The sequence below is a fragment of the Oncorhynchus gorbuscha genome, linkage group LG22 (genome assembly GCF_021184085.1).
Source record: "Oncorhynchus gorbuscha isolate QuinsamMale2020 ecotype Even-year linkage group LG22, OgorEven_v1.0, whole genome shotgun sequence".
Classification (NCBI taxonomy): Eukaryota; Metazoa; Chordata; class Actinopteri; order Salmoniformes; family Salmonidae; genus Oncorhynchus; species Oncorhynchus gorbuscha.
Window position 1 is genome coordinate 10,438,861 of NC_060194.1, and position 71,821 is coordinate 10,510,681.

A 71,821-nucleotide genomic window follows, 5' to 3' on the forward strand; every position below is an offset into this window, starting at 1 on the left:
TTTTCCAACAATTGTTTACAGACAGATTATTTAATTTATAATTCACTGTATCACAATTCCAGAAGTTTACATACACACTAAGTTGACTGTGCCTTTAAACAGCTTGGAAAATTCCAGAAAATGATGTCTTGGCTTTAGCAGCTTCTGATAATTTGAGTGAATTGAAGGTGTACCTGTGGATGTATTTCAAGGCCTACCTTCAAACTCAGTGCCTCTGCTTGACATCGTGGGAAAATCAAAATAAATCAGTCAAGACCTCAGAGAAAAAAATTGTAGACCTCCACAAGTCTGGTTCATCTTTGGGAGCAATTTCCAAATGCCTGAAGGTACCATGTTCATCTGTACAAACAATGGCACGCAAGCATAAACAACATGAGACCACACAGCCATTATACCGCTCAGGAAGGAGACGTGTTCTGTCTCCTAGAGATCAATGTACTTTGGTGCGAAAAGTGCAAATCAATCGCAGAACAACAGCAAAGGACCTTGTGAAGATGCTGGAGGAAACGGGTACAAAAGTATCTATATCCAGAGTAATACGAGTCCTATATCGACAAAACCAGAAAGGCCGCTCAGCAAGGAAGAAGCGACTGCTGGCCTCCCGGGTGGCGCAGTGGCTAAGGGCGCTGTACTGCAGCGCCAGCTGTGCCATCAGAGTCCCTGGGTTCGCGCCCAGGCTCTGTCGTAACCGGCCGCGACCGGGAGGTCGGTGGGGCGACGCACAACTGGCCTAGCGTCGTCAGGGTTAGGGAGGGCTTGGTCGGTAGGGATGTCCTTGTCTCATCGCGCACCAGCGACTCCTGTGGCGGGCCAGGCGCAGTGCGCGCTAACCAAGGTTGCCAGGTGCACGGTGTACCCTCTGACACATTGGTGCAGCTGGCTTCCGGGTTGGATGCGCGCGGTGTTAAGAAGCAGTACGGCTGGTTGGGTTGTGTATCGGAGGACGCATGACTTTCAACCTTCGTCTCTCCCAAGTCCGTACGGGAGTTGTAGCGAAGAGACAAGATAGTAGCTACTACAACAATTGGATACCACGAAATTGGGGAGAAAAAAAGGGGTAAAATTAAAAAATTGAAAATTGAAAAAGAAGCCGCCATAAAAAAGCCAGACTATGGTTTGCAACAGCACATGGGGACAAAGATCGTACTTTTTGGAGAAATGTACTCTGGTCTGATGAAACAAAAATAGAACTGTTTGGCCATAATGACCATCGTTAGGTTTGGAGGAAAAAGGGGGAGGCTTGCAAGCCAAAGAACACCATCCTAACCGTTACACACGGGGGTGGTAAGCATCATGTTGTGGGAGTGTTTTGCTGCAGGAGGGACTGGTGTACTTCACTAAATAGATGTCATCATGAGGATGGAAAATTATGTGGAAATATTGAAGCAACATCTCAAGACATCAGTCAGGAAGTTAAAGCTTGGTTGCAAATGGGTCTTCCAAATGGACACTGACCCCAAGCATACTTCCAAAGTTGTGGCAAAAAGGCTTAAGGACAACAAAGTCAAGGTATTGGAATGGCCATCACAAAGCCCTGACCTCAATCCTATTGAAAATTTGTGGTCAGAACTAAAAAGGTGTGTGTGAGCAAGGAGGCCTACAAACCTGACTCAGTTACACAGGCTCTGTCAGGTGGAATGGGCCAAAATTCACCCAACTTATTGTGGGAAGCATGTGGAAGGCTACCTGAAACGTTTGACCCAAGTTAAACAATTTAAAGGCAATGCTACTAAATACTAATTGAGTGTATGAAAACGTCTGACCCACTGGGAATGTGATGAAAGAAACAAAAGCTGAAATAAATCATTCTCTCTATTATTATTCTGACATATCGCATTCTTAAAATAAAGTAGTGACCCTAACTGACCTAAAACAGGGAATTTTTACTCGGGTTAAATGTTGGGAATTGTGGAAAAACTGAGTTTAAATGTATTTGGCTAAAGTGTATGTAAATGTCTGACTTCAACTATAAGTGCCAGAACATATCTGACAACGTTTTGAGTTGCCAACTTTTTATTCGCCATACAGGAAAATGGCTATGATCGCTATGATGGCTATGATGGCTATGGCAACTTACTGACTTACTGTTGTGAATGTGAAGAAATTAAAGCATCGGATGGTCTAAATTTAAACGGAGGAATTAAGAACCGCTGATGTAGAAAGGGCTTTATAAATACACTTGATTGATAATAAAAGGGGGTAAAACTCACAATGAAGCCGTTGTTTCCCCCGTCCTGACAATAGAAGAGGCTGTTGCTGGCCTGGAAGAGGAACAGGCCGGTCTGGGAGTGGTAGTCGTAGGAGGTGATCCCAAACGCTCCCAGACGCTTACGCTCCCGAAGCAGCTCCTCCTCCCGGGAATAGGCCCCCTGGTGCGGTGTGGCCTGGAAGTGTTGGAAAGAGGGGAAAGTCATTTGTATGAGTGTTTGTTTGTGTATGTATGTATCCCACAACTGTTGCTAGTGAGTAAAGATGTAAGGGACAATACAGGATGGATCACAATAATTGTTTGCTAAAATAATAATTGCTTGCCAAAAATGTAATTTATGTAATGGCAATCCTGGTTAGAGATAACAATCCTGGTTAGAGGTAACAATCCTGGTTAGAGGTAACAATCCTGGTTAGCGGTAACAATCCTGGTTCGCGATAACAATCCTGGTTAGCGGTAACAATCCTGGTTCGAGATAACAATCCTGGTTAGCGGTAACAATCCTGGTTCGAGGTAACAATTCTGGTTCGAGGTAACAATTCTTTGCATTAACTGCCTACATTATGACTAATATTATTTGCTAATTGTGGAAACTAAGATAAGCAGGATGTTATATATATATATATATATATATATATTCAGAAAGTATTCAGACCTCTTGACTTTTTACACATTTCGTTACGTTCCGGCCATATTCAAAAATGTATTAAGTATGTTTTTTTTCTCATCAATCTACACACAATATCACATAATGATGAATTGAAAACAGGTTTTTAGACATTTTTGCAAATGTATATATTTATTTATATAAGTATTCAGACCCTTTGCTATGAGAATCAAAACTGAGCTCAGGTGCACCCTGTTTCCATTGATCATTCTTGAGATGTTGCTACGACTTGACTGGAGCCCACCTGTGGTAAATTAAATTGATTGGTCATGATTTGAAAAAGCACACACGTGTCTGTCTATTTTAGGTCACGCAGTACTGAGAGATTCTTGATGAAAACCTGCTTCACAGTGCTCAGGACCTCAGACTGGGGCAAAGGTTCAACGACCCTAAGCACACAGCCAAGACAACGCAGGAGTGGCTTTGGGACAAGTCTCTGAATGTCCTTGAGTGGCCCAGCCAGAGCCCGGACTTGAGCCAGATGGAACATCTCTGGAGAGACCTGAAAATAGCTGTACAGCGACACTCCCCATCCAACCTGACAGAGCTTGAGAGGATTTGCAGAGCAAAATGGGATAAACTCCCCTAACACAGGTGTGCCACGCTGGTAGCGTCACACCCAAAAAGACTCAAGGCTGTAATCGCTGCCAAAGTTGCTTCAACAAAGTACTGAGTAAAAGGTATGAATACTTATGTAAATGTAATATTCTAGGTTTATTTTTAAAAATACATTTGCTAAAATTTCTAAAAGCCAGTTGTTGCTCTGTCTTTATGGCATATTGTCTGTAGATTGATGAGGGAAAAATCCATTGAATACATTTTAGAATTAAGGCTGTAACGTAACAAAATGTGGAAGAAGTCAAGGGGTCTGAATACTTTCCGAATGTACTTTATATTTTTTACTAGCTATATATATATATAACGCAAAAAAGAGGTGAGGGCGATGGAAATGCTTTTGACGGTTGATTTGCTTCCGTTCGTAGGGTGGCACTATGTGCTCTTTTCAAAGGATGGGTCCCGGTCTCTCGAGGGGCCCTGGGATCGGGGGTGGTCTGCCGATCACGGGATGACAACCCAACTTGTGAAGGGGAGGGGTTTTAGTGGGTGGAATAGTGGGGAACAATTGGAGGTTTACTTAGTAGCAATGCAAATATAGTACAGCTATATGGACACTCAATCACCATAGTACTTTTTAAATGGTGAGTTTACAAACATATATTATGATAAATAGATTTGAAACTTGTATCTCATTATGGTAAATGGTGAAATAATTATAGCCAGTTATAACTAATGGCTTAGCAGATAATAAGAAAAAGACAATCAGTATTTACCTGGCTAAAAGAGATGTAATATAATATCCATTGTTTACAGGAAACTCAATTAACATTTTTTTTAGATAAGATAGATAAATAGGAGAGACTTGAGTGACCAGCCGGAGGAAGATGACACGACAGCACCCTTCTCAGAGGATAGGTACTCAGTGTAAAGCCAATTATTACACAGCTGGGACCACTAATTGCTTTGTGTCTTCCTCTATATAGGTGTGCCAGGAGAGGAGCTAGGGGAGGATTGGGAGTAGAGACGGGGACCTGTGAGGACGTCGGTTTTTCCTACCTCCAGAGAAAGTTCTGTGACCGGGCACCTTGTCTCTCTGTTAACCTAGGCAGGCTTTAGGTAGACAGAAGCGTTCCTCCTTGTAACTGTTATGTGTAGACGATAGTCTAAGACAGGAGTAGCCGTTTGCGGTTTTGCTTTCAATTTTTGCCCACGGCCTTTTGATTTTCGGCTTAGTTTATGTTTCTTTTGTTTTACATTGGTGTTTCAGAATTGGAAGTTCCCGGTACTGGAGTTATCTTGTCGGGCGAAAGAAGACCCGTTTAGTAAACAATACGACAACAAAAAAGGAACCACAACCACTGCCTCTCGTCTGTTCATTTTATGCCTCCTGTGTTAGGGTGTTTCAGACAAGCTGATCCGTTCTAAACGGGTGGAGAATACAGGCACTTTGAGGCAAGATCACAACCTTTCCCCTTTCCGGTGGCTGTGATTTATAATATACACCCCCCCCCCGGAAGCCCACTACACCCGCTGATGTAGAAATTCTTTGCTCATGCCTGTCAGCTAATGGCCTGCGCCATCGCCCAACAGGAGATCATAGACCTCCTCCGGTCCGAAATAGCAGACCGCCTGTCTCCCGGGGACCGTAGGATGCCTTCCACCCCCAAGCCATAAGGCTGCTACTCGCTGTATATTATCTATGCATAGTCACTTTACCCCTACCTACATGTACATAATACCTCAAATACCTCAACTACCTCATACCCCCGCACATTGGCCCTGTATGTAGCCCCGTTATTTTATTGTTGTTATTTTTTATTTTGTTTATTTAGTCAACTTTTTTCTTAACTCTTTTTCTTAAACTGCATTGTTGGTTAAGGGCTTGTAAGTATTTCACGTTAAGGCCTACACCCGTTTTATTCAGCACAGGTGACAAATACAATTTGATAAATGTAGCTGTGTGGCACTAGCAGAGGCTCTAAAATGTCAACTGCGGCACTCACTGCAACTAAACTATACCGAAATTAAATGACCACATAATAGACGTACCCTAAAACCAAATTGAAATCTGATAGGTGACAATATTAATTGTCAAATTGTGAATGACGAGACTAATGAACAGTGCAGCGTTTGTAGGCTCATTGACACAGAAGCAGGGAATGGAGCAAATGCTTATTCTTACCAACAAGTGACTTTTTGAAATCCTCCTAGTGAGACGCATGCAAGAGAGCACGGGCCACAGACTATATGGCACGGGCTTGACTAGTTAGATTTGCGGTTTTAAATGATCAACCGCGGCGCTATCCATGGTGCTGAATCTCCGCTCTTTGCTGCTGTTGCGTGTCTGTTTCTTTAGCGCAGCATCGGATATGCCACAATCAGTAGGTAGGCTAAAACAAAAGTCATTTTCAGTAGGCTGTAATAACCTCATCATTACCACTTGGCAAACAGTGCCTACATTAAAACTAGGCTACATCAACGAAATAGCCTAGTGTGTTGACAGAGAACTTTGAGTTGATTCAATTGCAGCAAATACCACAAGAAACCTGTGTTCCTCTGTATATTTACCAATTTACAGTGGTATAATCATGTCAGATTTTTTGGGGTGGTATTATATGCTTTATAACATTTCCGCTTTGAATGGGAATACCGGGATGCACGGTAGGGCTTGCAATTTTCTTGGGAAGGAAAAAGTGTTGATTTTGGGAAAATATTCAGCCCTAGTTTGGATGTCATTAGGTTTCAGTGGAACAAATTAGATAAGTGATATTCACCTGGAAGTGATCCAGCATCTGTTTCCACGACAACACCAAGAGGGCCTCTTTCCGGATCTTCTTGGGGATTTCGGAGTAGAGCAGTGAGTTCTCTCTACTTCCGTAAGACATCCCTGGTAGAGAGATACATTAGAAAACGAGTTAGGTGACCAAGGTACAACTTGCAACACGGTGCATTTAATTGTAAAAACATAAGTGGTACTCAATGAACCACTGATTGAGCAATAGCGTGACAGTCTTCAGTGGCAGGTGGTTTTGAGCTCACCGAGGTAGTACAGGCGATGGGAGTGGGGGCCTGACTCATCGTTTTTCTGCACAAACTGGAAGTCATGGGGCGCTTTGTTGGCAATCATTCCCGAGTACTTCCTGCTGCTGTGGATGATGTCACGCAGGCCATCCCACGAGTGCTTCTCCACGTAGAACTGAGACGGGACGTCCTCCATCTCCACCACCTCTGTGCTCTCTGTTAGCCCGTCCACCGCCGTCATATTCACTTCTAAACAACTGAGAGGGGTAGGGGTGGGTGGAACAACCCAGAGACAACCCACTGGTCATGTACATGCTCACAAACAAATGACACTTGCATCTGGTATGGAAACGCACACAGAAAGAGACTCACACATATGTCTCGGCCGACACAATGTGTTATCTAGCACAGCGTTTCCCAACCCTGGTCCTCCAGTAAACCCCAACAGTTTCGTTGTGGCCCTTGACAAACACCTCACTCAACTCATTGAGGGCTCGATGATTAGTTGACAAGATGAATCTGGTGTGCTTGTCCAGGGTAACAATAGAATGTGTACTGTTGGGGGGGGGGGGGGGTACTGGACGACCAGGGTTTGGCAAAATACTGATCTAGCACTCCTATTCGCACAGGTCATTTGAACACACAAGGACACCATACCTTTTCCAGTAACCTTCTGTTTTGTTCCCACGCTTCACTTTCTTCACTCTGTGCATTCACCGGCCAACCAGCCTCGACCAGACTCTGCAACCTAAAGTTAACCATTCAAATAAACAGGGGGGAAATCTAATAATATAATGTCTTATGGACATTGAGCAACACCTACCTATAGAATGGCTCTCCCTCATTCTAAATCCAGGTGTCATAATCAACGTGACAATCAGGCATGCAGTAAAGGTTTGGCATCTCGGGAGTGGTAGAAGGTAGCAGCAGCATAAGGAATGTCCCACATTCCATTGCTGGTATAGTTGGATGTTACAGGAATACATGACACTTTAGCTAACATACGGTATAATGAAAGTAAAAACAAAGTCAATCAAAAAGTTAATATAAAAAAGCTTTACTTGGCTCATCGCCAAAAGGGGGTAGAAATATATATATATATCATTTTTAAGTATGAATTTCAGCACCCCGCGGAAGGACTGCATTTGTACAGGTACAAACACACAGGTATGTTTTCTAGAATTTTATTGTTTTACGTATTTTTTAAGTATCGACTGATTGTGACTCAATGTTGTTGCCAGAAAATTGCGAAACCAGTTATCAATGCTCAACTCCTCGATATAAGAGAACGAAGATGAGCGCTCCTCGGCTATACTGCCATGAGGATGATAAGCGCAACATCGTTCACGAATTGCAGCACACCAGCGATTCGTTTTCGAGTTAAGTTTGTTGAGCAGACGCTGTGTATGTTTTGGTTCTACAAAGCTGTGTCCATCATAGCATTCGATAATCAATTAATTGCATTCATTCTTGCACCATGCAATCATTTATCACTTCTTAACATATATTTTTCTTCTCTATGATGCCTGCGCGCATAGGCCTAAATGTATGACAAAAGGTTGTTTGGTCGGAGCACGTCTCTTGGGTCACCAGAGGAGCGCGTATTAATCCTGATGTAGAATTCATTGCGTCCAGCAGCTCAAACGAACCGCTAAAATTAACGAGTCACTCAGGAAAAACTCATGACTCTTGAGTCAGTAAAAAGAGTGGTTCAAAAAGAACGAATTGTTCGCAAACTGAACTACTAATTTTGAGACAAATATAGATGTTGAATTGACGGCTTTTCCTAGTGGGTTGTGTTGATGGGATTTTCAGAGTACTTGTTATTCATCTGTCATTCCCTTTCAGATGATGTAAAAAAGAAAACATTCAAGGACTGGATGTAAAGGGAATCTGAACACCAATTGCTATAGAATGCTCAGTGTCAATTACACAAACCTACCCGCCTGGCCTGTACAATTTCACATTGAAGGTCCAGAAGGAGCTGATGGGTGTGTAAACAATATGACAATTGCTCAAAATAGCCATCAGGTAGGTTAGGGTATAGATGCACAAATTGGTCCTAGATCCGCAAGGGAAAACCAAGGCGAAAGGAAAATATGGGCAGGCTCGTGGAGTTGGATTAGGGATGGGTAGACCTAAACTGCACCTTACAGAAGAGGTACAAAGAAGTATCGGTTTTGCATTTGGAAAGCAGGAAGTGATAGCTGACAAGCTGTTGCATTCCACACATCGCCTGTCTTGGAGCCTCATATATGGAGCATAGACCATGTACACTGAGTATGTCAAACATTAGGAACACCTGAAGGGCCTGGACTCTACAAGGTGTCGAAGGCGTTCCACAGGGATGCTTGGCCCATGTTGACTCCAATGCTTCCTGCAGTTGTGTCAAGTTGTCTTTATGTCCTTTGGGGAGCGGACCACTCTTGATACACAGGAAACTGTTGAGTGAAAAACCCAGCAGCGTTGCAGTTCTTGACACAAACTGGTGCGCCCGGCAACTACTACCATACCATGTCCAAAGGCACTTAAATATTTTCTTGCCCCTTCACCCTCTGAATGGCACACATACACAATCCATGTCTCAATTGTCTCAAGACTTTAAAATCCTTCTTGAACCTGTCTCCTCCCCTTCATCTACACTGTCTGTGATGGAAAGAGCAGGTGTTCTTTTGTATACTCATTTGTATATAAATGGAGTGATGACTACACAAATCTGAGTCACTGTGATTTCCTCTCCCGTTCATAACCCTTTGTTAAAGGAGATTCCAGATTTGAACTAAAATGTCTACCGTTCTAAATATCAGATAGGTTTGGCAGCTAAAATGGGGAAAGGAAAACAGGGAGGGGGAAATAATTTAATGACCAGCACGACATAGCCTAGTTAGAAGCTATCTTTGTTCTCATCAAGAGCCGAGGTCACACAAAAACTAACTGTTTACTGCTACTAGCTATAGTACAAGTTGGCAACAATCTCGTGATTAGCTACATTGTATATCTAATAGAACGTACGTGATACAGCAAAACCGCAAGCTAGCTAGCTAGCTACATAATACCGCAACGTTTCCTAGCTAGGCAGGAAACATTGTAACATGACAGCTCTCTCATGACAGTTCTCGGGTTTACCAGCTATGAGTTAGCTGGTTCCATAGAAAGCCTGTCACTCTAGCTACATCCTCCTGTCGGAAACGAGTTTAGAAGCGAATACTTACCAATCCGGCTACTACTTATTTCCCCAACTATCCTTGGCTTTATTAGCTAGCTATTAAAAAACAAATATTACTAGTGCTAAAGGTTGCGTCCATGGCCCAGAATGTGTAATAAAGTGGATAGCGTCTCATCAGCCACACTAAAGAAGTACTTCCGGGTTACGGAATTTCGAAAATGTTCAAATATAAAAGTCCCCATGTAAAAGTAGAATAACATTTACATTTCATTTAAGTCATTAAGCAGACGCTCTTATCCAGAGCGACTTACACATTGGTGCATTCACCTTATGACATCCAGTGGAACTAAATAAGTGTCAATAAATTGTATTTATTCATGATATATGAAAAATAATTGTCTAAACATTAACAATGATTCAGATTTGTTCATATTTAAGTGACATTTGCATTAAATTTTGGTTTTAAATGCCCCCAATGAGAATCACTGTATATTGAATACATATTGGTTTATAGAGCAAAAACTATTCTGGGGGCAGCAGTAAAATTATTGTAGGGAATACTCAGTAAGGTCTGTGGAGTGTATATATGGTGTCATTTCATAGGGCTCTGAATAATACAGAGTGTTGCTGGCCTTTAACTGTGGTGAAACAGATTCAAATGGGTGCCTGGACACTATAAGGTACAAATATAACACTACAGAAAAACTATTATTTGTGCTGATGTAAAGTGGGGTGGGGAGATCTTAGTAGCATCTGTAGAATCTGTATATGGTGTTTTTTCATGGGGGACTGAGGTCTTTATGCCCAGCAACACTTTCTACTCCACCCATTCTATTGGTCCCCAATGCAATACACTGTAGGCTTATAAATAGAATAGTTCATTTCTTTATAAGCCAATATGTAATTTATAGGCCTACAGTGTATTGCATTGGGACCAATAGAATGGGTGGAGTAGAAAGTGTTGCTGGGCATAATGACCTCAGTCCCCCATGAAATAACACCATATCCAGATTCTACAGACCCTACTAAGTACTCCCCACCCCACTTTACATTGGCACAAATCATTGTTTTTCCTTTACAGTGCTATATTTGTACCGTATAGTGACCAGGCACCCCATTTTAAGCTGTTTGACCACAGTAAAAGGCCAGCAACACTGTATTATTCAGAGCTCCATGAAATGACACCACATATAGATTCTACAGACCCTACTAAGTACTCCTAACCCCACTTTTACATCTGCACAAATAATAGTTTTTTCCTTGTGCAGTGCTATATTTGTACCGTAAATAGATTTCCCAGCAGTGGAGGCTGCTGAGGGTAGAACGGTTTATAATAATTGATGGAACGGCGCAAATGGAATGGCATCCATGCACACTCTAAAATGTGCAGTTTTGTCACAGATATCTCAAGTTTTGAGGGAACGTGCAATTGGCATGCTGACTGCAGGAATGTCCGCCAGAGCTGTTGCCACAGAATTGAACGGTCATTTCTCTGACATAATATTCTTCACCTGCAGGATCATCTGAGACTTGCAACCCGGACAGCTGAGGAAACTTTGGGTTTGCACAACTGAAGAATTTCTGAGCAAACTGTCCAAAGCCTTCTCAGGGAAGCTCATCTGCGTACTCATCATCCTCACCAGGGTCTTGTCCTGACTGCAGTTTGGCATCGTAACCGACCTCAATGGGCAAATGCTCACCTTCAATGGCTACTGGCACGCTGGAGAAGTGTGTTCTTCATGGATGAATCCCAGTTTCAACTGTACTGGGCAGATGGTAGGCATGTGGGCAAGCGGTTTGCTGATGTCAACGTTGTGAACAGAGTGCCTCATGGTGATAGTAGGGTTATGGTATGGGAAGGCATAAGCTACAGACAACAAACACAATTGCATTTTATCTACGGCAATTTGAATGCGCAGAGATACAGTGAGGAGATTCTGAGGCCCATTGTCTTGCTTTTCATTTGCTGCCACCACCTCATGTTTCAGCATGATAATACACAGCCTCATGTTGCAATGATCTGTACACATGATCTGTCCCAGTTCTTCCATGGCCTACATACTTAGCAGACATGTCACCCATTGGACATGTTTGGGATATTCTGGATTGACGTGTACGACAGCAGGTTCTAGTTCCTGCCAATATCCAGCAACTTCGCACAGCCATTGAATACGAGTGGGACAACATTCCACAGGCCACAATCAACAGCCGGATCAACTCTACGTGAAGGAGATGTGTCGTGCAGCATTAGGTAAATGGTGTTCACACCAGATACTGCCTGGTTTTCTGATCCACACCCCTACCTTTTTTTAAGGTATCTTTGACTCCCAGTCATGTGAAATCCATAGATTTCCATAGTTATTTAAGGCCTAATGAATTTATTTCAAATTGATTGATTTCCTTATATGAACTGTAAAATATTTGAAATTGTTGCATGTTGCGTTTCTACTTGTGTTCAGTGTAGATCGCTAACTCTAAATATAATACCCAATGCTAGTACTATATGTATTCATCCAACAGTACATTTTATGTACTAAAAAAACGTTTGCAGTTGTAGGCAACTACCAATGAGACCTACAGGCCTATGCCCTCGAAATGGCTTGTGCGCATTTCGCTGACGTGCTGCTCCATATCTGAAAGGCCTATCAAATATCTTGGTTGTAAAATAGTTGCAACTGAGCTGAATGTTGAGAGTCAATAAATATAAATTATACCTACAGAAAGCTGATACCCTCCTCTCTTCGACAGGGACGAGTGGATGAAGCTTCCAAAGCTGTGTTTCTCCTGCAATTGCATTTTGAAATGTTATATGATCAGAACACCTTTTTCTCTCGAGTGCTAGGGGGAGAGAGGAGAGTGGCTTGCTCATCACAGCAGATGGCCCCAGCGATGCCACAGGGTCTGGGCAGAAACTTTCATTACACAAATCATGAGGATAGTCCTTCTGAGTGGCACTGCATCGCAGTGCTTGTGGTGTCACTATGGAACCGGGTTCGATCCCAGGCTGTGTCACAACTGGCCGTGACCGGGTGTCCCATAGGGCGGCGTACAATTGGCCCAGCGTCGTCAAGGTTAGAGGAGGGTTTGGTCAGGAGGGCTTTACTTGGCTCATTGCGCTCTAGTGACTCCTTGTGGCGGACCTGGTGCCTGTAGGTAGACTTCGGTCGTCAGTTGAACGGTGTTTCCTCCAACGACACATTGGTGCAGCTGGCTTCCGGGTTAAGCGGGCTGGAGTTAAGAACGCCCGGTTTGGCATGTCATGTTTCGGAGGACTTGACCTTCTCCTGAGCCCGTTGGGGAGTTGCAGAGATGAGACAAGATCACAATTGAGAAGAAAAGAGGGGCAAAAAAAATCATGAGGATAATAATGCACTTTACTGTTTGACCAAATCATGATTTTAGCCGCCCAAAAAATAGGAAGTTTTGAGTGAGGTGAAAATTTAGAATGTGCTCTTTCTACATTTATAGGCACCCTTTCTGTTTTTTTTACAATCCATGATCTTGGCTGTCTAATGACAGAGACAGAACAGGTATTGTTGCTGATGCCGGGTATGACTTTGAATGTGAGTTTGCGTGACCTAAGCTGAGCCTATCAGAATTCCCGACTAGCCCATCTTGGTAGGGGGACCAGCCGTTGTCTACTGATCAGCCAAAGGCTCATTATAGATGAGTAAAGTCAGCAAAAAAAGAAACGTCCCTTTTTCAGGACCCTGTTTTCAAAGATATTCATAAAAATCCAAATAACTTCATCAATCTCTAAAACCCTTTACAAGAGCGAGCTGCTCTTGTAAAGGGTTTAAACACTGTTTCCCATGCTTGTTCAATGAACCATAAACAATTAATGAACATGCACCTGTGGAATAGTCGTTAAGACACTAACAGCTTACAGACCGTAGGCAATTAAGATCACAGTCCTGAAAACTTAGGACACTAAAGAGGCCTTTCTATTGACTGTGAAAAACACCAAAAGAAAGATGCCCAGGGTCCCTGCTCACCTGCGTGAACATGCCTTAGGCATGCTGCACGGAGGCATGAGGACTGCAGATGTGGCCAGGGCAATAAATTGCAGTGTCCATACTGTGAGACGCCTAAGACAGTGCTACAGGGAGACAGGACGGACTGCTGATCATCCTCGCAGTGACAGACCACATGTAACAACACCTGCACAGGATCGGTACATCTGAACATCACACCTGCAGGACAGGTACAGGATGGCAACAACAACTGCCCGAGTTACACCTGGAACGCACAATCCCTCCATCAGTACTCAGACTGTCCACAATAGGCTGAGAGAGGCTGGACTGAGGGCTTGTAGGCCTGATATAAGGCAGGTCCTCACCAGACATCACCGGCAACAACGTCAACTATGGAAATAAACACACCGTCGCTGGACCAGACAGGACTGGCAAAAAGTGTTCTTCACTGACGAGTCACGGTTTTGTTTCACCAGGGGTGATGGTCGGATTCGCGTTTATCGTTGAAGGAATGAGCGTTACACTGAGGCCTGTACTCTGGAGCAGGATCATTTTGGAGGTGTAGGGTCCGTCATAGTCTGGGGCAGTGTGTCACAACATAATTGGACTGAGCTTGTTGTCATTGCAGGCAATCTCAACGCTGTGTGTTACAGGGAAGACATCCTCCTCCCTCATGTAGTACCCTTCCTGCAGGCTCATCCTGACATGACCCTCCAGCATGACAATGCTACCAGCCATACTGCTCGTTCTGTGAATGATTTCCTGCATGTCAGTGTTCTGCCATGGCCAGCGAAGAGCCCGGATCCCAATCCCTTTGAGCACATCTGGGACCTGTTGGATGGGTGAGGACAAGGGCCATTCCCCCCAGAAATGTCCGGGTACTTGCAGGTTCCTTGGTGGAAGAGTGGGTAACATCTCACAGAAAGAACTGGTAAATTTGGTGCAGTCCATGAGGAGATGCACTGCAGTACTTAATGCAGCTGATGGCCACACCAGATACTGACTGTTACTTTTGATTTTGACCCCCCTTTGTTCAGGGACACATTATTCAATTTCTGTTAGTCACATGTCTGTGGAAGGTATTCAGTTTATATCTCAGTTGCTGAATCTGATGTTCATACAAATATTTACATATGTTAAGTTTGCTGAAAATGAACACAGTTGACATTGAGAGGACGTTTATTTTTTTGCTGAGCTTCTAACAGAAATATTGCACAAAAAGATTTACAAAAAAAATCCTAACAGGTCCATAGAATGCCAGCCATGGCACCTGTTTTTTTCTTACATATTTTTTGTTTTAATTTGTGTGAATTTCAAACAGCCCACCCAACGAAAACATGGTCCAGCTCATCCGTCATTGCCAGATAGCCAATCCGCCCCTATTATACACTATGAAAAGCGGCAAGAATGATTTCGTATTATACACATTGCGTTAAAACGCCAACTTTTATTTTGAAGGCAATATTAGGAAAAACGGAAGTCTTAATGTTGCTGCCATGACGTTAATCACAATTCTTTTTTTATTTTTTTATTTCACCTTTATTTAACCAGGTAGGCTAGTTGAGAACAAGTTCTCATTTGCAACTGCGACCTGGCCAAGATAAAGCATAGCAGTGTGAACAGACAACACAGAGTTACACATGGAGTAAACAATTAACAAGTCAATAATACAGTAGAAAAAAGGTCTATATACAATGTGTGCAAAAGGCATGAGGAGGTAGGCGAATAATTACAATTTTGCAGATTAACACTGGAGTGATAAATGATCAGATGGTCATGTACAGGTAGAGATATTGGTGTGCAAAAGAGCAGAAAAGTAAATAAATAAAACAGTGTGGGGATGAGGTAGGTGAAAATGGGTGGGCTATTTACCAATAGACTATGTACAGCTGCAGCGATCGGTTAGCTGCTCAGATAGCTGATGTTTGAAGTTGGTGAGGGAGATAAAAGTCTCCAACTTCAGCGATTTTTGCAATTCGTTCCAGTCACAGGCAGCAGAGTACTGGAACGAAAGGCGGCCAAATGAGGTGTTGGCTTTAGGGATGATCAGTGAGATACACCTGCTGGAGCGCGTGCTACGGATGGGTGTTGCCATCGTGACCAGTGAACTGAGATAAGGCGGAGCTTTACCTAGCATGGACTTGTAGATGACCTGGAGCCAGTGGGTCTGGCGACGAATATGTAGCGAGGGCCAGCCGACTAGAGCATACAAGTCGCAGTGGTGGGTGGTATAAGGTGCTTTAGTGACAAAACGGATGGCACTGTGATAAACTGCATCCAGTTTGCTGAGTGTTGGAAGCAATTTTGTAGATGACATCGCCGAAGTCGAGGATCGGTAGGATAGTCAGTTTTACTAGGGTAAGCTTGGCGGCGTGAGTGAAGGAGGCTTTGTTGCGAAATAGAAAGCCAACTCTTGATTTGATTTTCGATTGGAGATGTTTGATATGAGTCTGGAAGGAGAGTTTGCAGTCTAGCCAGTCACCTAGGTACTTATAGATGTCCACATATTCAAGGTCGGAACCATCCAGGGTGGTGATGCTAGTCGGGCATGCGAGTGCAGGCAGCGATCGGTTGAAAAGCATGCATTTGGTTTTACTAGCGTTTAAGAGCAGTTGGAGGCCACGGAAGGAGTGTTGTATGGCATTGAAGCTCGTTTGGTGGTTAGATAGCACAGTGTCCAATGACGGGCCGAAAGTATATAGAATGGTGTCGTCTGCGTAGAGGTGGATCAGGGAATCGCCCGCAGCAAGAGCAACATCATTGATATATACAGAGAAAAGAGTCGGCCCGAGAATTGAGCCCTGTGGCACCCCCATAGAGACTGCCAGAGGACCGGACAGCATGCCTTCCGATTTGACACACTGAACTCTGTCTGCAAAGTAATTGGTGAACCAGGCAAGGCAGTCATCCGAAAAACCGAGGCTACTGAGTCTGCCGATAAGAATATGGTGATTGACAGAGTCGAAAGCCTTGGCAAGGTCGATGAAGACGGCTGCACAGTACTGTCTTTTATCGATGGCGGTTATGATATAGTTTAGTACCTTGAGTGTGGCTGAGGTGCACCCGTGACCGGCTCGGAAACCAGATTGCACAGTGGAGAAGGTACGTGGGATTCGAGATGGTCAGTGACCTGTTTGTTGACTTGGCTTTCGAAGACCTTAGGGGCAAAATGGATATAGGTCTGTAACAGTTTGGGTCCAGGGTGTCTCCCCCTTTGAAGAGGGGGATGACTGCGGCAGCTTTCCAATCCTTGGGGATCTCAGACAATATGAAAGAGAGGTTGAACAGGCTGGTAATAGGGGTTGCGACAATGGCGGCAGATAGTTTCAGATATAGAGGGTCCAGATTGTCAAGCCCAGCTGATTTATACGGGTCCAGGTTTTGCAGCTATTTCAGAACATTTGTTATCTGGATTTGGGTAAAGGAGAACCTGGAGAGGCTTGGGCAAGGAAATGCGGGGGGGGGGCTGTTGGCCGAGGTTGGAGTAGCCAGGCGGAAGGCACGGCCAGCCGTTGAGAAATGCTTGAAGTTTTCGATAATCATGGATTATCGAATGCGGCTAGATGTAAACGTAGATCACGAAGCAACCAGCAACCTTTAACCTGGGCTCCTCTTCAGGCAGTGATGCGCAAGGGAAGCCTAACCAGACCTCTTGATTTGGTTGGATATGAGACAAGAATTATTCCCTGTTATAAATAACTTGTATGCACTCAAATGTAACCAGTAGGTATTGACATGAGTTTCCCCAAGCAGTAAATTACAAGATTGCATTGGAAAAAGTAGATGCAGATGTGTGAAGGCCCATTTTGTCTTAAAACAATTCAGTTTACTAGGTATGCACCAGCCAATGCAAGCTAAGTTTGTTGATTACACATGTGAATGTTAGGCAGTCATGGTCTTTGAACAAAATACATCTAACAATAGATAACCTCACAGACCATCTAATTTTACCCATTTACAGTGTTAGTCATTTTTATGCAAATTCAGCAAACAGGTGTAGACGCACAGGCACAAACAGTTCAGCTCTGCCCATTAAACTAGATTCAATTAATTTGATGCATTGGCACAAGCACCAAGAGTAAAAAAAAAAATCTTTGGGCAGTTAAGTCCACATATTTCACACATTTGCTTAACTCAAGGCAATTTACAACCAAATTCCTTTAGGGTAATTCAAACCATGTCCAATGGAGAGAAATTCTCATGTCACAATTCAAGTAAACATTTTTTAATTGAAAGCCAACAGACAAGTGTGTGGGGACTCATTTTATTTATACAAAGACCACAGCCATTCTACTTCAGTGGGATGAAACGGGAAGAATGTGTCGCTCCGATACCGGGACGACCGTGCTTAACTGGCTTGTAGGTGATGGAGAACTCCCCCAGGTAGTGGCCACACATCTCAGGCTGGAGAGAGAAATGTACAAAGTTAGTGTTGAGCAGGACAATCAGAATACTTGACATTTCAGCTAGAATACAACCTTGACTAAATAGTAACAACATTCTCTAGTGTGCTGACACTATACAATACCTGAAGAATAAGTGTTACATGACAAATCAGGGGTTGTCGCAAAAGGTGAGAAATTTAGATTCATCACGTGCACTTGAGGGGCAAGAGTGAGGAAACCAGAAAAAAGCAAACCATTTTTTACAATTACAATGTCAGGAGAGGCCAGCCATGCTAGATGTATTTAAACATATATATATTTATATATTAAAACCTTTAAACTAGTAAAGTCAGTTAAGAACAAATTCTTATGTACAATGTCAGCCTACCAAAAGGCCTCCTGTGGGGATGGGATTAAAAATATAGGACAAAACACACATCACGACAAGACACAACACAACATAGAGGACTGAGACAACATGGCAGGACAAAACATGACAAAAAACATTGTGCACAGACAACAGCACAAAGGGCAAGAAGGTAGAGACAAGACATCACACAAAGCAGCCACAACTGTCAGTAAGTATCCATGATTGAGAATGCGAGTCCAGCGATCTCCCCCAAATCTCACCTTGATTTCAACCTGGTTGAAGGTCTTGCCGTTGTACACTCCGACCATGGAGCCGACCATCTCAGGCAGGATGACCATGTCCCTGAGGTGAGTCTTCACCACCTCAGGCTTCTCCATGGGGGGAGCCTCCTTCTTGGCCTTACGCAGACGCTTCAGGAGGGACTGCTGCTTGCGGCGAAGACCACGGTTGAGCCTCCTCCTCTGGCGGGCACAGTACAACTGCATTAACTGCTCACTGGAAAGGGGGGAGGGTATGGTCATAATTCCATCCGGGATATTTTCAGATGCACATTACAACATCAGCTTCAAATAGCAGACTGAAGACTTACAGGGGAGTTTAATGAAAAATTACAATGAATCCTGACTGCCAGAGTCAGTGTTCCTTCACTAAATTGTACTACATGTTAACCACAAACTGGTTGGCCTTAAGTGAACATATTTAGTCAAAGCCCAATTCATTACATAATGATTTGTATGAAATGCAAAATGTATAAAACAAATGACGTAACACAGCACATTTATAAATGTACCCAACTTTCGAAAGAGTGAGTGCCATAGCCAGACTTTCACCCTTCTGCAAGATGGGGTTCATTTAGCATTGGTATGTTGGATACACTCATGGTAAAAGCTGAGCTTTCACCGACATATCACAATGCAACCACCAATTTGGACAAATATAGTGGTGGAGTAGTGAAATGGTTGGTTTACTCACTAGGACATGTCAAGAAGCTGGTCCAGGTCCACACCCCTGTAGGTGAACTTCCTGAAGGTACGTTTCTTCTTGATCTCAACTTCCGCCTAGGAAGCAACGCAAATTACTACAATGCAGTGGATATCGTGGGCCAACGACAACAGCTATATGTTGAACAAGGCATTTGCTGTGAAATACTTCAGAACATTCCTAGCAACTGTTAGTCGGGATTTCGTGCCGAACTCATGTCTCCAAAAGAGAACGTGACTCGGTGAAAAGCATTGGCGCTGCAGGCTACCCTGTGTCATTAGAATACATCCCAAGCTTTATGGTGCGGCAATCTTGTTCCATCCTAAAATTTATCAATGTACCGATTGATAAATGGTGATGAACCGAAATATATGATTTATTAAATAGAAGGTTTTATAATTTTGCTGAGATGGACATAGATTGTCATATTCGGGTACTTGTAAATTTGGTCACCTACCATCTTGCCTGATGTTCCGGGGAAAAGAACATTCCGAATTCTCGCTGGTCCCAATATCGCGCGACTCACAGAGACATCCGGTTATCTATTTCCGGCCATACAAAATAGTTGTATTTTTCACTGAACCGATAGGTGGTGGTACTGCACTCAATACTGTAACTTGCTCTGGATTAGAGCGTCTGCTAAATGACAAATGTAAAATGCCATCCATTTCCATAAAATTCCTCACAGAAAAATACATTGACATGCAATAGCACATAGGCAGGATATAAAATGAATTAGCATTTTATTATTTACCAACAAAGGCAGGTAGCCTAGCGGTTAGAGCGTTGGGATATCTGAAAGGTCACTGGTTCAAATACCCGAGCCGACAAGTCTTATTTGTTGACGTGCCCTTGAGCAAGGCACTTAACCCTAATTTGCTCCAGCATATTTCACTGCACCATATAATGTCAATCATCAGCTGTAAATACACCATGTAGAAACAGGTCTTCATCTGCTTGATATTCTTCCGTTACCTGCAATGTGCCTTACATCAGAGCTTCTGCTGTGGCAGGATAGCCTAGAAACAAGAACAAGACAGTCAATACCTGTATCAACTCTCTGTACCTGACACATACAATACATGAGCAAAAGTATGTGGACACCTGCTCGTCGAACTTCTCATTCCAAATCATGGCATCAATATGGAGTTGGTCCCCCCTTTGCTGATATAACAGCCTTCACTCTTCTGGGAAGGCTAGATCTTCGAACATTGTTGTGGGGACTTGCATCCATTCAGCTACAAGAGCATTAGTGAGGTTTGGCGATTAGGCCTGGCTCGCAGTCGGCGTTCCAATTCATCCCAAAGATGTTCGATAGTGTTGAGGTCAGGGCTCTGTGGAGGCCAGTCAAGTTCTTCCACACCGATCTCGACAAACTATTTCTGTATGGACCTCGCTTTGTACCCAGATTTGTCCGTCAGACTGCCAGATGGTGAATCGTGATTCATCACTCCAGAGAACGTGTTTCCACTGCTCCAGAGTCCAATGGCGGTGAGCTTTACACCACTCCAGCCGACACTTGGAATTGCACATGGTGATCTTAGGCTTGTGTGCGGCTGCTCGGCCATGAAAACCCATTTCATGAAGCTCCTGACGAACAGTTATTGTGCAGATGTTGCTTCCAGAGGCAATTTGGAACTCGGTAGTGAGTGTTGCAACCGTGGACAGACGATTTTTACTTGCTGTGATTTTCCATTTGGCGGTCTCGTTCTGTGAGCTTGTGTGGCCTACCACTTTGGGGTTGAGTCATTGTTGCTCCTAGACATTTCCACTTCACTAAAACAGTACTTATAGTTGACCGGGGTAGCTCTAGCAAGGTTGAAATGTTTCGAACTGATTAGTTAGACGGTGCCACGTTGAAAGTCACAGAGCTCTTCAGTAAGGCCATTCTACTTCCAATGTTTGTCTATGGAGATTGCATTGCTGTGTGCTTGATATTATACACCTGTCATTAACGGGTGTGGCCGAAATAGCCGAATCCACTAATATGAAGGGGTGTCCACATACTTTTATATAGTACGAGAGTACGACCCTGCCTCACACAGGAAGCGGCGCAGGTCCTAATCCAGGCACTTGTCATCTCCCGTCTGGATTACTGCAACTCGCTGTTGGCTGGGCTCCCTGCCTGTGCCATTAAACCCCTACAACTCATCCAGAACGCCGCAGCCCGTCTGGTGTTCAACCTTCCCAAGTTCTCTCACGTCACCCCGCTCCTCCGCTCTCTCCACTGGCTTCCAGTTGAAGCTCGCATCCGCTACAAGACCATGGTGCTTGCCTACGGAGCTGTGAGGGGAACGGCACCTCAGTACCTCCAGGCTCTGATCAGGCCCTACACCCAAACAAGAGCACTGCGTTCATCCACCTCTGGCCTGCTCGCCTCCCTACCACTGAGGAAGTACAGTTCCCGCTCAGCCCAGTCAAAACTGTTCGCTGCTCTGGCCCCCCAATGGTGGAACAAACTCCCTCACGACGCCAGGACAGCGGAGTCAATCACCACCTTCCGGAGACACCTGAAACCCCACCTCTTTAAGGAATACCTAGGATAGGATAAAGTAATCCTTCTCACCCCCCCTTAAAAGATTTAGATGCACTATTGTAAAGTGGCTGTTCCACTGGATGTCATAAGGTGAATGCACCAATTTGTAAGTCGCTCTGGATAAGAGCGTCTGCTAAATGACTTAAATGTAATGTAAATGTAAATATATATAGTGTATATGTCTACTGGAACAATGCGGTCATATCCTGCATAAGAGTAATCAGTCAGTGCTGATTTGAACAACAGTAGCTTTCCCTTTCTTGGTTTTGTACTGGGTCAGCACCGAAGTTGTGGTAACTTTCACAGGATCGAATGTTACAGAAAATCTCAACCATGACAACTGAGCAACACATGACCTTCTGCAGTGGTGCAGCATCATGCTTAAAGAGAACGTCACAACTCAAACCGAGAGAGGAACACTTATAGCTCTATGTGGTCAGAACATACTGAACTATGGGTTGTAGTATTTAGTGGAATGCAAGGACAAGGTTAGTGCTAACAAACCACAAGCTTCTGTGAGATACTAAACGTAATGTTTAACACGGAAGTGTGACCGTCAGACATGAAACATGTGAGAAGAAAAAAACACATATGAAGATGGGTTTAATCAAACATTGAAGTCACATATCTAGTTTCTAGCATTTAGCCATATACCTGTTTGAAAAGGAAAGAGAGAGAATACAGGCCACTCAGAACAAGGAAAACACAAGGAACTGATATTGTGGTCAAGACATCCACAAGGAATGAATCCAAATATGCTCACAGTTTCCATTCAACCCTTTGGAGGAGGACATTATTTGTTACATAGAATTATCAGGGTGATACCTTCCAGGGCACAGGTGCCATTTTGTTAGTGTGGGTCCCATCTACTATAATGACGTCTACTTGTCTTGGGCTGGCTCTGAACAACACCCATGTCATAACAAAGTGCTGTGTGCATCATCTCTACCATACACCACGTCAGCCCAAAGGTCCTAGGCCACAGCGAGCTCTGTGGAACAAACAGGCACACACTCAAAGCCCATGTACAATAACAATAAATATTCCAGACTGTGCTTGTATCAGGTTTCCAATCAAGTTTAGGTGATTACTTTGGGTGATTATCCGAGTGAGATGTTGAAGAGAGAGGGAATTGACAAGATGTGGTCAGGTGCCATTCAAGTCAAATGTTTAAAAAGCGGATCAGCTATTTTAGAAAATTAAACATCCACAAGGGGGCCCTCTCTCAATATTCTCTATTGCACAGTTATAACACTACCACAGTGACACGACTACTCTGGAGTACGATTCAGTAGAGGAGTCCTTACCCTGCTGCTTGGCACTGCCGACACCAAGGCCCTGGGTGCCAAAGCTGTGCTCTTCTCCCTGACCAGAACCAAGGGGCCCTTACGTAAGCGGATTACAGCTCTAGGCACAATAGGCAGTGAGTGTGTTTACCGAAAACGTACTGCACTTGAAACCGGTTTAGTTAATCCTGCCTGCTTTGTTGTTGTAAAAAACCTACAGGTGACCTAATGCATGATGAACTGGGTCTGAGGAAATAGACACACCATCCGTCTCTGCTCATCCTAACCTATCAACAAGAATATGGAACATGTTTAGTTGCGTTTAAAAAAAATCTATTTACTTATGTTTTATTGTATGAGATTATAACCCATGCATTATCTTACATAATGATAAAAGACCCAAACCTGGAGAAGGAACTACAGACATGCAGAAGACAAAAGTGATTGTCAGTTCTTATATTCAATAAAAAGACAGATACTGTGGCTAGATATTATATAAGGGGCAGTCCAAAAGGATTGTACAGCTGGCAACAAGGTCACATGCATTGAACCAGCCAATGTAATTTAAAGTTGAGAATAACTTCAGTCATATATCTTGATATTTTCATTGGCCCACCACCTGGAAAGTATTCTAGTGCTCCCAGTTGCTGCGGTGTCAACGCATGTGCAGCTTCAACTGATTTGTAAATAATCTGCACCAAAGCAGAGCAAGGGCTACCAACGCAGTGCCTTTGACAATCAGATATCTAGCAGCACTTGGCTTGTTTGAGGGCGCTGTGTTTTAGCTCACATACTTCTCTATTCCCTTAGGAGACCCAAATGACACACCCCACAGCACTGCATTGTTCACATACCATGACATTAGTATGTCCGGCTATGGTACGCAGACATGGTTTAGACAATATTGCTTATGCTAGATGTCCTTCTGTAGCTCAGTTGGTAGAGCATGGCGCTTGTAACGCCAGGGTAGTGGGTTCGATCCCCGGGACCACCCATACGTAGAATGTATGCACACATGACTAAGTCGCTTTGGATAAAAGCGTCTGCTAAATGGCATATATTATTATATTAGATAATGCCCTAACTAAAGCCACATGAACTAATGATCCTAGCACAAGTTATGCTAAACATGTAACTAATGAGACACTCTTTAATTGTAACATCAGTCTGGTTGGTATTCAATGTCCATCTTTATTTCACTTTAATCATGCACACACTTCCAAGCATTAGATGTTTTCATTTATATTGGAAAGATGAACCCAAAGCAGAGCACAATACATTTATATAATACCAAAGGTAGTAAAAGCTCATTTTCCTTCAGTCTAGGTAATAAAAATAAAAAAACATTTTTAAACAGAAATATAAAAATTATCACTTTGAATGTTAGAGTTCAAAATAAGTCTGGTCTTTTCAGTCATCAGTGAATCCAGTAAAACATTAAACAATGAAGACAACTGACAAAATGAATCCAGTATGCAGCTTGGAATGTTGAAACCTTGAATGTTTTTTTTCCCAAGATACTCTAACCCAAAGAAAACAACCTTGGCTCCAGTTCTGATTATGCAAACAAAATAAATATTTCCTCCTAAAAAAAAATATGATCAGTACTCGGCATACATAAAAAGTTAACAGAATGGGAGATGTGAACAAACCACTGTCTCATTAAAGACATTATTTTCTCATTCTCAACAGCTACTACAAAACATCTTGTCTTTTATATTACCAAGTAAAAGTACTGAATGGATACAAACAGTTAAAACAAATTCACATTATTATTCGCATCAGTTAGAAATGCAAATAGTTTACATTAACAATATGACTTTTAGGCATAGAAATACAAGGATGGGTAAATTCCAACTATGGAACAATCCAATTTTTGAACTGAATTTTATATATATATTCCAATTTTTGAACTGAATTTTATATATATATATATATATATATATATTTATTTTTTTTTTTTTATCTACATGTCGATGAAAGTTTAAGAGCTTTCTTTTTCTGTCTCAACACAGATGATTTTAATCCCATTTTAGATGGATTCTAGGCAATATTTGTATATGAAAATCCACGGCATAAATGCCATCCCTTTGAAATCTACATACTTACATTAAGACAGGGGGGAAACTGGCAAGGGGGCTTTGGCACTTTACAAAATTCCCTGTGAGGAAAAAAGCTAATCACAGCTCAGACAAACACTGGCTTTAGCAGTTGCACTTTAAAAACACATAGTTATAGCCATTTCAACAGATATATAAAAACATACTAATATATAGTACATGTGAGATATGTGTATATTGGTCCTAACCAGTAATTCATGAGGGTAACAGGGAACTATTGTCCAATACCAGGAGACCACCCAAAAGGTAGAAAATCCTATGTAACGAATAACTTTGATTACGCCTTCATTGAGGTTTCTACTATTTTCAACAAGCACAACCCACTTTTAATAATCCGTCCCCTCTTCTTGGTACACCGGCACCGTGTCATCTTTGTATTCTTGGTAACCCTCATCTTGGTAGTCGGCCCCGGCCCCGTTCTGCTCCTCCTCATTCTTGGGGCAGTACTTGGCGTCGTAGATCTGACGACCCAGGCCAAAGTTCTGCCCGCTCTGGTTGGCGCCTGCGTTGGAGCCCATCTGCAGCGACATGGTGCTGTTGTCACACTTGTCTGTGCCCAGCTTCTGGTCGTAGATGGCGCGGCGGGTTCCTGGAGCTGTCATGCCAGCCTGAAGAGTAGAGGAAGGGAAAGTTGTAAGTCGCTCTGGATAAGAGCGTCTGCTAAATGACTTAAATGTAATGTAAATGTAATTAAAATATTTGTACTCATCTGAATAAACAAGAATCCATTAGAAATAGCCAAAGTCTATGGAAGCAGTTAGTTCCCCCATTGACAATATTGATACCTTGATTCAGTTTTAAGACATGGTGAGATGGAGTGAGAATTTTATTTTACCTGGCTGGCCCCCTTATTAGTGCCCATTTGCAGACTGATGGTAGAGTTGTCCATGGGGGGTAGGATGTGAGCCTTGGGGTCATAAAGGTGCCTCCTGGTGCCATATGCATTCATGCCCGCCTGGCTGGCACACTTATTCGTCCCCATCTGTGGAATGAGACATATCAGGTATTAAAGGGAAAACTGCAAAGAATGAGTAGAAAACTACAATTCCCCCCCCTTAGATGGAGAGACTTGAGTAGATAGCATTAAAATATACAATATTATTATTATTCTTTGCGCTCTCAGCACCCCCTCGCCATTGACATTTAAAAAAACATTTTTTATCAGCAGCAGCAGCACCCCCCCACAAATAAGGTCTGTACACCCAGCCCTAAATATCTTCCCACGACCATGCCCTCAGACCTGCAGTCCAATGACACAATGTCCGGCCTTCATCTTCTCCTCGTCGAATAGTCTCTCCTGTTTGTCTGCGTACTTCACCCCAATGTCCACTCGGGACTGGCAGCCCTTGGTCTTGGCCTGCAGGGGAAAGTGTACAGAAATCACTACACTGTTGGATGCGTCAAGATACTACTGGACACAATATTAGGGGCTTGTTGTATTCGGATCCCACTTCCTACACCATATGTTGATAAAGACGGGACACCATTATGTTCGCTTCAGGAACTTCTTTATGAAGATAGAACCATGTGGTACAGAGCATTACTGCAAGGTCAGCCATTTAATCTGTACAATATTAAATGATTCATGCAAGTGGAAATTACCGAAGCGCCGTCTAAAATAAAATACAGAAGTTGCTATTCTCATGAGGGGTGCAAGCTAAAAATAATTTCAAAATAATAATAACAAGAGTTTCAAAAGGTTTTAATAGTGAAAGTCTTACTGTGCCAGCGAGAGACAACAGGGTGCTCTGGACTTGGGTCATGTTCCCACTCTCAAAGAGGTCATTGGCCTCAAAGATATCATGGGGCTTCAGGCCGTACGTTTGGATGGATTTGATGAAGTTGGTGATGTTCTCCAGCTAGCAACAGAAAAGTGCGTAAGAGGACAAGATGAGTAAAGAGCTTCTCAATAACTTTGGAATGTCATAGCCATAAAGTGGTTATCATAACTACATTTCTTAATTCTTTGCTAGACGGATATCTCTTGTACACCGAGTTCCCACTGTAATTCCACATTATAAACTGTGGTTCAAACACTGAATGCTGATTGGCTGACAGACGAGGTATATCAGACCGTATTCCAAGGGTATGACAACTTTATTTTTACTACTCTAATTACATTGGTAATCAGTGTATAATAGTAATAAGGCACCTCAGGGGTTTGTGGTATATGGCCAATATACTATGGCTAATGGCTGTATCCAGGTACTCTGCGTCCTACATAAGAACAGCCCTTAGCCGTGGTATATTGGCCAAACACCAGCTCTCCATCAGACCTTATTCCATCACTCTAACCCATGTCCTACTTCAGTACAGTCTCTGGTCCAGAGAAAGTTGCACCTCTAATAATAATAATAATAATAAATAAGCTACCTCTGCTTTTTTGTTAGTAAAAAAAACAGGCTTGGTCAGCGCAACAGCTCAGATTTATTCTCTAACGGTAAAACCACCTGGCAAAGTACAGTACAAGTCTGTTGATGTACTGGCAATTCTAATGTAGAGAGAACAATCCAAGCTGCTCACCTGATGCCAATTCATGGTGGACGAGTTGATCTTTTTCACAGAGCCAGGTTGAAGTTTGTTGATCAGTCTAGAGGAGGAAGAGAGCTTGCCGACTTAGACTTCAGTACCTCAATAGTCAACCGAATGAATCAGAGGATAAAAATTGTCTGTAGAGCATTACTGTGTACAGTACAATAAAGCCGACAACTATGAGGAGAGTCAGGACATTTACAATCCATTAATCATTTGGTTTATTATGCTGTAGCTAGCTGAATGTTTATGATTTGTGTTGTCTTTGGTTAAATGCACTGGCAGAACAATACAACGTGAATCAATAAAGCCTTATCTTACATATTATGGTTAGGGTGACATTACAAATAGGATAATGATGGATGCTGGCCCCATTTATAAGCTTACTCGCACAGGATGACACCATTTTTCAGGCCTTTCTGGAAATCCTCCCCAATAACACATCCAGTCACATCCTCGATCCAGACCCTTAGCTCATCCTCTCTCTGAGGGTCATACTTTCCGGCAATCTGGAAAGGGGGGTGGGGGTAAAACGGTCATTAGAGGAAGCCTTTCAGTTTCACCTAAAGTCTTGGAAAAGGATGGCACAACCAAAACATGTGTAGGTAACATGTTGGTTACACTTTATTTTACATGACTGTTTCCACTGGTATTTATGAGAAAATTGTGTGCAATGCTACTCGAAATAATTATACACAATTGGTGGCCAGCGGAGTTTGTTTGGTCTGGGGTAACCAAAACAAATTGAATAACACATTGAATCAATGGCGGGAAAGATTTACATCCACTTGGCTACCAGTACAGTGTGTTCTGAGGGCCAATGGTAAACTGGAGGAATGGGACCCCTCACCCAGGACAGAGACTATAATGCATGTACAGTGTACAAAATATTAAGAAAAATTGCTCTTTCTGTGACATAGATTGACCAGGTGAAAGCTATGATCTCTATTGATGTCGCCACTTGTTCAATTCAGTTCAAATCAGTGTAGATGAAGGGGGAGGAGACAGGATAGAGAGGGATTGTGTATGTGTGCCATTTAGACGGTGAATGGGCAAGATAAAATATTTAAGTGCCTTGGAACAGGTATGAGGTGCAACAAATTGTATCAAGAACTGCAACAGTGCTGGGTTTAATCACGCTCAACAGTCTCCCGTGTGTATCAAGAATGGTCCACCACCCAAAGCACATCCAAACAACGTGACACAAATGTGGGAAGCATTGGAGTCAACATGGGCCAGCATCCCTGTGGAACGCATTCGACACCTTGTAGAGTCCAGGGTGGATTATGGTAGCAGTGTGGGGACCTGAGTATTCTTTTTGTACAACATAACTGGGAACATGATGGGTGAAGTTAGTTGTTTATGAAAGACAAAAGGAGAAATTTGTATTATATTAGTCTTCTCCATTGACACAATATATTTTAAATAAGAGCCAGATCTTGTGGCTTTTGCAAAGTAAAAAAAAAATACATATTTATCCTATTACACTGCAAAAGTGTAACAAGAGTAGGCCTACACAATAAAATAAAAATGGACAGGAACAATTGTTTTTGGTTTTTACAGTACATGTGGGATAGAACAGTTATATGTGGCTTGAGGGGGGGCGTAGGTTAACTGATATTGATGTTCTGGATGGAGGACACAGGCACCGTCTGTTCAGGTTAACTTTTGAATATGTATATGTTATGAATGAGAATATATTTATATTTGGACTGTTTTGTGGAGTAATTTGTCTAAGCAGGCATCACGTCGGCGCAGAGCGCAAAACAATTGCCGTTCACCAAGGCCCCAATCCAGCAGGAGTTACTATCACGATAGGACAGTGTGACCTCTGGATGGGTCATATCAAACTCAGGGACATGGATGAATGAAAGACATAACTCTATAGAGTACTGACCAGTTTCACTATGTAAGCTAATGGGATCGCATATTTCAACTTGCCACATTGCCAATATCATGGGAAACGCCCATGCTTTTTTAAGCGCTTCCCAAAACTAAACCAACTTATAAGTGTGTATTATCATTCTATCATATCAATGAACAATATTTTCCAGAAGTATATGCATAGTGCGGAGTTGGTAAAACTTGTGTAATTGTTGATAAGACCTGCGCTTTATTTAGGTAATTCCAAAAAGTCATTGCCCGTTCCATGCAAATACCTTTTCAAATCATAGCCTAAAAATACCTAGGCATACATATTTTTTTTCTATAAATAAAACAAGTATTCTAGAATATACCTCGCTATATCAGTATAACACAGGTGATTCATTCGCACTTAACTCGACTCCGTGAACACTTACCTTGCTTTTGACTTCCGCAGAAAACCCATAGGCAGGACCTCTGTTAAATGATGAGCCAGACATGATTATAAAAGGAGTACTTAGTTTTTCGTATGGATACTTTTGTATCAGTTTCCTTTCTCTTCCAGTTAACTCCAGAGTAAACTAAACACTTCCTTTTTTTTTATTCTCTTGCAACCAATAAAAACGTTTATACGATTTTTTTAGGCTCCACCTTTTCCTTTCTCTAGATTGTGATTGACATCAAAAAGTCCTTATATGGAAGGAAAGTCCCAAATTCCTAGATGGTGGGAGTATCCTATGGGCCCAGAATGCCAGCGGCGCAGTAATCTTTTAAGTCTTTTGACGGAAAAAGTTTGAGGAACTAGCAAAGTACAACGAGCTACTGAATGACGCAATGCTACTATTCTTGACCAAATTTCAGAGTGCAAAGGACCTCGTTTGCTCATGCAAGGGTTTTTACCCTTTTTGGAATACTGAGAATGTTAATTGAGCTATGAGAACATGGTTAAAAATATCCACTCGAGCATCAAACAATTAACATAATATTTTAGTTCAGCCCACATAAGACAAATGATCATGACTCGAGTTAACTGTTATAAACCAGTCTACAATATCAAATACAGATGAAAAGAATATTAACATCAATTCATTATCAAGTGTCCATTTGTATCACTTCAATGACTGTTTGTGTGGTTGTCAATTCAATTAGGTTCAATAGTCTTTGTAATATTGTCTTGATGTTCCATGACATTACACTAAGTCTCAACTGAAAATGGCATACTGAACACATTTAACTACTTACCAACAACTTTTTTCACACATGTACATACTGTGTAGCATTTTGTTTTCCACCTGAGAGTACTTGGCACCTCTGGTTGCAACACAATCTCACACTCAATTCATGCAAATATGTACAAAAAGTATTTCAGTAGGCCCTCCCAAGTTTCACAGCGGTCTAAGGCACTGCTTATTGCCACAGTCATACCCTGGATCTAGTTTTGGCCAATGGAATAGATATTGTGGATCTAAATGTTTTTTTTCTCATAATCCTGGATTATCGGATCTGTCACACATCTGTTTCACCTGTCCTCGTTATTGTCTCCACCCCTTCCAGGTGTCGCTTGTTTTCGCCAGTGTATTTATCCATGTGTTTCCTGTCTTTCCGTGACAGTTCATCTTGTATGTTCCAAGTCAACCAGTGGTTTGTCCCTTGTTCGCATGCCTTTGCTATTCTCCTTTTTCTAGTCCTCCTGGTTTTGACCCTTGCCCTGTTCTGGACTCTGTACCTGCCTGCCTGCCTGACCATTCTGCCTGCCTTGACCTTGAGCCCGTTTGCCACTCTGTACTTCCTGGACTCTGAACTGGTTTTTACCTTTTGCCTGTCCACGACCATTCTCTGCCTACTCCTTTTTGAATTATTAACATCGTAAACTCCTCCTGTGTCTGCATCTGGGTCACGTGTCATGATAGGACCACCATCTTATTATGTTTGCAATTGCGACAAATAAACTGCTCATATCCCAACCAAAGATCATCAAAAGCAGTGCTATAAATTCTAGGACAACCAAAGATTCCTAGATGCCCTTCCAGACTCCCTCCACCTACCTAAGGACGTCAGAGTACAAAAATCAGTTAACCACCTATGGATCTAAATTTAACCTTGCATAATACCCTAGATGCAGTCGCAACCCTAAAATCAAAACACATTTGTCACGTAAAAATTGCTCCCTGATACATAGAAAATACTCAAGCCCTGAAGCAAGCTTCCAGAAAATTGGAACGGAAATGGCGCTGCACCAAACTGGAAGTCTTCTGACTTGTTTGGAAAGACAATACCATGCAATATCGAGGAGTCCTCACTGCTGCTTGATAATCCAATTTTTACAACTTAATTGAGGAGAATAAGAACAATCCAAAATGTATTTTAGCTAACTAAAAAGCAGCATTCAACGAGAGGTTAACTTTCATGACAGCAGTGATATATTCATGAACTTCATGGTCATTAGAAAACAAATGACGGACTCCTCGTTTAGTCTGCGTATTTCTCCAAAGCTGTTGTCCTGAGTCTGCCAGAACTGCCAGCCAGGACCTAAAATCAATAAAGATACTCAAGGTTTTTAATCCAGTATCTCTTGACACATTCATTAAAATAATCATGGCCTCTAAACCGTTAAGCTGCATACTGGACACTATTCCAACTAAACTACTGAATGAGCTACTTCCTGTGCTTGGGCCTCCAATGTTGAACATAATAAATCGATCCCCATCCACTGGATGTGTACCAAACTCACTAAAAGTGGCAGTAAAAAAGCCTATCTTGAAAAAGCCAAACTTTCACCCGGGAAAATGTAAAAAACGAATCGGCCTATATCGAATCTCCCATTCCTCAAAAAGAAAAATGTAAAAAGATGTTTGTATACGTAATGTTTCAGTCTGGTTTTAGACCCCATCATAGCACTGAGTCTGCCACCGTGAAGGTGGTAAATGACCTTTTAATGGCGCAGACCAAGGCTCTGCATCTGTCCTCGTGCTCGTAGACCTTAGTGCTGCTTTTGACACCATCGATCACCATTCTTTTGGAGAGATTAGAAACCCTAATTGGTCTACACGGACAAGTTCTTGCCTGGTTTAGATCTTATCTGTCGGAATGATATCAGTACGTCTCTGTGGATGGTACATTCTCTGACAAATCAATTCTACGTTTAGGCGTTCCTCAAGGTTCCGTTTTAGTACCACTATTGTTTTCACTATATATTCTACCTCTTGGTGATGTCATTCGGAAACACAATGTTAACTTTCACTGCTATGCGGAATATTTCAAGGACAGCTTTTTCCTATCTTTGTAACATTGCAAAAATCTCAAACTTAATAAAAAAATAATGCAGAAAAACGAATCCATGCTTTTGTCACTTCTAGATTAGACTACTGCAATGCTCTGCTCTCCGGCTACCTGGATAAAGCACTAAATATATTTCAGTTAGTGATAAACACGGCTGCTAGAATCCTGACTAAAACCCCAAAATGTAATCATATTACTCCAGGTCTAGCCTCTCTACATTGGCTTCTTTTTACGGCTAGGGCTGATTTCCAAGATGGCGTAGCAGTCAGGCGTCTTTGTCTTCGTCGTGTCTTGTGTGTGTAAATTTATATTTTCTTTGCATGTATTTCATTTTTTTTTTAAAACCTCAACTCCAACATACTCTCCTGCAACCCGCCTCATCCAATGTGGTATGGATCTGCTATTTTCTTTACTTTAGAACCGGAACCCCCAACAGAAGCGAATCACCTAGCCACTGCGAGCGGTCATCAGCTAACCTTTAGCACAGCGCGATTCTACCCAGAGCTTACCGGACAAATTTTCCCCACATCTCCGGATTCCTATTGCAAGATCTGAACCTTTTCACCTGGATCATCGCAGCTAGCTAGCTGCTATCCGAGTGGCTACTCCTGGCTAATGTCTCTGTCCCGAAGCAAGCACTAATTAGCCTGGAGCTAGCCTATGCTAGGCCCATCTTCCAGCTAGCTGAAGAGGTCCATCAGCCACTCCTTGAGCTACAATACCTATTTTGCCAATTGGCCTGGACCCCTTTTACTGCTGATACGGAGCCCCGCCGATCCTTCACAACTGGTCTACCGACATAATCTGCCCAATGGGGTTCTCAACAAGCTCCTCCATCGTGACATCCCCTGAATGCCCATTTGCCCACTAGCTGTCTAGAGCATATCGAACTGTTAGCTGAAGAGGTCCATCAGCCAATTATCTTTGGCTACAATACCTCTTTTGCCAATTGGCCTGGACCCTTTTACTAAACGGAGCCCTGCTAATCCATCACGACTGGTCTGCCGATGGAACCGACCGAGGGGGCTACAACTGACTCTTCCGTCGCGACATCCCCCTACGGCCCTTCTGCTAGCCTGCTATGCTAAGCTGTCTCAATATGCCTTGTCCATTGCTGTTTTGGTTAGTGATTGTCTTATTTCACTGTAGAGCCTCCAGCCCTGCTCAATTTTCCTTAGCTAACCCTTTTGTTCCATCTCCCACACATGCGGTGACATCACCTGGTTTAAATGATGTCGCTAGAGACAGTACCTCTTATCATCACTCGATGCCTAGGTTTACTTCCACTGTATTCACATCCTGCCATACCCTTATCTGTACGTTATGCCTTGAATCTATTCTTCTGTGCCCAGAAACCTGCTCCTTTTACTCTGTTCCGAACACACTAGACGACCAGGTCTTATCAAATCAAATCAAATCAAATCAAATTTATTTATATAGCCCTTCGTACATCAGCTGATATCTCAAAGTGCTGTACAGAAACCCAGCCTAAAACCCCAAACAGCAAACAATGCAGGTGTAAAAGCACGGTGGCTAGGAAAAACTCCCTAGAAAGGCCAAAACCTAGGAAGAAACCTAGAGAGGAACCGGGCTATGTGGGGTGGCCATAGCCTTTAGTCGTACCCTTATCCTACTCCTCCTCTGTTCCTCTGGTGATGTAGAGGTTAATCCAGGCCCTGCAGTGCCTAGCTCCACTACCATTCCCCAGGCGCTCTCATTTGTTGACTTCTGTAACCGTAAAAGCCTTGGTTTCATGCATGTTAACATTAGAAGCCCCCTCCCTAAATTTGTTTTATTCACTGCTTTAGCACACTCTGCCAACCCAGATGTCTTAGCCATGTCTGAATCCTGAATCCTGAATCCTGAATCCTGGCTTAGGAAGGCCACCCTGAAATTTCCATCCCTAACTATAACATTTTCTGACAAGATAGAACTGCCAAAGGCGGTGGAGTTAGCCTGCAGAGTTCTGTCATACTATCCAGGTCTGTGCCCAAACAATTTTAGCTTCTACTTTTAAAAATCCACCTTCCCAGAAACAAGTCTCTCACCATTGACCCTTGCTATAGAGCACTCACTGCCTCATTTCCTGTGTCCGTAATGGGTTTGCGGTCAAACGACCACCCCTCGTCACTGTCAAATGCCCCCTAAAACACTTCAGCGAGCAGGCCTTTCTAATTAACCTGGCCCGGGTATCCTAGAAGGATATTGACCTCATCCGACCAGTAGAGGATGCCTGGTTATTCTTTAAAAGTGCTTTCCTCACCATCTTAAATGAGCATGCCCCGTTCAAAAAAAATTTGAACCAGGAACAGATATAGCCCTTGGTTCACTCCAGACCTGACTGCCCTTGACCAGCACAAAAACATCCTGTGGTGTACTGCATTTGCATCGAATAGCCCCCGCGACATGCAACTTTTCAGGGAAGTTAGGAACCAATATACACAGGCAGTTAGGAAAGCAAATGCTAGCTTTTTCAAATAGAAACTTGCATCCTGCAGCACAAACTCCAAAAAGTTCTGGGACACTGTAAAGTCCATGGAGAATAAGAGCACCTCCTCCCAGCTGCCCACTGCACTGAGGCTAGGAAACACTGTCACCACCGATAAATCCACTATAATCGAGAATTTCAATAAGCATTTTTCTACGGCTGGCCATGCTTTCCACCTGGCTACCCCTACAACAGCCCTGCACCCCCCACAGCAACTTGCCCAATCCTCCTTCACCCACATTTCTCCTTCACCCAAATCCAGATAGCCGATGTTCTGAAAAAGCTGCAAAATCTCGACCCCTACCAATCAGCCGGGCGAGACAATCTGGACCCTCTCTTTCTAAAATTAACCGCAGCAATTGTTGCAACCTCTATTACTAGCCTGTTCACCCTCTCTTTTGTATCTTCTGAGATCCCCAAAGATTGGAAAGCTGCCGCAGTCATCCCCTTCTTCAAAGTGGGAGACACTCTAGACCCAAACTGTTACAGAACTATATCTATCCTACCCTGCCTTTCTAAGGTCTTCGTGAGCCAAGTTAACAAACAGATCACTGACTATTTTGAATCCCACCGTACCTTCTCCGCTATGCAACCCTCCAACACTCCACTCAGCAAATTGGATGCAGTCTATCACAGTGCCATCCATTTAGCACGCGCTCCAGCAGGTATGTTTCACTGGTCACGCCCAAAGCCAATTCCTACTTTGGCTGCCTTTCCTTCCAATTCTCTGCTGCCAATGACTGGAACGAATTGCAAAAATCACTGAAGCTGGAGACTCATATCTCCCTTTCTAACTTTAAGCACTCAGAGCAGCTCACAGATCACTGCACCTGTACATAGCCCATCTGTAAATCGCCCATCTAACTACCTCATCCCCTTACTCTTATTTTGTTTTTGCTCCTTTGCACCCCAGTATCTTTACTTGCACATTCATCTTATGCACATCTTTCACTCCAGTGTTTATTGCTAAATTGTAATTATTTCACCACTATGGCCTATTTATTGCCTTACCTCCCTTATCTTACCTCATTTGCATACACTGTATATAGATTTTTCTATTGTTATTGACTATATGTTTGTTTATTCCATGTGTAACTCTGTTGTTGTTTGTGTCGCACTGCTTTGCTTTATCTTGGCCAGGTTGCAGTTGTAAAGGAGAAATTGTTCTCAATGGGCCTACCTGGTTAAATAAGGGTGAAATAAAATTAAATAAATTATAAACATTTCAAGGTTTTACTGCTAACCAACAAAGCATTACATTGGCTTGTTCCTACCTATGAACAGCAAGGCACGGGAGCGACGAACCGCCCTTGCTGTTTCTGCCTGGCCGGCTCCCCTCTCTCCACTGGGATTCTCTGCCTCTGACCCTCTTACGGGGGCTGAGTAACTGGCTTACTAGTGCTCTTCCATGCCATCCCTATGAGGGGTACGTCACTTGATTGGATTGAGTCACAGACGTGATCTTCCTGTCCGGTTCTGCTCCCTCTCAGGCTTGAGCGGTGGAGGAGATCTTCATGGGCTATACTCAGCCTTGTCTCAGGGTAATAAGTTGTTTGTCTTTTGATATCCCTCTAGTGGTGTGGGGGCTGTGCTTTGGCATAGTGGGTGGGGATATATCCTTCCTGATTGTCCCTGTCCAGTAGTATCGTCGGACGGGGCCACAGGGTCCCTCGACCCACCCTGTCTCCAGTATCTATGCTGCAATTATCTTTGTGCCGGGGGGCTAGGGTCAGTCTTTTATATCTGGTGTCCTGTGTAAATTACAGTATGCTCCCTCTAATTCTCTCCCTCTCCCTCTCTCATTTCCCTCCCAGAAGACCTGAGACCTAGGATCATGCCTCAGGATGACCTGGCCTGATGACCCCTGCTTGTCCCCAGTCCAACTGGTCATTCTGATGCTCCAGTTTCAACTGTTTTGTCTGCTGCTAGGGAACCCTGACCCTGATCTCTACCGCACCTGCTGTCTCGACCTCTGAATGTTCGTCTATGGAAAGCCAACTGACATTTACTCCTGAGGTGCTGACCTGTTGCAGCCTTTACAACTACTGATTATTATTTGACCCTGCTGGTCATCTATGAACGTTTGAATATCTTGAACAATCTGGCCTTAAATGGCCATGTACTCTTATAATCTCCACTCGGCACAGCCAGAAAGAGGACAGAAGAGGACTGGCAACCCCTCAGAGCCTGGTTCCTCAGAGCCTGGTTTCTTATTGGGTTCCTGCCTTTCTAGGGAGTTTGTCCTAGCCACCGTGCTTCTACATGTGCATTGCTTGCTATTTGACGTTGTAGGCTGAGTTTCTGTACAACACTTTGTGATATCTGCTGATGTAAAAAGGGCTTTATAAATACATTTGATTGACTAAAGATCTGGGTTCGATCCCGGGCTGTGTCACAGCCGGCCGTGACCGGGTGACCCATGAGTTGGCGCACAATTGGCCCAGCGTCATCTGGGTTAGGGGAGGGTTTGGCCTGCTGGGATGTCCTTGTCCCATCGCGCTGTAGCAACTCCTGTGCAGCCCGGGTGCATGCACTCTGACACGGTTGCCAGTTGGACAGTATTTCCTCTGACACATTGGTGTGGCTGGCTTCGGGGTTAAGAGAGCAGTGTGTCAAGAAACAGAGCGGCTTGGCAGGGTCGTGTTTCTGGCCCTCAACCTTCACCTCTCCATACAGGAGTTGCAGCGATGGGAGAAGACCATAACTACCAATTGGATATTGCAAAATAGGGGAGTAACAGGGGTCAAATATATATATACATATATGTAAAAAAATATATTTTAAGTATTTCAGTAGATTAAATTTTTGTGTGGCTTAATTTGTGTGAAAAGTCACACCCTTTTGCAACAGTATGCCTACACATTTTTTCCATAATGAATTTAATATTTTATTGAGCCTACATTACACAATTTTATTTATAATGCATTCAATACAAGACTTCACATTTTCGTGTACATTACACAATTTCTTTCATAATGCATTTTATACAAAGATGTGTCGAATTTTATGAGGGTTGCCAGATTGATATCGGTAAAACTATTTGATTGTGGAATGGGGATACATGTTTATAATGGGAAATTATAATACACACCATAATACACACATGCACAAAAACACTTACACGTATATACACACACACTCACTTTGTTTGTACTCATATTATAGCCAACTCTTGACTTTTGTATTAATTATTTTGAATAAAATATTTGTATCTAGTTCTTTAAATGTTTGTAGTTTGCAGGTTTTAGTAATGATTAATATGGTTGTTCAGTCGTAAATCTCTGCTTGACTTAGCTTTTGGTATATTTGGCATTTTTATATATATTCTGTCTTTCCACTGAAGAAAGCAATAATTCATCAACACACTACTGTAAATAAATGGACACTACCGGTGACAAAACGGAAATTGCTCCCCGTAAATAAATGGTGAGAAATGGTCAGTCTGAAGTCATTCGGCTATGGATTTCACAACCCTATAATAATTAAACAAGTTTCATCACCTTTAAAAAGAGTTTATTTACAACCTATGGGGTATAAGAGATTGGGAATAGTGACATAGGAAAGTCTGACAATTAAATACCCTAACCCTAAGCTTTGTTCAAAGTCAGCAACAATTTCCGGTGAGAAATGCTCTGTCTGAAGCCATTCAGCTATGGGTTTTAAATCAAATAAAATTGTATTGGTCACATACACATGTTTAGCAGATGTTATTGCGGGTGTAGTGAAATTATTGTGTTTCTAGCTCCAACAGTGCAGTAACATCTAACAACTAATATTTTACAATTTCACAACAATACACACAAATCTAAAGTAAAGGCATGGAACTAAGAATATATAAATATTTGGACGAGCAACATCGGAGTGGCATAGAATAAAATACAGTAGAATAGAATACAGTATATACATATGAAATGAGTAAAGTAAAATATGTGAATATAATTAAAGTGACTAGTGTTCCATTATTAAAGTGGCCAATGATTCCAAGTCTATGTATATAGGGCAGCAGCCTCTTTGTGTAAGTGTTGGCTGTTTAACAGTCTGATGGCCTTGACATAAAAGCTGTTTTTCAGTCGGTCCTAGCTTTGATGCACCTGTACTGACTTCGCTTTCTGGATGGTAGTCGGGTGAACAGGCAGTGGCTCAGGTGGTTGTTGTCCTTGATCATCTTTTTGGCCTTCCTGTGACACCGGGTGCTTTAATGTAGGTGTCCTGGAGGGCAGGTAGTTTGCCCCCGATGATGTGTTGTGCAGACCGCACCACCCTCTGGACAGCCCTGTGGTTGCGGGCAGTGCAGTTGCTGTACCAGGCGGTGAAACAGCCCGACAGGATGCTCTCAATTGTGCATTTGTAAAAGTTTGTGAGGGTTCACAGCCCTATACTAATGACAAGTTATATCAACTTAAAAAGGGTTCATTTACAACCTCTGGGGTATAACATGTTGGGCAAAGTGGTAAAGGAGATTCTGACATATAACCCCTAACTTGAGTTTAGTCTTTGCCAATGAGAATCAAGAGGGGCATAGCTTCGTCCTTCATGACCGGGAAAGGCCTTGATTCTAGGCCGTAGAAAATCCTACATCCATCTCATTAGATCAGAACAGATCAGAAAAAGGATAGTTGTGTTTTGCTGCATAAATCACTTACATATAATGTGGATAATTGTCAGGTTATTAGATGTAGAAGTTTCAGTAACGACAGAACACCATGGTTGTAATAACACGTTAAACTGGTAGTTTGAAAATGTGCAGAATGTGTTTGTTTTGGGTCCACACTGATAAGTTAACTTGTGTAAATTAGACAATCACAGAGGATTTTCTTCTGAATAACTGGTCAGGGCGTAACACTTTTTCATTCAGCTTCAGGCAACTTTGATGCACTGTAAGGCTTGATCACACCTGTAGTGACTGCTTCTGTCACACCCATTTTTGCTTATCCATTGTACACTAGTTATATCAATGTAATTACACCCAACAATGTTTTAGAACAGAATGCTTCCCACCACTAGATCACATAACTAGATGTGAGCTGGACGTGGTCCCATCGCTGCCACCAATGTAGTGGAATAAAGTGAAAGCTGCAACAAGGTCTTTAACCAGGGCTCATACGTGGCGAAGTGAGGTCTAACGGCAATCGCTTAGCAGGCCACGGGCAGAGGCAGTAGGCCTACAATGCTGGCATATGCCTTGCTACAATAACCAATGGAACGACCTTGGAAGTGCCATAAGTGGAAGCCAACCTAATTCATTATTTTACATTAACCCGTTACATCCATTGATATGGCTTAATTGATCATAGTCCAGACTCGTTATAGATGCAAATACCATGTCGTTGCACCAGGGGAATTTAAACCAAACAGATATCGTTTTGCAGGGCATCCTTTTCCCCCCACATTTATAGATGAATTAATTTCACCTCATGAAAATGTATCATCATTTCCCAATCAAATACCTTCATCGATACCACACAAAAAAAACAGACAAATAGAGCTTTTTACACCAATCTGTCAATCTTCATACAATCCGACATAGCACAGTATTAAGCAAAAACAAGCATATAAAACAGCATTGGCATATACAGTACCAGTCAAATGTTTGGACACACCTACTCATTCCAGGGTTTTTCTTTATTTTTACTATTTTCTACATTGTGGAATAGTGAAGACATGGGGTGGCAGGTAGCCTAGTGGTTAGTGTTGGGCCAGCAACCGAAAGGTTGCTAGATCGAAACACCGAGCTGACAAGGTAAAAATCTGTCATTCTGCCCCTGAACAAGGCAGTTAACCCACTGTTCCTAAGCTGCCATTGTAAATAAGAATGTGTTCTTAACTGACTTACCTAAGTTAACAGCTATCATGTCTCGGGAGCTCTACGGACAATTTCTTCAAGCTCATGGCTTGGTTTTTGCTCTGACATGTACTGTCAACTGTGGGACCTTATATAGACAGGTGTGTACCTTTCCAAATCATGTCCAATCATTTGAATTTACCACAGGTACACTCCAATCAAGTTGAAGAAAAATCCCAAGGATGATCAATGTAAACAGGATCCACCGGAGCTCAATTTCAAGTCTCACAGCAAAAGGTCTGAATACTTATGTAAATTCAATTTGATTTGAACAAGGTATTTATTTTTTGAAAAAAATATATTTAAACAGTTTTTGGCTTTGTCATTATGGGGTGTTGTGTGTAGATTGATGAGGGAAATGTTGTATTTAAATCAATTTTAGTATAAGGCTGTAACGTAACAAAATGTGGAAAAAGTCTAGGTGTTTGAATACTTTCCGAATGCACTGTATGTGGTTAGCTGATACTTACTAAATATCTAACCAGGTGTTGTAAGATTTGTCAATCATCAGCAAGGTCGAAGCATTGGAACGCACCAAATCCTTCAAACACTAGAAAATGTGCACACACATGGTCTACAATTTGCAATGCGTTAAGGCAGGACTTTCCAAACTCGGTACCCCAAGGAGTGCACGTGATCATCAAGATGAGTAGTGCTAGAGCAAAAACCAAAATGGGTTCCTGACGACCAAGTTTGGGAAACGCCGAGTTAAGGGGGAATCTCAATTGCGTACTCACGTGCTCTCCTTGCCTCCTCAAAACCCTTTGGATGAGAAAGCATGAGGTTCCGCCCCTCTGACATTATCCGCCAGTGGGTCTTGAGAGGATTAAAGGAATATGCAATTGAGATTCTCCCAGTGACATTCCAAGTTGTTTTTATAAATACCAACTTTTGTGGGAAAACTGGAGCACGTTTTTGGGTATATTTTGTACATCCACAACATTTATGAATGAGGCCCCAGGTGAGGTAAATGTGCACTGAACAGCTTAGTCATGTGTTGGTGGGAAGGGTTCTGCACTGAGATGTTCTGAAATGCATGTAGACTTGGTTATCTTATCAGGAGGAGAAAAGTGTGTTGATAGTTGCGGTTTGTCACCCCTTTGCAATTCAAAGATACAAAACAATTCAAAAAAAGAAAGCCGGTTTGAAACTGCAATATCTGCAGTCGACTGAGGTATTTTGGACACAGTAATTGCAGCATACTGCACTTTTTTGTAAGTAATGTTCGACACAGTTTAACCGCAGAACTTGTTATAACCCAATCAAAACCATGTTTAAAACTTTTGAATTTCCATATTACTTCAAAAAACGGCCAAGTGCTCCCCCATGAGGATTCACTGAGAACACAATGGAAACGAGTAATGTACCTATATACTGTAGACAAACATTGTATGTACCATATTAATGCCAACATTGACCTGTTAATAACCCCATACAACACAAACACATCTGGGTTTATATTGCATAAGAATGAAGTCTTATGACAAAACTGTGCATAGGGTTTAGATCACTTTATTTTTCAAACAAATGAGATGTTAAACACCGAACAAATAAAGATGTCGCAGTCAAACTGACCAGATCCACATCAATCATCTTTAGCATTTCGTTATTGCGAGCTGTGTTTGAGTGATGCCTCATTGTCTGCAATTATCCATTCTGGATCAGTGTTCACTAAGGACCACTGCTTAGGAAAAAAAGATGGTGCATAGTCCAGCATCATCGGACATGGAATTGCCACACATAAACCTAGTTCCAAGGACAGGAGTGTTATGCGAAAGCGAATCCAGATTTGACATCAAAAAGGCACATTGGTAGGGATGAATATAGCGGCGCACAGTCTGACCTTACCCCCATCTGAAGTCATGTCATATGTGGAGAACCGTGGCAAGACGAGAACACAAATAAAAAAAACTACTTCTCCAAATTGTCACATGGAAAACGTGAAGAATGTGCTCTCTTAAGTTTGTAGTTTTCAACAAAATAGCAAAAGAAACGACACTTGTTCATTTACCATCACGCACGCTTCTCAATGGGTAGAACATTCCTGAAATACAAACCCATGAAAGATTGGAGGAAAATTGAGAAAAAAAAATAATGTGGACCTTGCAGGTGTTTTGTTTGCATCTACACATACCTTAATGTAAATGATGAAATTACAGAAGATGCCGGCCTCTGTAAACAAAATACAAAGCTCTCATTTCTGTATATTCATTAAGGCTGTTCAACTCTGAAAGTCCCGTGATGCAATTTCATAAACCAAAACGATAGCTAAAAGGAATGTTAACAAGTATAGTTCCAGCATACAAACATTTCCTTATCCTCACAGTTGTATTAGTACCCTCTGTTTCATCATTTTCTGTCTGGGTGAGGATTGTTGGGGAATAAGTAAATGGAAAAACAAAGGTAACTTCTGAAATACTTTGTTGATTGAACAAGAGGCACATTTTTTTGTTAAACTTCCTCCGGAAAGAAAACGCTCGATGGCATGTGTACATCAGAACAGAGTGGTGAGGAGAGAAGATGAGGGGTGGAGTATGGAATGTTGGATCGCTAACATGTAACGGCCAACCAAAAACAAAATAATGTGTAAAACAATGTTATGCCTCTTTTGCATTGCAGAACAGGTCAACAGTATGTGATGCAAACAGAAAAGCTCTACAGGTTTTGCACATCGTTTCCATAAACCTAAAAAAAATTTTTTGAAAAAGGTAAAAATAAAGATGCATACATGATAAGAAATTGTATAATTTATTTTTGTATATGTCACATAAAGCTTCTTGTAACTCCCAAATAGGTGTCAGTACTCCACTCACTGGACACGTTCGGCTTTAACTGTGCTAGATGAACGCTTTCAACACCCTCTGAGCACATAACTGGAAAGCTAAACTCCAGTCAACCCTACACTAGAACCCTAGTTTGCAATTAATTGTTAGTAGCAGCACTCTGCAAACGGGCACATCTTTCCTGCAACTTTTTATTTTTGAAAAACAGAACTGAAAGTCCTTTAACAATCTTGGGACAGACACCCCATCTCAGTCTAGGCAAATATATGGCAGGATATTCAGTTTGTTCTCGTCCCCATGTGGGTCCAACGATATACACTCTGTCCAGTCGAACCAAGTGCCCTTGGTGTCGTAACAACCATTTACCCCTTGCCAGTGCTCCGTATGTACTCTGTGGAGGTCCTTGTCGGTCACCTCTCGGCTCACTCCAGGTGTGTCCGTTACCGAGCTGTCCAGCTGCAAGACATGGACTCCTCGCCTCGCCTCCCTGAGATCACTCTCCTCCCGTTTCAGGTATTCTGACATGAAAAAGTGTGCGCCGGGGGCCTGGACCCTCGAGGATGTGAGCACGTTGCTCTGAAGGTTTAGGTAGGACTGGATGATCTCGTTTCGGGACAGCTCTTTCCAGTTAGTCTGTTGGAAGGGGCTAGGGGTGGGAGCGGGAGGCTGCTGTGGATGCAGATCAGTTCTCTGCTGGGGCTTAGGGGGAGGTGGCATTGGGGGTTCCTCCACCTGACAGGGTTCTTTATGTACCATGGACTTGATCTGTCCAGTCACAGGGTCAAACGTTAGCCTGCGTTCTTTTAACCTCACAGGCTTTGTTTTGTCCTCTATGTCCTGCCCCTGCAGGTTGACAGAGTAGTCCCTGGACCTGTACTTCTTCCTCTTTTTGCGGTCCGAGCTGGAGGCAGAGACTTCTGCCTCAGCCTTGACCACCACTACAGAGGGGGAGGGTCTGTGGAGTTCCGCACACTCAGAGTTTTGTGGGGCGGGATGGGTGGTGGGAAGGAAGACAGGCGGGGGTTCCAGTGTTCCAGTGCTGTGTGGGGGATTGGTGGTGGCCTCTGAGGAGCCAGGCCAGTGCAGTGAGGCCCTATGGGCAGGGGGTGGGGGCCCATTCACATGAGACACTTGGGCTGGGGACGTTAAAGGCTGGGACGAAGGCAAGCGAGGACTCCGAGCTGGGCTTGGGATAGTCCCTTTTGGTGCATATGTTGAAGAGTGCTTGGACATAGTCTCTTGCTTCATAGTCCGTGGACTTGAAAGGCAGCGGAGGCTTTTGGCCAGATATTGCCCCCCTCCTCCTTCGTCCAGCCTTGCTTGCTGCTGCAACACAGCAGTCTTGAGTAAAGAGGAAGTGCTAGGTAGTTTGGCGAGGCCCGGGGAGCTGGGGTGTGGTTTGACAGCATTGACAGGGATTCTACAGTGTTTTTCATTCTCAATGTGCTCTGTCCGGGCCCTGTCTGGCGAAGGTGTAGCCTCTAGGTCTTGGGGAGCCTCAGGGTTACCTGCAATCCCATTGGTGGGAGGTGGCGACAGAGTGGAGTTGTGCATCTGCTCGTTGGGGGACATCTTTGAGGTTTTGGCCGGTAAGTGCACACTGTCCTTTTGCTCCCCTCTACGCTTCCTGCTGCTTGACTTCTCCGCTTTGGGCGAGTCGGTGTTGTGGACGTCATTTCTGGTTTTGACCTCTTGGACACCTTTGCCTGCCAGGGATACGTCAGGGGGTGGAACGTCAGTCCAACAGGGGTGGGCACTGCCATTGGCAGAGCCCGAGACACTTACTGCCCCCCGCGATGGAGTCTCATTTTGCCCTGGGTCGATCAACTTCTGCCAGCTCCGCAAAAGCTTCTTGGCACGCTTGGCAAGGTCTTTATCCTTGGTCTTCTTCCTCACGTCATTGATCAGTTTCCCCAATCGGGTTTCCTAAATTGGTAATTCAAATAAAAAGTTGTTAAAGGGATACTTTTGAATTTTGGCAATGAGGTCCAGAGTCAGATGAACTTGTGGATCCCATTTCTATGTCCATGTGTCCAGTATAAAGGAGGTTGGAGGTAGTTCACAAGCCAATACTAGCAAAATAGATAAAAAAAGGCTAAGTTACCAAAATCCCAAATGATCGTTTTAAGAATACCAAAATTGTTGTCACAGGCAACAATTAAAGCACTTAAAAAGCTTTGGGTCTTACCTCAAGTGCTTCTTTGGTGATAGGGAATTTCTCCAAGTATGTGATAACTTCTAATACTGCCACCATATTGTGAATCTGCTGGAAGGAGCAAAAGAGATGATCAGAACACAGATTTTCAGCAAAGAGTTACTAAGCTTAGCTGTTACTTCTAAGTACGCAACAGTTGGCTTGCCTATTACCTTCCTAGAGCTAAACGATATGCTGGCTATTAACTGTCTAACAAGAAGTCTATCAATTATTTAAAAACAGTGCTCACCAAACTTGAGTCAAGATCAAAGTCAAAACGCAAGCCGAGATTTTTTCCAAACTTGACTTAAACATAAGCCTGTGCAACATGAACCTATTAAAACAGTTTTGTAGCAATGAGGTTTGGGCAGTAGTGTACAGGCCCAATACATTATCAGTGTATATTGGCTATGCTTGAATTGACCTGCCAGTGCTGTTCTCAGACCTCTCAGATTTTGAAATTATATTAACTAATTTGAGGTACATAATCAAACTGGTAACAGAATTTGCACAGCTGAGCATAATAATTAGCATTTTAAAATTGCACTGGACTGATGGCCTTCGTCTGATGGTCAGAGGGGAAGGAAGAGAGCACAGCAGCAAGGCTGCCTCACCGTCCTGCCTCGCTCCCTCCCGCTGAGGAAAGGGGACATCGTATTCCAGCTAACGGCAAACCTAATTTCTGCATCATGCATCAACGCATGTTGTTACTCCTATGACCAGAGAAAGTGAAATATCCCTCGATATTAAATGACAAGCCGCTAATAATAACGCAAGCTTACCGAAACACTTTGCTACTCAATCATTACAGCTGCAGTGCCGGTTGTAGCATGAGTGGAAGTAGAGAGAATGTTCAAAACTTTTATAAGCCCTAAAATGCACAAAGTTCTGATTGACGGGGCTGAATAACAATTTAAACATGAACTCACTCAAAACCATACTGTATTTGTTGATTCGCTCTAGTCATGGTTTTAAAAGTTTTTAAAAATCTCACACTATCAACTTTGCTGTGCGCTCTAGACTTATTTCTAGAGTCTATGGCACAAACAAACTGCAGACATGGTGATCTGAGCTGATTGGCCAGCGGTAGGCCTAAAGGTGCATTTGGTTTTACCTCTGGGCCTGCCAGGTAGGTAGAGTTCAACCTTCAGACACATGAAATGGTTCAAAATGGGAAGACCTTCCCTTCCCGGCACTAGGGCTTCTGAATAAAGTGCACATATCGCCAACAGCGTGAAACAAATGACAAAAATAGGAACGTAAGGCTTTATCGTTGGGTTTTTTACAGAAATGTTCGGTGCTCGACAAGGAATCACTTGGAGATGGACAAGTCGATCACCCAGTTGGTGACCACTGGTTTAAAACATGTTAGCTAGCAGCTCGTTGCATATATAAAACTTAAATATCGTATCCATAAGAAACAGTGAATTGGACACCCTGTGACAATACAATAATAACTACACTCATAAGCAACAGAATGGTCAAAGTCTTCGACTTGATACAAAAACAGGGTTTATTAAAAATACACACGCAAACAAATACATGTTTCAGTTTAATACAATACACAAAAAAACAAGATATCAATAATGGCTGTTGATGCAGAAAAGGCTTAAGACCGTCTTGAATGGCCTTTTATATTCAAAACTTTGGAAGCATGCAGCTTTCCAGGTGAACTAAATGTAAGAAAAACATTATATAAAATGTCCTAAAGCAAAAATATACAGAAATACATTATCGGATAAAATTGCTTCATAAAATTGGCAAAATCATTTTGCTGGCTCAACTGTTCGAGAACTATGGTAAGCTTTATAATGTTAAATAATGTGACCGGTGAAAGAGCGCAACCTGCTTTATCTCCTAATGTATTGCACAAGTTGGCTGCAGGTATTTAATTAAGTAGCTACAAATATTAACATTTATTGAAAAACTTCAAATAAATAGGTTTGAGCGGTACAGAAATACCATCCTCTGGCCATTTCCAAATACCACGGTATATGATCGATCTCATATACATATACATTGGGATCAAAATGTTTTGAGTTAATCATTTTAAGCAGTTCCACGTGTACTTAAATGAATATATTCAAATTAGCCCATAGGCCTAGGACTATACAAGCAGGGTTCATCCAGGCATTGGCAAGTCAAATTCAGGGAGTTTTTCAAGCATTTAATTGTTATTTTCAAGGACCTCAATGTTATACAATTGTGCAGCAGTTAGCCTAGCAGTTAAGAGCATTGGGATCAGTAAACAAAAGGTTCCTGGTTCGAATACCCAGAGCCAACTAGGTGAAAAACCTGTCGATGTGCCCTAAAAAAAAAGAAGGTAAATACACCACTAGCATTTTAGGCATTGTGAAAGCATTGATTTTCTCATTATTATGTTTAAAACGTGAGAACCTAATACAGACGATAATAAACGCAGAGCTGTTGACAGAGGTTCAGGTTTCTTCTTGTGGTGGTGGTTGTCATCAAAGTGGTTTCCACAGGTCACAAACATATCCTCGTAAAACTGACTATCATACCGATTCTTGACTTCGGCGATGTCATTTACAAAATAGCCTCAGACACTCTACTCAGCAAATTAGCTGTAGTCTATCACAGTGCCATCCGTTTTGTCACCAAAGCCCCATATACTACCCACCACTGCGACCTATATGCTTTTGTTGGCTGGCCCTCCCTCAAATTCGTCGCCAAACCCACTGGCTCCAGGTCATCTATAAGTCTTTGCTAGGTAAAGCCCCACCTTCTCAGCTCACTCAGCTCACAGGTCACCATAGCAACACCCACCCGATGCACTCACTCCAGCAGGTATATTTCACTGGTCACCCCCAAAGCCAACTCCTCCTTTGGCCGCCTTTCTTTCCAGTTCTCTGCTGCCAATGACTGGAATGAACTGCAAAATTCCCTAAAGCTGGAGACATATCTCCCTCACTATCTTTAAGCATCAGCTGTCAGAGCAGCTTTACCGATCACTGCACCTGTGTACATAGCCCACCCAACTACCATATCCCCATATTGTTATTTATTTTTGCTCTTTGCACCCCAGTATCTCTACTTGCACATCATCATCATCTGCACATCTTTCACTCCGGTGTATAATGCTAAATTGTAATTATTTCGCCACTACGGCCTATTTATTGCCTTACCTCCCCAATATTACTACATTTGCACACACTGTATATAGACTTTTCTATTGTGTTGACTGTATGTGTTTATCCCATGTGTAAATGTGTTTGTGTCGCACTGCTTTGCTTTATCTTGGCCAGGTCGCAGTTGTAAAGGAGAAATTGTTCTTAACCGGCCTACCTGGTTAAATAAAAAAGTCCTGCGGATTCGAGAAGAAAGATGACGAGTTCAACAGGCAAAGGAGCCTGTCAGGTAGCCAGTAGCCTTATTTCTTGCACATAATCTCGCCTAGCTGACGTGATGCAAATTTCCAGATTTTTGGCCACTTTTCTCTGGCCTCCATTGATTTAGTCAACCAAACATCTCAAATTTGGACGCATCAGACCAAATGACAGACTTCCACCAGTCTAATGTCCATTGCTCGTGTTTCTTGGCCCAAGCAAGTCTCTTCTTATTGTTGTCCTTTAGTAGTGGTTTCTTTGCAGAAATTTGACCATGAAAGCCTGATTTGCGCAGTCTCCTCTGAGCAGTTGATGTTGAGATGCATCTGTTACTTGAACTCTGAAGCATTTATTCATAATATGGACTTGGTCTTTTACCAAATAGGGCAATCTTCTGTTTTCCACCCCTATCTTGTCACAACACAACTGACTGGTTCAAACGCATTGAGGAAATAAATTCCACTATTTAACTTTTAAGGCACACCTGTTAATTGAAATGCATTCCAGGTGACTACCTCATGGAGTTGGTTGAAAGAATGCCAAGAGTGTGCAAGCTGTCAAGGCAAAGAGTGGCTACTTTTGGTTACTACATGATTCCATGTGCAATTTCATAGTTTTGATGTCTTCACTATTATTCTACAATGTAGAAAATAGTAAAAATAAAGCAAAATCCTGGAATGAGTAGGTGTCCAAACTTTTGACTGGTACACACTACCATTCAAAGGTTTGGGTTCACATAGAAATGTCCTTGTTTTTTAAGAAAATTATGCACATTTTTTGCCCATTAAAATAACATCAAATTGATCAGAAATACAGTGTAGACACTTAGTGTTGTAAATTACTATTGTAGCTGGAAACAGCTGATTTTTTATGGAATATCTACATAGGTGTACAGAGGCCCATTATCAACAACCATCACTCTTGTGTTTCAATGGCACATTGTGTTAGCTAATCCAAGTTTATCATTTTAAAAGGATAATTGATCATTAGAAAACCCTTTTGCAGTTCCTCTGTCCAGTGTGTGTGTTCTTTTGCCCATCTTAATCTTTTATTTTTATTGGCCAGTTTGAGATATGGCTTTTTCTTTGTAACTCTGCCTAGAAGGCCAGCACCACAGCGTCACCTCTTCACTGTTGACATTGAGACAGTGTTTTAGCGGGTACTATTTAATGAAGCTGCCAGTTGTGAGGCGTATGTTTCTCAAACTAGACACTAATGTACTTGTTCTCTTGCTCAGAGGACAAAGTTAACAGTTTTTGAAATTGTTGCCAATATATTTTTACAAATTAAAAAGGCAGAAATACCTTATTTACATACGTAGTCAGACTCTTTGCTAGGAGAATTAAAAATTGAGCTCAGGTGGATCCTGTTTCCATTGATCATCCTTGAAATGTTTCTACAACTTGATTGGAACTGTGGTAAATTCAATTCATTGGACATGATTTGGAAAGGCACACACACCTGTCTATATAAGGTTCCACAGTTGGCAGTGCATGTCAGAGCAAAAACCAAGCCATGAAGTCAAAGGAATTGTCTGTAAACCCCCCGAGACAGGATTGTGTGAAGGGACAGATCTGGGGAAGGTTCTCAAAACAATTATGCAGCATTGAAGGTCCCAAAGAACAGTCGCATTCTTAAATGGAAAAAGTTTGCAACCACCAACACTCTTCCTAGAGCTGGCCACCCGGCCAAACTGAGCAATCAGGGGAGAAGGGCCTCGATTAGGGAGGTGACCAAGAACCCGATGGTCAGTCTGACAGAGCTCCTCTGGAGATAGGAGAACCTTCCAGAAAAACAACCTTCAGGCTTTTATGGTACAGTGGCCAGATGGAAGTCACTACACAGTAAAAGGCACAAGACAGCCCGCTTGCAGTTTGCCAAAAGGCACCCAAAGGACTCAGACCATGAGAAACAAGATTCTCTGATGAAACCAAGATTTTACTCTTTGGCCTGAATGCCAAGCGATATGTCTGGAGAAAACCTGGCACGATCGATGGTAATTTCAATACACAGTGACAAGCTCCTAAGGCCCATTGTCGTGCCATTCAACCGCCGCCATCACCTCACGATCCAGCATGACAATGCACAGCCTTATGCCGCAAGGGTATGTACACAATTCCTGGAAGTTGAAAAGTCCCAAGTCTCCCACACATGCTCAATGGGTGACATGTCTGGTGAGTATGGCCTGCATACTCACCTATTACGTCACCCATTGAGCATGTTTGGGTGGCACTGGATCGACGTGTACGACAGCGTGTTCCAGTTCCCACCAATCACACAGCCATTGAAAATGAGATGGACAACATTCCACAATCAACAGTCCGATCAACTCTATGCAAAGGAGGTGTGTTGCGCTGCATTAGGCAAATGGTGGTGACTGGATTTCTGATCCACTCCACCTTAATTCCAAGTAATGTGAAATACATAGATTAGGGCCCAATTCATTTTTCAATTAACTGATTTCCTTACATGAACTAACTCAGTAAAATGAAATTGCTGCATTTATAAGCTCGCATCCGCTACAAGACCATGGTGCTTGCCTACGGAGCTGTGAGGGGAACGGCACCTCAGTACCTCCAGGCTCTGATCAGGCCCTACACCCAAATAAGGGCACTGCGTTCATCCACCTCTGGCCTGCTCGCCTCCCTACCACTGAGGAAGTACAGTTCCCGCTCAGCCCAGTCAAAACTGTTCGCTGCTCTGGCTCCCCAATGGTGGAACAAACTCCCTCACGACGCCAGGACAGCGGAATCAATCACCACCTTCCGGAGACACCTGAAACCCCACCTCTTTAAGGAATACCTAGGATAGGATAAAGTAATCTTTCTCACCCCCCCCCCTTAAAATATGTAGATGCACTATTGTAAAGTGGCTGTTCCACTGGATGTCATAAGGTGAATGCACCAATTTGTAAGTCGCTCTGGATAAGAGCGTCTGCTAAATGACTTAAATGTAAATGTAATATTATTGTCCAGTGTTGTGCATATTGTCACAATGATATGAGACTAGTTTTATCTACACAATTAACATTATTTTACCCATTGGTCAAAATATGTTTTTTATTGGACACCCTAAAGTCTTCAATATTAACCTTTTAGATTTTGTCTCAAATTTCCTAAGATATATTGATCAACCCTCCTGCCACCAAGTTGAAATGTAATGGTATTTAACTTCTGGCTTCCCACTGACTGTTTTTGTGCAACCCAATACTAGAATTGAAAGCAACGGGTAGTGTATGTTACCAAATACACCCGCGTTGCTTAAACGCACACAGATAACTGTAACTTACTAACGTTAGCTAAGTTATGCAACAACGTATGACGGGTGAGAAATGGGAGAAAAGTTAAGCGTCAACTTGACGTAAACTAGCCAGGCTAACGCTATTTCGTCTGACATTCTTTACCTCAGCGTATCAAAAGTTAACTTGTTTTTAAGTTTGCAGCTAGTTCGCCATCTGGCCAGTTAACATATGGTATTGGTAAACGTGAAAACAACTGCAGTTTGACCTGCGAGAGTTGTGTGACTGGCTAGCTTAGATGCTAACACTAGCTGGCTAAACATTAACGTTAGCAACTTAGCTAACTTACTAGCTGACGCCCGGTAACGTTTGCGTAGCAAGCTTGCTAGCTAGCAAGCGTGCTGTCAACTCACAAGCCTGTATGATTAGCTATCATTTAACAGTGAATAATCGGCATTTCGTTTTTTTAAAGAGATGGCAAATATTCGTCCAGATAGCTAGCTACTCACATTGCTACGACTATCGATGGCCTGCAGCAGCCGGTCTCTCATCTGCTGCGGAGTTGCTGAGGCCGTTGTCATTGCCTGTTTGGTGCGATCCGGCAGACGGGGGAGGAATCCTCCAACAACGAATACTGTGGTACTTGTAGACACTCACAGGCCTTTATGGAGATATGCAAGACACGTGAGCAGCATATTTATCTGATGCATTTACGCTTAAAGGTTCGTAAAATGTCACATGGATTCAAAGATGTGTCAGCCGCCTGCTATTGACTCTTGGGCGCTTTGGAAACTCACCACCAGCTGCTGGATCTCAACGGCCTCCTATTGCATTATGGGATGCAATACTTGGCCGTGTCAGAGAGGAAGAGGCGATGCAAGAGGTTTCACCACAGAACAATATGTGTTTTCACTCGGTCCAAAACAAGCCCAATGCGTTTCTAAGGGCGTATTTTGGACCTAAACGTGTCGCTTGCCTGCCTTCCCGCTTTTGGGGTAACGACTCCCATTGTTAGGGAGGAGACATGAGATCAATACAAATGGACTCCTCAGTCCTACACCCTATGCGCTTCTGGAGATCCGAGAAGATTTGACAGTGTAAGCAATATGGTAATTGGCCCCCCAGTGGACGCATCATGATACCCATAAAACCTATCGGTCAAACACGGAAATGGTTCCAATCGTTTTCCACCATTCATTTGACCCATTGTGGATTTTAGGAACACTTCAAATAAGGGCTATGTTTCATGTAGCCTTTCCCTGGCGTGACGTTTTTGATAACATTAAATCTCTCTCGGACAGGGTGACTTTTATCAATATATTTGACTCTATTTAGTCTCAGATTTGAAAATGCTAATTTGCATCAAGTAGGCATCATGCAAGACTACAAACCACCGCAAACTCTTCGTGCACCTCATCTCTTGTTGACACCTTTGCTCACGGACGGCCCACTCATTAGGCAAGATTAAGCGGTCACCTAGGGCGGCAGATTAACGAGGGTGGCATTTTCTGATGCAATAACAACACATAAAACCAAATTTTGCCCCCCTACATTTATTTTTATTTTTCAACCAGTGGCATATGGGCGTTTTTAAGTAAGCACCGATGCCCACCCGGCAATAAAACAGTGGCCACTTAGTCAAAGACAGGGGAGCAAAATAGCGCATCTCCGGGGTGCTGTTGGAGATACACATCCGTAAAAAAAATTGTGATCATAAATCATGCAGCAGATCATGTTAGAAATACAGGCTAGAAATAAAATGTATGACAATGTATGTTTGACATGTATGTTTCTCCGATCAAATAGCCTAACCTAAATGCGCCCAATCAAATAAGAAATACGCTGTCATGCTTAAACAACATATCCTAAAACAGGACAAGTCAAAGTAAAATTAACAGTCTGGAATGGACAATCACAATAGTTGTCCGGGAGTTTCACCTCATTGTCATGATCAGTGGTACAAGTTTGTATCCGTACATTTTTTTTTTACAAGCTGGTCATAGCGAAAAATAAAATGCTTCTGTATTTCCCGGTGTGTAGCAAAAACTGCTTTCCCAGCCGGACCAGAGAGCAAATCAAGTGCACTATAAATTTACCGCTGGCCAGTCGGATGGCTCAGATGATGGTGTCTTCAGTAACCTAGCAGGCATAAAAGAAAGCTACAGCGAAATTGATACTGTGAGATTTCAAACCTTTTAAAACCATGACTAGAGAGAGAGAGAGAGAGACTGTCAAATGCAGCAAAGATATGCTGTTTTTATGAGTGAGTTCATGTTTATGTTTATGATTATGTTTATGTTCTTGCTCAGCAAGGTCAACACTTTGTATTCAACACATTTATAAAGCACTGCAGCAGTAATGAATGAGTAGGAAAGTGTATCGATAGGCTTGCGTTGTTATTATTATCGGCTTCGGTCTGTTTTAATGTCAAGTAATATTTCACTTTCTCTGTTCATAGAAGTAACAACATGAATTTGTGCATGAGGCAGAAATAATGCAGTGCGACTAGAGTTTCGCCATCAGCTGGAAGACCGTGTCCCTTTTTGGTCAGTGTCAGTGGAGGAAAGGGAGAGCGGAGTGATGTTGAGAGGCGGACCCTCAGCCTACTGAGAGTGACCATCAGATGCAGGCACCATCAGCCCAGTACTTTTAAAATAAAAAAAGCAAATTATTCAAATTTATACTCACTCAGTGGTGCTTTACAAGAAATACAACGGATCTATTACCTGTGTGATCATATCGCCTACGTCAAATATATACAGTTGAAGTTGGAAGTTTTACATACACCTTAGCCAACTACATTTAAAAACTCAGTTTTTCACAATTCCTGACATTTAATCTGAGTAAAATATTCCCTGTTATGTCAGTTAGGATCACCACTTTATTTTAAGAATTTGAAATGTCAGAATTATTTATTTCAGCTTTTATTTCTTTCATCACATTCCCAGTGGGTCAGAAGATTACATACACTCAATTAGTATTTGGTAGCATTTCCTTTAAATTGTTTAACTTCGGTCAAATGTTTCATCAGACCAGAGGACGTTTCTCCAAAAAGAACGATATTTGTCCTCATGTGCAGTTGCAAACTATAGTCTGTCTTTTTTATGGTGGTTTTGGAGCAGTGGCTTGTTCCTTGCTAAGCGGCCTTTCAGGTTATGTCGATATATAGGACTTGTTTTACTGTGGATATAGATACTTTTGTACCTGTTTCCTCAAGCATCTTCACAAGGTCCTTTGCTGCTGTTCTTGGGATTGATTTTCACTTTTCACACCAAAGTACCAGCATTTCTAGAAGACAGAACGTGTCTCCTTCCTGAGCAGTATGATGGCTGCGTGGTCCCATGGTGTTTATACTTGTGTACTATTGTTTGTACAGATGAACGGGGTACCTTCAGGCGTTTGGAAATTGCTCCCAAGGATGAACCAGACTTGTGAAGGTCTACAATTTTATTTCTGAGGTCTTGGCTGACTTCTTTTGATTTTCCCATGATGTCAAGCAAAGAGGCACTGAGTTTGAAGGTAGGCCTTGAAATACATCCACAGTTACACCTCCAATTGACTCAAATGATGTCAAATGATGTCAATTAGCCTATCAGAAGCTTCTAAAGCCATGACAATTTTCTGAAATTTTCCAAGTGTCCAAATCTTCTAAATGAGCAGACCAAGGCGCAGTGTGAGTATAGTTTCACATCTTTAATTACAAAGTGAAGTTAGAAACAAAATAACAAATCTTACAAAGACCCGTGACTACGTAGTGCTCAAACACACTAACACAAACATAAACAATATCCCATAACCCACAGGTGGAAAAAAATGCTACTTAAGTATGATCCCCAATTAGAGACAATGATAGCCAGCTGCCTCTATTTGGGAATCATGCCAATACCCCAAACATAGAAAAAACAACCTAGAACCCCACATAGAAAATATAAACTAGACTAACCCCCCAGTCACGCCCTGACCTACTCCACCATAGAAAATAAAGGCTCTCTATGGTCAGGACGTGACACCAATCTGTTTAAAGGCACAGTCAGCTTAGTGTATGTAAACTTCTGACCCACTGGAATTGTGATACAGTGAATTAAGTGAAATAATCTATCTGTAAACAATTGTTGGAAAAATTACTTGTGTCTTGCACAAAGTAGATGGCCTAACCGACTTGCCAAAACTATAGTTTGTTAAGAATACATTTGTGGAGTGGTTGAAAAACAAGTTTTAATGACTCCAACCTAAGTGTATGTAAACTTCCGACTTCAACTGTATATTTTTAAATGGCTCGAACAACAATGCAGTCATTGGTTGGGCAAAACAAGCTAAGGCAATATGCGGTGATAATGTATTGGTTTTATATCTTACTGCACAAACCTCATTGCTACAGTACTGTTTTAAATTGGTTAATGTTGCATAGGCTTACTTAAGTCATGTTTAAAAAATCATCTGAGCAGTAGATCTCAGCTTGCATTTTGAGTCAAAGTGATCTTGACATTTTATGCACTGCACTGCTAGCTAGCTTTAGCTTTCAGCACTAGATTCATTCTCTGATCCTTTGATTGGGTGGACATGTTTGTTCATGTTGCAAGAGCTCTGATAGGTTGGAGGACATCCTGCGGAAGTTGTCATAATTACTGTGCAAGTCCATGGAGGAGGGTGAGAACCATGAGCCTTCTAGGTTTTGTATTGAAGTCTATGTACCCAGAGGAGGACAGAAGCTAGCTTTCCTCCGGCTACACCATGGTGCTACCCTACAGAGTTCTGCTGAGGCTATTGTAGACCATTGCAAAACAGTGTGTTTTAATCAATTTGGTGATGTGAATATATTTGGTATAGTTTTATCTAAAAGGGATAACTTTAATGTTTCACAATTTTAAAATGTTCCTTGGGAGCCTCCACTGTCATAGACATCTATGTTCTGTCCAGTCTGGACCAGCCTTGATTTGACCCAAACATAGACTCCTATAAATTTAAGTCTTTTCAACTTTCATTCAGAACAAAAAATGAGCCTGATTTTGACATTGGGAAAAATACGTATTTTCAACATCCGGAAAATAAGGGCACATTTTTTGGTCTCGCCTAGGGCGGCAGAACAGCAAGGACCAGCCCTGCCTTTGCTATCAGCTAGCTAGCTACTAGCTACCTTGATCCAAAACTAAAGATATATTGAACATTTTAATCTACTGTTCCAAATTTTACATAATGTCTTATTTATGCATTTGGTTGTGTCTTGTACAGAATACTGTCCTCGTAGCAGTCATATTTCTAATGTGCCATTAATACTTGGCTAGTTTTTTTGCAAAGACGCTATATAGCTAGCTACCTACCCACCTACATACCAAGATGATATTAGCAACATACCGTTATTTTACCAGATACTCTTCTCCTTCAGTCGGTGGACATCTTTATTTAATCCCTTATAATTTCTGCCAACTATATGAACAAGGTGAAATTATTCAATTCATGGTGTCAGAATTCACTGCTTTATTAAAGCAATTAGGGAACTAACTTGTTGACATGTTCTGTTGCAGACTCAAAGCCAAATTAAAACATTGCAGAATGTATCCATAATCATGAATGAATAAGCATATTTATTTGACAACAATCACGTCAAACACCTGAGCTCCAACAATGACACCATTTTAGAGAAATCCAAATACACTGAACAAGAAAAGAAAATGCAACAATTTCAAAGATTTTACTGAGTTACAGTTCATATAAAGGAAATTAGTCAATTTAAATGAATTAATTAGGCCCTAATCAATGGATTTCACAACTGGGAATACAGATATGCATCTGTTAGTCACAGATACCTTAAAAAAAGGTAGGGGTGTGGATCAGAAAACCAGTCAGTATCTGGTGTGGCCACCATTAGCCTCATGCACCATGACACATCTCCTTCGCATAGAGTTGATCAAGCTGTTGATTGTGGCCTATGGAATGTTGTCCCACTCCTCTTCAGTGCGAAGTTGCTGGATATTGGTGGTAACTGGAACACACTGTCATACATGTTGATCCAGAGCATCCCAAACATGCTCAATGGGTGACATGTCTGGTGATTATGCAGGCCATGGAAGAACAGGGACATTTTCAGCTTCTAGGAATTGTGTGCAGATTCTTGCTACATAGGGCAGTGCATTATGCTGAAACATGAGGTGATGGAAGCGGATGAATGGCACAACAATGGGCTTCAGGATATCATCACGGTATGTCTGTGCATTCAAATTGCCATCAATGAAATGCAATTTTGTTTGTTGTCCGTAGCTTATGCCTGCCCATACAATAACCCCACTGTAACCATGGGCCATATTTACATACGTTGACATCAGCAAACCACTCGCCCACACAACGCCATACACTCTGTCGGCCATCTGCCCGGTACAGTTGAAACATTCTGATTCATTAATGAAGCGCACACTTCCCCAGTGTGCCAGTGGCCAACGAAGGTGCGGATTTGCCCACTGAAGTCGGTTATGACGCCAAACTGCAATCAGGTCAACACCCTGGTGAGGACAATGAGCATGCAGATGAGCTTCCATGAGACTGTTTCTTACAGTTCGTGCAGAAATTCTTCCTTTGTGCAAACCCACAGTTTCATCAGCTGTCTGGATGGCTGGTCTCAGACAATCCCGCTGGTGAAAAAGCCAGATGTGGAGGTCCTGGGCTGGCATGGTTACACATGGTCTGCAGTTGTGAGGCAGGTTGGACGTACTGGGCTCCCGAGTGGCACAGTGGTCTAAGGCACTGCAACTCTGTGCAAGAGGCGTCACTACAGTCCCTGGTTCAAATTCTGGCAGTATTACATCCGGCCGTGATTGGGAGTCCCATCGGGCAGTGCACAATTGGCCCAGCGTCGTCCGGGTTTGGCCGTCATTGTAAATAAGAATTTGTTCTTATCTGACTTGCCAAGTTACATTTTTTAAATAAATACTGATAAATTCTCTAAAACAACTTGGATGCAGCTTATGGTAGAGAAATTCATTCTCTGGCAACCGTTCTGGTGGACATTGTTGTGTGATAAAACTGCACATTTTAGATTGGCCTTTTATTTTCCCCAGCACAACGTACACCTGTGTAATGATTACACTGTTTAATCATCTTCTTGATATGCCACCCTTTTCAGGTGGATGGATTATCATGGCAAAGGAGAAATGCTCACTAACAGGGATGTAGAAATGCTTTTTGTGCAGGATCTTTTATTTCCGCTCATGAAACATGGGACCAACACTTTACGTTGCGTTTATATTTTTGTTCAGTATAATAAACAATGCATACATATGCCTTTTATACACAACATATAAAACATTTGAATTTAGGTGAACACTAAATTATATTCATCAATGCTGGAAACCTGGGACATTAAATAACTATCTGAGAGTGCAAAGGTTCTTCTGCTTTTACATTTGAGTAGTTAGACCAGCACAAATAGTACAACGTAAAACAGCACATTGTGTTTTTGGTGGGCGAGTTACAAATGGAAAACCTGGATGCGTACGGTCGGTTTTACATAAAATACTAGATCAACTCCAGCAGAATGAGAAACCCACTTACCAGACTCAAAACAGGAAGCCATGCCTAAACGCAGCTATATACACCATTCCTGTCAATGTAAAAGGTCCATGTTGCTGCTGTCAATTGTGAGCAGCACATTTACCACTGCATTCAGTCTGAACCCCAACAATAAGCAGGAGGGCAGCATTACACAGGTAAAAAAAAGGGAGCAAAAACAGTACACTTTTAAACATGTTACTCAGTCTAGATGTTATCACATCAGGAGAAGAAACAGTGTAGGAAGCAGCATAGAGAAAATGGGTGAAGGTAGGGTGGGTTTATAGAGTTAAGATGGATAGACCCAAAGTGTTCGAAGTTGAGGCAGAAAAGGCATAGATGTGGAATAAGGGGTAGCTAGAGGATGGTTGCCCATGGAATAAACATAAAATGGGGCGCTGGTATGCTTTTGCACCCCTTTTAGGTCGTTGTCACAAATGTCTGTCCAGTCATACTCGGGTCTCAGCGTGTGTCCCTCAACGTCATTCCTTAGTGATCACAGCATTTCAAAAAACTGAGCCATAGACAATACAACTTAAGCATTGCGGACAACATTTTGTTGACCACGTTTACACCAGGGCTACTGTGTGTGAATGATGGAATAATTTCACCCCAGCTGTAGGTCCATTGTGTATGGTCACTTAGGCCTGTACTTAAACTCTTACTGGGACAATTGGAGACTTGAATGTCTTTGGGTCTGCATCTATAAAAAGGTCAAATACAAAATGGAGGAAGTTAATCTGTGGTTTAGATTGAATTCAAAGTTGAAACAAATGATAAACTTGTCAGGATTTGGCCAGGGTTGTTCCGGTTTTTGGTCACTAGATGCCCCCATTGTGCTTTTTGACCTTTTGTTTTCCCTTGATCCCCATTATTATTTGCACCTGTGCCTCGTTTCCCCTGATTGTATTTAAACCCTTAGTTTTCCTCAGTTATTTGCTCTGTGTTTGTATGTTAGCACCCAGCCCTAGTATTCTGTGTACCCTTGTTGATCCCGGTGGACTCTCTTGTGGAATTTGTTTTTTTGTTCTTGTTTATTTATTTTTGAGTATCTTTTGAGGCTTTTTATGCTATATCTACCACCTTGTGGATTTACCTTCTTGTCTTGGAGGATTACCTTTGTTTTTGTGGAATTCCTTTTGAGGTTGTGGAGTTACATGTTTTCCTGAAGGACTTCACTTTTTTACTTCATTAAATACACTGTCTCAAGTACTGCTGTGTCTGCCTCATCTTCTGGGTTCTGCTGACTATTTGTGGTTAAGTGACTGTTTCTCACTCCGGAGACCCGGGTTCATAACCGGGTCCTGACAAAACTAAGAAATATGATGCAACAAACTACTACACACATGAAAGACTGTACCACACGGGCCAGTACAATAGCCTACAGATGGGTGGACTGCTCCAGATCTGATTGCCTGGACTGTGTATAAGTTTTTGTTCCAGCCCAGCCCATACACAATTATAAACCATAGCCTGAAAAAAAACTGTTGGTCGCTAAATCCAGCGAAATGAAAGACCGTGTAAAAACAGCTAGCTGGAGCCGTCTGAGCGGTTGGCTGTAGATGCCCTCACCCACTAGTGCCTTAAATGCTGACTCCACATTGGTCTGGCGCTCCGATAAGAACCAGGCAGATGTGTCCATTTCCAGAGTTTCATTCTCTAGTTAGCCACCCCCACATTAACACACAAATAAGTTAACATTGTGGTTTCTAAAGGCAAGGAGCATGTACAAACATGTCAACAGTGGTAATGGGGCTATGCAATTGGATCTGTACATAGCATAGCATTACATGTACATATATTCACACATAACTACTACAAAGATGTCAGGATCTTAACAAAGAGAGAGAGGCTAATTAGAGCTGCCAGTCCCGATTATCTTATCTAATTGGCCACAAATGCACATGCGGGTGTGCGCCAGGCCTGAAAGAAAGGCCCTTTTTATTTTTTTTTACGTAGCCTATCGCCTTGATTCGGTATGTTGATTATTTAACATGATTTAAGTCAGGTGTTAGAGCTGGGCTTGGATAAAACCCTTCACACAGTCCTGCTCTTCAGGACTTCCTGCAATGACTTAATCAGACCAAAGCAGGAGAATAGTGTTCCAGGTTGAAACAGATTACCTAATTGAGAGGTGGTAAGCCTCAGGCACACCCATTGGTTCTGGAATAGGGAAAGTGTAAAAACAAAAAACACACAAAAAACAAGGCTTGCAATTTTAGCATCAATAACATGACAATAATTCTACCTCAAAAACAAACGTGTGAATACCAATTAATTTAAAACCCACCGTAACAGGTAGGACTAAATAAGGTGACAACCTTGCCTACTAGGTTAGCAATACTAATGATCATCTGTCTAGAGGGTAACAGCAAACATTTCAATGGTTTCCAGCAGTAAAGTAACCACACTGTTGACTCAACAGATGATGCAAATCAGTCCATCTCTGAAACCTCTCAAAAAGACAGACTAAAATAATACAGCTAGTTGGGGTAGCTACAAGTCATGTAGTACTTGAAGTAGGACACCCACCCCTTACCCACAGACACAAACATTATCAAGTATGTCTAGCCCTAGCTTCACCATCTAAGTTAGATAGCAAGCTAGATTGTTGGTTTATAAAAGCCAAAGAAAGGTAAACTTGTTTTTATGAATTTCTCATCTATTTAAATGGCTAGTCAAATAGATGGCTAATGTAGCCATTTAGCCAGGCTATCTAGTTGCTAACTATGAGCTAGCTAGATAGCAGGCATTTTTTCAATTTAAAACTTAACCAAGAAAGTTCACAGAATTGTCCATTTAAACAACTTTAGACAATTTATGAATGACTAAATGTTTATTACAAGCCCGGAAGATTCTTACCTTAGCCTTGATTTGGCAGTCTCATCCAGATGACCATGACCCTTGGTGAGGGATGTGAAGCTTGAGACAGGCATTTGTAGTTCTCTATGATAGCAGTTAAATGTAATTTTGGGGGTTAAATACAGGCAAATATATTAATAAAAGTCACCTTGTCTGGGAGAGATTAACACGGTTATCAAAATGCCAGGCCAGGGTAAGCCTACACAAAACACAGCCTTTATTTGAATATTTTCTAAAACCTACAATAGACATGCAAATATTATCTTTGAATAATCTTAGGAACTCATGGCAGTGTGAATCATGTTATACAGGACATCACAGGCATTATTCAACCAGATCCATGTAATTTCCTCCTAGGTATTGTTCCTGTTAGAGACACTCCAATCCTCTCCACTTAAATTGATAGATTATCTTTTAGCAGCAGCAAGGAAATGCCTCCTCCAGAAATAAAGCTTGTCCCAAGTGGGTGTGACACCTGCTTCCACTGCACTGCTGCTTGGATTCCACCTGGCGATCTGTTCACCGTCTGCCCTGGCTTATCTCCCCCTGTCTGGTACATGTACCCCTACCACACTCCCCCCTCCATACCAAGCTTTCACTTGCCTTCAGCACACAGGCATTGTGTGTGTACATTTTGCCTCATGACTCCTGCATGCTTTGTTGACTATGAACATTCTTGTTTACTCTAAAGTGGGACAGTGACTGTTCTCACACTTGGGACTCTGACTATTAGTTACACTGACTTTTGTCCCCCCATCCTATTCTAACCACATCTCGCTGTCTTTGTATTCATGTTACCTGACGAAATTGCTGTACAATATGATCCTGTTGCCATCTAATGCACATTCAAATATCATAAATCAACACTGCAGAGCTCTCCTTGCCCTCTGCCGTGCCTCAATTGTATTACTGTTGATGATATCTGGAAATGTGCATTCTTTCGATGCTGGCGTTGCATTATGGGAGATGTAGTTTGGTCCTCTACGGTCTGAATGGAATAGAGGCGATTTCACGTTGTAACTTGTTTGTTGCAGTGTTTTTGTACATGAGTTGTTGTATTTTGGTACTGTCAACACTGAAAGCACCTAGCAATGTATTGGGGATGTGAGACAGGATATGTGTTTTACCTTTCTTCATCCTCCTGTGTAGAACAACTTGTCAGATTGTGCATTGGAGACTGTGTTCCTGTCCTGTCTTTTCACAATACTATTGCAGATCAACATAAAATCCTAAAAGACAGCCGTGGTGTCGCTCTTCATTTCTTGGTTCTCCTGTGGTACATAAGAAACCCGCTACACATACACATCACTGTGTCGCTCGTCTTTTCAGTTCAGTCTCAATCTCTTCATTCAAAGACTCAATCATGGACACTCTTACTGACAGTTGTGGCTGCTTTGTGTGATGTATTGTTGTCTCTACCTTCTTGCCCTTTGTGCTGTTGTCTGTGCCCAACAACGTTTGTACCCTGTTTTGTGCTGCTACCATGCTGTGTTGTCATGTGCTGCTGACATATGTTGTCGTCTTAGGTCTTTATGTAGTGTCTCTTGTTGTGATGTGTGTTTTGTCCTATTTTTTTTTTTTACATTTATTTTTAATCCCATCCCACACAGGAGGCCTTTTGCCTTTTGGTGTAACTGTCACTGTAAATAAGAATTTGTTCTTAACTGACTTAGTTAAATAAATCAACAACAAGTGGGACACAATCATGAAGTGGAACGACATTTATTGGATATTTCAAACTTTAACAAATCAAAAACTGAAAAATTGGGCGTGCAAAATTATTCAGCCCCTTTACTTTCAGTGCAGCAAACTTTCTCCAGAAGTTCAGTGAGGATCTCTGAATGATCCAATGTTGACCTAAATGACTAATGATGATAAATTACAATCCACCTGTGTGTAAAGTCTCCTTATAAATGCACCTGCACTGTGATAGTCTCAGAGGTCCGTTAAAAGCGCAGAGAGCATCATGAAGAACAAGGAACACACCAGGCAGGTCCGAGATACTGTTGTGAAGAAGTTTAAAGCCGGATTTGGATACAAAAAGATTTCCTAAGCTTTAAACATCCCAAGGAGCACTGTGCAAGCGATAATATTGAAATGGAAGGAGTATCAGACCACTGCAAATCTACCAAGACCTGGCCGTCCCTCTAAACTTTCAGCTCATACAAGGAGAAGACTGATCAGAGATGCAGCCAAGAGGCCCATGATCACTCTGGATGAACTGCAGAGATCTACAGCTGAGGTGGGAGACTCTGTCCATAGGACAACAATCAGTCGTATATTGCACAAATCTGGCCTTTATGGAAGAGTGGCAAGAAGAAAGCCATTTCTTAAAGATATCCATAAAAAGTGTTGTTTAAAGTTTGCCACAAGCCACCTGGGAGACACACCAAACATGTGGAAGAAGGTGCTCTGGTCAGATGAAACCAAAATTGAACTTTTTGGCAACAATGCAAAACGTTATGTTTGGCGTAAAAGCAACACAGCTCATCACCCTGAACACACCATCCCCACTGTCAAACATGGTGGTGGCAGCATCGTGGTTTGGGCCTGCTTTTCTTCAGCAGGGACAGGGAAGATGGTTAAAATTGATGGGAAGATGGATGGAGCCAAATACAGGACCATTCTGGAAGAAAACCTGATGGAGTCTGCAAAAGACCTGAGACTGGGACGGAGATTTGTCTTCCAACAAGACAATGATCCAAAACATAAAGCAAAATCTACAATGGAATGGTTCAAAAATAAACATATCCAGGTGTTAGAATGGCCAAGTCAAAGTCCAATCCAATCGAGAATCTGTGGAAAGAACTGAAAACTGCTGTTCAAATGCTCTCCATCCAACCTCACTGAGCTCGAGCTGTTTTGCAAGGAGGAATGGGAAAAAAATTCAGTCTCTCGATGTGCAAAAATGGAGACATACCCCAAGCGACTTACAGCTGTAATTGCAGCAAAAGGTGGCGCTACAAAGTATTAACTGAAGGGGGCTGAATAATTTTGCACGCCCAATTTTTCAGTTTTTGATTTGTTAAAAAAGTTAGAAATATCCAAGAAATGTCGTTCCACTTCATGATTGTGTCCCACTTGTTGTTGATTCTTCACAAAAAAATACAGTTTTATATCTTTGTTTGAAGCCTGAAATGTGGCAAAAGGTCGCAAAGTTCAAAGGGGCCGAATACTTTCGCAAGACACTGTATTCTATCAAATATACTTCACGTAATTCAACTCGCTCTCATAGACCTCCATACAAAAAGAGGGCTTATCTCACACGGACAGACTTTGGGCGGAGTAAATCCTCTCGCTCCGCCTCTTCCTCTCTGGCTACACACACACACACACACACACACACACACACACACACACACACACACACACACACACACACACACACACACACACACACACACCTGGGTGGAAGGCACCAACAATGTTTTCAATCAAATTGGCTTACAATAGCCTACAGTCCCTGGTTCGATTTCAGGCTGTATCACAATAGAGTGGTGCACATTTGGCCCAGCATCGTTAGGGTTTGGCCGGGGTAGACCGTCGTTGTAAATAATAGTTTGTTCTTAACGGACTTGCCTAATTAAATAAAAAAACAAAAATACCAGGATAATAAGGTTCTTTCCAGTGACACCTGGGAAACTCCCAACACTGCAGATATGAGACAAATGACTAAATGCAGTCTTTCTACAAAAAGTTGATAAGTGGTTATCATATATGAGCTGATATAAAACCTGAATGTGACTGTTTCAGTTACAATTTCAATATATCTTACTGTGTGTGAACGTTTCACAGCTTCTATACCTCCTATGTCCAGCAGATGGAGACATTGTACGACAATGAAACAACATTCAATGGGTCAGTCACATTGATATGCTTTGACTTTTATTTAATGTCATTTCATTTACAAATAGTAATGCAAAGATACTAAGACAGAAGCCTTCACACAAGAAAAATACATTAGGTACGATTTGAGTAGAAGCTTAACATCCGTTATTTAGCACATAATATAGCCAACTTGGATTTTTTTGGCCTGCTTTCTCCCTTTTATATAAAAGCACAATCTAGAGAACAAGAGTTGATCCATTCATTTTAAAAGGGCCAGTTCAACAAAAGTACAGGATTGCCAAACTGATGCTGAATGCTAGGATTTGCATATTTGATGAGCATAACTGTGTCCTGTTGCTGTGAGTACAGAAGGTGTAGTATCCAGTATCCAGTCAAAATGCATGTGCAACGTTCAAGTAAATCGTACTCTAAAGGAAAATACATTATATTACAATTTAGCTGCCATTGTATGAAGAAAGGACCACTAGAGTGGGTCATCCCCCATTAAATGCACATAGAGGATTTGCAGTTGTCTTTTTGTGGGAACTATTGAATGATCAAACAATTACGGTCTGTCTGATTAGTTTACCCTTTCAACATGTATTGCTTCTAACCAATTAAACATTTATATTCTGATATTGAGATCTGCATTTTATCCTACTGGAGATGAAGGAGAAAGGAAACCACACACTGCTCTTGATAGTATCACTGATCTTTAATAAGCTTTAGGTATCACATTTTCACTTCATTTCATTACAGTACAACGGTTTGATTTGTTTGATCGTAGCTAGCTACATAGCCGTCTTTGTATCAAAGATAATTGTGTAGTCTAGAGCGATTTCCTAGGTTCGCTAGCCAGCTATTGTCGTTCTTTTTAACGCAACGTAACGTAAACAACACTGCTAGCTAGCCAGCTAGCCCCCGAATAGCAACACTGCAGAAACTATTACACTCAACGGAACGACTTGATTAGTGTAGTGTCAACAACGCACCCCTGCCAGCTAGCCTACTTCAGCAGTACTGTATCATTTTAATCATTTTAGTCAATAAGATTCTTGCTACGTAGCTTAACTTTCTGAACATTCGAGACGTGTAGTCCACTTGTCATTCCAATCTCCTTTGCATTAGTGTAGCCTCTTCTGTAGCCTGTCAACTATGTGTCTGTTTATCCCTGTTCTCTCCTCTCTGCACAGACCATACAAACGCTGCACACCGCGTGGCCACCCTACTCTGGTGGTCCCAGCGCGCACGACCCACGTGGAGTTCCAGGTCTCCGGTAGCCTCTGGAACTGCCAATCTGCGGTCAACAAGGCAGAGTTGATCTCAGCCTATGCCTCCCTCCAGTCCCTCGACTTCTTGGCACTGACGGAAACATGGATCACCACAGACAACACTGCTACTCCTACTGCTCTCTCTTCGTCCGCCCACGTGTTCTCGCACACCCCGAGAGCTTCTGGTCAGCGGGGTGGTGGCACCGGGATCCTCATCTCTCCCAAGTGGTCATTCTCTCTTTCTCCCCTTACCCATCTGTCTATCGCCTCCTTTGAATTCCATGCTGTCACAGTTACCAGCCCTTTCAAGCTTAACATCCTTATCATTTATCGCCCTCCAGGTTCCCTCGGAGAGTTCATCAATGAGCTTGATGCCTTGATAAGCTCCTTTCCTGAGGACTGCTCACCTCTCACAGTTCTGGGCGACTTTAACCTCCCCACGTCTACCTTTGACTCTTTCCTCTCTGCCTCCTTCTTTCCACTCCTCTCCTCTTTTGACCTCACCCTCTCACCTTCCCCCCCTACTCACAAGGCAGGAAATATGCTCGACCTCATCTTTACTAGATGCTGTTCTTCCACTAACCTCATTGCAACTCCCCTCCAAGTCTCCGACCACTACCTTGTATCCTTTTCCCTCTCGCTCTCATCCAACACCTCCCACACTGCCCCTACTCGGATGGTATCGCGCCGTCCCAACCTTCGCTCTCTCTCCCCCGCTACTCTCTCCTCTTCCATCCTATCATCTCTTCCCTCCGCTCAAACCTTCTCCAACCTATCTCCTGATTCTGCCTCCTCAACCCTCCTCTCCTCCCTCTCTGCATCCTTTGACTCTCTATGTCCCCTATCCTCCAGGCCGGCTCGGTCCTCCCCTCCCGCTCCGTGGCTCGATGACTCATTGCGAGCTCACAGAACAGGGCTCCGGGCAGCCGAGCGGAAATGGAGGAAAACTCGCCTCCCTGCGGACCTGGCATCCTTTCACTCCCTCCTCTCTACATTTTCCTCCTCTGTCTCTGCTGCTAAAGCCACTTTCTACCACGCTAAATTCCAAGCATCTGCCTCTAACCCTAGGAAGCTCTTTGCCACCTTCTCCTCCCTCCTGAATCCTCCCCCCCCTCCTCCCTCTCTGCAGATGACTTCGTCAACCATTTTGAAAAGAAGGTCGACGACATCCGATCCTCGTTTGCTAAGTCAAACGACACCGCTGGTTCTGCTCACACTGCCCTACCCTGTGCTCTGACCTCTTTCTCCCCTCTCTCTCCAGATGAAATCTCGCGTCTTGTGACGGCCGGCCGCCCAACAACCTGCCCGCTTGACCCTATCCCCTCCTCTCTTCTCCAGACCATTTCCGGAGACCTTCTCCCTTACCTCGCGCATCAACTCATCCCTGACCGCTGGCTACGTCCCTTCCTTCTTCAAGAGAGCGAGAGTTGCACCCCTTCTGAAAAAACCTACACTCGATCCCTCCGATGTCAACAATTACAGACCAGTATCCCTTCTTTCTTTTCTCTCCAAAACTCTTGAACGTGCCGTCCTTGGCCAGCTCTCCCGCTATCTCTCTCTGAATGACCTTCTTGATCCAAATCAGTCAGGTTTCAAGACTAGTCATTCAACTGAGACTGCTCTCCTCTGTATCACGGAGGCGCTCCGCACTGCTAAAGCTAACTCTCTCTCCTCTGCTCTCATCCTTCTAGATCTATCGGCTGCCTTCGATACTGTGAACCATCAGATCCTCCTCTCCACCCTCTCCGAGTTGGGCATCTCCGGCGCAGCCCACGCTTGGATTGCGTCCTACCTGACAGGTCGCTCCTACCAGGTGGCGTGGCGAGAATCTGTCTCCTCACCACGCGCTCTCACCACTGGTGTCCCCCAGGGCTCTGTTCTTGGCTCTCTCCTATTCTCGCTATACACCAAGTCACTTGGCTCTGTCATAACCTCACATGGTCTCTCCTATCATTGCTATGCAGACGACACACAATTAATCTTCTCCTTTCCACCTTCTGATGACCAGGTGGCGAATCGCATCTCTGCATGTCTGGCAGACATATCAGTGTGGATGACGGATCACCACCTCAAGCTGAACCTCGGCAAGACGGAGCTGCTCTTCCTCCCGGGGAAGGACTGCCCGTTCCATGATCTCGCCATCACGGTTGACAACTCCATTGTGTCCTCCTCCCAGAGCGCCAAGAACCTTGGTGTGATCCTGGACAACACCCTGTCGTTCTCAACCAACATCAAGGCGGTGGCCCGTTCCTGTAGGTTCATGCTCTACAACATCCGCAGAGTACGACCCTGCCTCACACAGGAAGCGGCGCAGGTCCTAATCCAGGCACTTGTCATCTCCCGTCTGGATTACTGCAACTCGCTGTTGGCTGGGCTCCCTGCCTGTGCCATTAAACCCCTTCAACTCATCCAGAACGCCGCAGCCCGTCTGGTGTTCAACCTTCCCAAGTTCTCTCACATCACCCCGCTCCTCCGTTCTCTCCACTGGCTTCCAGTTGAAGCTCGCATCCGCTACAAGACCATGGTGCTTGCCTACGGAGCTGTGAGGGGAACGGCACCTCAGTACCTCCAGGCTCTGATCAGGCCCTACACCCAAACAAGGGCACTGCGTTCATCCACCTCTGGTCTGCTCGCCTCCCTACCACTGAGGAAGTACAGCTCCCGCTCAGCCCAGTCAAAACTGTTCGCTGCTCTGGCCCCCCCAATGGTGGAACAAACTCCCTCACGACGCCAGGACAGCGGAGTCAATCACCACCTTCCGGAGACACCTGAAACCCCACCTCTTTAAGGAATACCTAGGATAGGATAAGTAATCCCTCTCACCCCCCCCCCCCTTAAGATTTAGATGCACTATTGTAAAGTGACTTCCACTGGATGTCATAAGGTGAATGCACCAATTTGTAAGTCGCTCTGGATAAGAGCGTCTGCTAAATGACTTAAATGTAAATGTATCAGCCTCATGGCTTTCATCAGAGCTTACGGGAGATGCTTTGGGTGAACAGGTTTTAGTCACATGGTTAAATTATATATATATATAAATACATTTTAATCTTTTATTTAACTAGGCAAGTCAGTTATCACATCAAACCTTTTTGAGTCATTAGGGGTTATTTTATCATTCATTACCATGGAGAAAGAGTTTAAGTGCTTCCGCTAGGATTATTTTCAGCAGTGGTGGCAACATTATCAGGGGAGGTGGGTGGGTATGTTTTTTAAGGCCCTCTACTTGGCCGCAGAGATAAAATTGCCGCTTTAAAGCTAATTTCCTGCAATTCTACACATTTTGTCATGGTGCTGTGAGAAGAAAAATGCAGTTTTAAAGCTAATTTACTGCAATTCTACACATTTTACCATGACTTATGCCATGTTCTTATAATGTTTGAGTCACTCAGATAGTATAACAAAATGAACGGGGGCCCCCATGCCATGCCATTTTTGGAATTTTAGATTCTCCCTGACTTTCTAGTTTTTATTTTGGTGTT

General features: G+C 42.7%; 4 protein-coding genes and 1 non-coding gene across 8 annotated transcripts in view; all 5 read right to left on the reverse strand.

Annotated features, from left to right (window-relative positions):
• The window catches only part of LOC124009473 (dipeptidyl peptidase 9-like), a 35,845-nt gene extending 26,038 nt beyond the window's left edge, over positions 1 to 9,807 (reverse strand). For both annotated transcript variants that reach the window (XM_046321286.1, XM_046321285.1), the window contains exons 1-5: positions 9,668 to 9,807; positions 7,113 to 7,203; positions 6,474 to 6,712; positions 6,209 to 6,321; positions 2,211 to 2,384 (exon numbers count right to left, since the gene is read on the reverse strand). In XM_046321286.1, coding sequence (XP_046177242.1) covers positions 2,211 to 2,384; positions 6,209 to 6,321; positions 6,474 to 6,712; positions 7,113 to 7,168 — 582 coding nt within the window. In that variant the 5' untranslated portion in view covers positions 7,169 to 7,203; positions 9,668 to 9,807. The remainder of the gene's footprint in view (positions 1 to 2,210; positions 2,385 to 6,208; positions 6,322 to 6,473; positions 6,713 to 7,112; positions 7,204 to 9,667) is intronic.
• Positions 9,808 to 17,845: 8,038 nt separating this feature from the next.
• On the reverse strand, positions 17,846 to 19,863 carry LOC124009552 (40S ribosomal protein S15-like). Its single transcript, XM_046321442.1, has 4 exons — positions 19,789 to 19,863; positions 19,323 to 19,408; positions 18,611 to 18,845; positions 17,846 to 17,999 (listed from the first exon to the last, which is right to left on the reverse strand). Exons 1-4 carry the CDS (start codon positions 19,789 to 19,791, stop codon positions 17,886 to 17,888), a joined length of 438 nt encoding a protein of 145 aa, XP_046177398.1. The 5' UTR covers positions 19,792 to 19,863; the 3' UTR covers positions 17,846 to 17,885.
• Positions 19,133 to 19,268, reverse strand: LOC124010267. The gene has a single exon (XR_006834403.1). It is a non-coding gene; the product is annotated as a small nucleolar RNA SNORA35 (small nucleolar RNA).
• Positions 19,864 to 24,324: 4,461 nt separating the features above from the next.
• On the reverse strand, positions 24,325 to 30,275 carry LOC124010059 (calponin-2-like). Its single transcript, XM_046322391.1, has 7 exons — positions 30,106 to 30,275; positions 28,193 to 28,314; positions 27,797 to 27,863; positions 26,995 to 27,132; positions 26,514 to 26,630; positions 26,109 to 26,255; positions 24,325 to 25,881 (listed from the first exon to the last, which is right to left on the reverse strand). Exons 1-7 carry the CDS (start codon positions 30,166 to 30,168, stop codon positions 25,600 to 25,602), a joined length of 936 nt encoding a protein of 311 aa, XP_046178347.1. The 5' UTR covers positions 30,169 to 30,275; the 3' UTR covers positions 24,325 to 25,599.
• A 12,498-nt stretch (positions 30,276 to 42,773) lies between these two features.
• On the reverse strand, positions 42,774 to 54,223 carry LOC124009855 (mediator of RNA polymerase II transcription subunit 26-like). 3 transcript variants are annotated; one of them, XM_046322063.1, is made up of 4 exons: positions 53,637 to 54,222; positions 53,349 to 53,500; positions 46,249 to 46,323; positions 42,774 to 45,986 (listed from the first exon to the last, which is right to left on the reverse strand). In XM_046322063.1, the coding sequence occupies exons 2-4, from the start codon at positions 53,418 to 53,420 to the stop codon at positions 44,310 to 44,312; spliced, it is 1,824 nt and encodes a 607-aa protein (XP_046178019.1). In that variant the 5' UTR covers positions 53,421 to 53,500; positions 53,637 to 54,222; the 3' UTR covers positions 42,774 to 44,309. The 3 variants fall into 3 exon arrangements, with proteins under 3 accessions (XP_046178019.1, XP_046178017.1, XP_046178018.1); XM_046322061.1 differs by having other exon boundaries at positions 46,249 to 46,326; XM_046322062.1 differs by having other exon boundaries at positions 46,249 to 46,326; positions 53,349 to 54,223.
• Between the last annotated feature and the right edge of the window lie 17,598 nt (positions 54,224 to 71,821).

Excerpts from the sequence above, each read along its gene's own strand:
- LOC124009552 (XM_046321442.1), bottom strand. Across the intron at positions 18,846-19,322 it reads CAGCTTCTTGACATGTCCTA|TGAGCAGTTAATGCAGTTGT; the intron begins GTGAGTAAACCA and ends CCCCCTTTCCAG. Across the intron at positions 18,000-18,610 it reads TCAACCAGGTTGAAATCAAG|CCTGAGATGTGTGGCCACTA; the intron begins GTGAGATTTGGG and ends TTCTCTCTCCAG.
- LOC124010059 (XM_046322391.1), bottom strand. The coding sequence starts at position 30,168 with ATGTCTGGCTCATCATTTAACAGAGGTCCTGCCTATGGGTTTTCTGCG. Across the intron at positions 27,864-28,192 it reads AATGGTGTCATCCTGTGCGA|ACTGATCAACAAACTTCAAC; the intron begins GTAAGCTTATAA and ends TTCCTCCTCTAG. Across the intron at positions 26,256-26,513 it reads ATTGTGTCATTGGACTGCAG|ATGGGGACGAATAAGTGTGC; the intron begins GTCTGAGGGCAT and ends CTCATTCCACAG.
- LOC124009855 (XM_046322062.1), bottom strand. The coding sequence starts at position 53,420 with ATGACAACGGCCTCAGCAACTCCGCAGCAGATGAGAGACCGGCTGCTG. Across the intron at positions 46,327-53,348 it reads CCATCGATAGTCGTAGCAAT|CAGATTCACAATATGGTGGC; the intron begins GTGAGTAGCTAG and ends TGCTCCTTCCAG. Across the intron at positions 45,987-46,248 it reads TCACCAAAGAAGCACTTGAG|GAAACCCGATTGGGGAAACT; the intron begins GTAAGACCCAAA and ends TTACCAATTTAG.